This window comes from Alosa alosa, chromosome 9, assembly GCF_017589495.1.
Source record: "Alosa alosa isolate M-15738 ecotype Scorff River chromosome 9, AALO_Geno_1.1, whole genome shotgun sequence".
Lineage (NCBI taxonomy): Eukaryota > Metazoa > Chordata > Actinopteri > Clupeiformes > Clupeidae > Alosa > Alosa alosa.
This window is the reverse complement of record NC_063197.1, coordinates 14224681-14296769: the sequence shown is the minus strand read 5'-3', so window position 1 is coordinate 14296769 and position 72089 is coordinate 14224681. Positions and strand designations below refer to the sequence as shown.

The following is a 72089-nucleotide window of genomic DNA, read 5'->3' as shown; positions in this document are numbered from 1 at the left end:
TTTTATTTGAAATATCTGCATTGATGGGGGCAGTTAGGCAAACGTTAGGCCTACTTTCGTTTTGCACTTCAGCTTGTATTCAGTGTAAACAAACAAGAATGCGTGGAAGCCTGGAGTTGTCAGTAGCGTTCTACCTTTGAATAAAATGGGAGTATTACGGGAGGCTACTTTTGTGCCTTTTCGCTACAGCTATTTGCATATTGCAGCCAATACGTCAACTGGGCTAAAAGGCTTGTTAGGTTACCTTTCCTTCTCTCACTGCATTCTCAGAATCTCATCATGTTCCTCCTATATCCGATGAATTCGGTGGATAGAAGAACGAATTTCTTCAATCTTTGCATCTTGGCTGGCTAGTCTAACTTTCCGCTTTTTCTGCGCGCTCTTGGATTTGATAGAAGCGACTAGCGAGTCACAACGCGAAACTGCTAACGTTGATGGGAGGTGTAGTTCTTATGCTGCATTCGCGACGTGATTCTATGGTTTGCACCAGTAATGTTTCTTGATGTTGCGGTGCATTTTGTAAACATTGACAAACATTGACATGGTTAGAAGTCATTCGCACCAGTGCGCCTAAATATTTTTTTGCACTCGCACGCCATCATTTTTACTCGCATGTGCGAGTGAAATGGGCGCACTGTAGAGCCCTGTGTATAGTATTTGTGTACTTAAGTAGTATCCGTAATGTTGTATAGTATTCGTGTCCTTACAGTGTTTCCCATACATTGACTAATCTGTGGCGGGGCGCCACGAAATAAAAATCGGCCGCCACAGATGAATATTCTATGTTTAATTTAAAATAAATATAAGGTCAAATCCTTGCATTGCCATTGAGCTGCGCTTTTTACGCACGCAGCCTTTCCTTGCCCCGCCCCGCTCTCTCTCTCTCATAGCCCGCTGCCCCTCCTCTGCATGTGCATTTAACAAAATATTCACGATTGTTGGTGGATTGTTGTTGCCACATAGAAGCATTGCGTAGAAGACGTCTGGCTAAATTGCTATTAAACCCGCTTAGCATCGTGACCATGCTGCGCAAATTTGTTCAAAACTGCTGCATTGAAGTGAACTCTAAGGTCTTATCACAGCATAGTTTAGTCTCTTCAATGTAGCCTACTAAGTTAAGTTATGAAATCAAGCAGTATCTCAAAGCTAACGTTAAAATACTGTTTGGATGTCGAATTTAGTATGCTTAGCCTACTTCTAAGCTGCTTGTCAATTTCGTTGAAGGGCTCATTTTTTTTGACTCTGACACTGAATGTTTGCAAAATCCCGATGTAAATGGAAAAGTGTTTTCCAGAATTCAAAAGTGCTTGTCCCAAGGAGAAGTACGAACCTTTATTTTAACTATGTAGAAAACATTATGAATTGCATCCACACATCAGCAGCCTTTCAACTGTGTTACAATTGCAGGGGTTCCCTCAAACGTCATACAGTGACAGGCACTCAATTAGACCTATACACTACCAAGACGATCTTAATAACCCCCCCGTTGTCAAAGTCAGCTACCGCCACAAATTGAATCCAATTCTGTGGGAAACACTGACATACGTAACGTCGTATAGTATTTGTGTACTAAGTAGCATCCGTAACATCGTATAGTATTTGTGTTCTTAAGTAGAATCTGTAACATCGTACAGTATTTGTGTACTTGAGTAGTATTCGTAACAAAAAAGAATTGCATTCAAATGAACTGCATCCAAATAACATTCCATGCAAAAAGAGTATTTGGAATGCAAAGGAGAAGAGAAACAGGTTTGCCCAGCAGATCCAGTGATAAAACAGAGACAAAGACATGACAAATGTCATTTAAAGTCAGCATGTCTGCATTAATTATGTTTCATTTTTCTGCAGGCCTGCTTGGCATGACACTGCTAATTTACAGAGCCTATAAAAAGTATTCACCCCCTTGGATATTTCCACTTTTACTGCTTTTTTAAATTGAATATTGATCAATTTAATTTGGCCTTTTTTTACAATAATTTACAAAATCACTTCTTTAATGTCATAGTGAAAGCAGATTTTTTCAAAGTAATGTTAATAACTTAAAAATATAATGCAAAATAAGTGATCGCATAAATATTCATCCCCTTCAAGTCAGCATTGAGTAGATGCAACTTCGGCCGCAATTAAAGCGCGGAGTCTGCGTGGATAGGTCTCAATTAGGCTTGCACATCTGGATACTGCCATTTTTCTTTGCAAAACTGCTCAAGCTCTGCCTAGTTGGAAGGGGAATGGGTGAACAGCCCTTTTCTTAGTCCAGACACATATTTTCTATAGGAGGTCTGGGCCCAAGTCTCTCCCAAGTTGTAGTTTTCTTGCAGACTGAATCAGATTGTCCTCCAGGATTTCCATATATTTTGCTGAATTAATTTTACTTTAAACTTTACCTTTACAAGTCTTCCAGGGACTGCTGCCGAGAAGTAGCCTCACAGCATGATGCTACCAGTACCATGTTTTAAATTGGGGATGGTGCGTTTTTGGTGATGTGCAGTGTTTGATGTCCGTTAAAAAGCTCAATTTTGGCCTCATCAGACCAACGAGCCTTTTTCCATTTGACTTGAGTCTCCCACGTCTTTGGGCAAACTTTAGTCGTGATTGATGAATGCATAGTCTCCCATCTCAGCTGCTGAAGCTTTTAACTTCTTCAGAGTTTTCATAGGTGTGTTGGTGGCCTCCCCCACCATTATTCTTCTTGACTTGGAACGTTCATTCAGTTTGTGGTGACGGCCTGCTCTAAGCAGATTTGCACACTTGTCATATTTCTTACAATCCTTAATGATCGATTTCACTGAACTGCAGGGGATGTTCAGTGACTTCAACATTTTTTGTATCCATTCCCTCACTTATCCTTGTCAATAACATTTTCTTGGAGTTGTTTGTAGTGTTCTTTTGTCTTCATGGTGGAATCAGGAATACTGACTGACCAGTGACTAGACCTTCCAGATGCATGTGTCTATAAATTACTATACTATACACATTCACTGCACTCAGGCAATCTCCATTTCACTAATTGTGAGACTATTAGCACCAATTGACCTGTCGCTAAGCTCCGCCCCCCATTGTTACCGTGTGAAAACTCAAGACAAACAAACCAGGCTTGATTAGAAATACATTGTGGACAATGGCAGCTGACAGTATATGAAAGCAGGCTTTGAGGACTTTTTTTGGTCGATAAAGGATTTACTTTCCTCCAGAAGCTATCAAAAGGGACTTAATTATGCTATGGAGGGGTGTATTCAAAACTTTAGAATACATACAAGGTGACAAGCAGTTGTGCGAGTAGCCGTGCAAATCACTGTGCAAAAACCACTGACGTTAATGCTAGCTAGCTAGTGGAAGATTGATACTAAGATGTTAGATTACGTTAATATTTGAAGAAGTATAAGAATATAGTAATTGGTTAATGTGCATTTTTATCTTGGGATTTAACAGGGAACCTGTGCCCACGTTGTTGGCTTAGTAGCCTACATTACGTCGAGCTGTTGCAAACGCGAGAGACGTCCTGTAGGCTACTGTTGATGAAAATATACCCCGTTTTCTCGCCTCTCGGGGTACCGGCTATCAGTATTACATGTCCCCCATGCAAAACGTTTGACCATGGTTATCCGTTGGGTTTTTTTTTAATTAATAAACTCCATAAATAACCATTAATTTGTCATTTCATGCCTCCTCCCTGTAGTTTCCTATGGAGTTGTCCGAGCTGATGTCCGACTCCCGTAGAGGCTGGACTGACATTGGCTCATCAGCGTTCTAAGGGTGGCGCTTAGCGACAGGTCAATTGGCTGGACCGCTGTTGATTTAAGTCAGAACACTTTTTTTTATAGGCACTGTACATCAAATGGGCTTGAAGTGATCCAAATCACTTTCTGTATGATTTTCTCTGATTAGTCACACTGCTAACCCAAACCCATCAAGGTCATCCAGGAGACAATGAAAGGGAGAAAATGTTGTGGACCAGACACTCAAGCTGATAATAAATCTCCCCATCCTGAAAAACCTCAAGTTGAAAAGATTTAAGTGCCTTCCCAAATATAACAAATTTAATGGCATTCACAATCATTTATGTACACACAGACAGAGCTACTACTACTTGGACCTTACCCGTCAATAGTGAGCAACTCAAAGGGAGCGGGCTTGTCGCAGACTGGACAGGTCCAGGTGGGCTTCTTCTCGTTCATTTGCAAGAAGAAGACGGCATCGAAACACTGCAGGTGTGCACAGGTGAGCACGCGGCATGGCACACCCAGACGCATCTTCACCAGCTGTGGAGAGATGAGCAGTCAGTACGCACCTACTACACAGCGTCATAGTTCATACCTGCAAACTCAGAAGGGCTGAAAAAGGTGACATATTTCCGAATATTATCATATTATAATAAACGTGCAGTAAGCAGAATTTAAATATGGCTGCATTTGACACTTTTACATATTAAAATGACATAGTCCTAACAGTAGGCCTACCAGCTGTTTTGAGTTAAGGCCATGTTAAGCCTAATTGAAGAACTTAATGATGGAGAAGATATTTTCAGACCTGCCATCCTTGAAGAAATGTCAGTATTACCTCAAACCAGGGAAAACACATTGCCCACCATGTATGCAGCCAAAAACAGACCAAACAACATAAATGTTGACAATCTGTTTTAAAGCCTAATCCTCATCTATAAAAATCACTGGTGTTGATAGAAAGGGACTGGTTGTCCATTTTCTGGTATCTGTTCTAGCATGTCTAGTTTATTAGTACCTCTTTTCAATCCATTATTATGTGATATTTTTTTGTGAAGAAATACATCTATCCCTCATGTTATGTTGGTGTCTTTCTGCTCCTCTCGTGTCTACTGAGGCTGCAATGATCACATTCCGACTAAAGGGGCGGGTCTCAGCAATAGGTGCGTTATGTCAGTGTACTCTAGAAGCCTAGGTCTCGCTTGTTTGCGCGCTAATTATCAAGAATTATGATCTATATGCTACACAGAAAACAAACAAATTAAACACCCATCACTGAGCAAGTCAAAATATTTTGCAAGGTCCACTTTCAGATTGGTTGCAAATAACTACATTTGGCCTTGGAAAGATCTGCGCTCCCTGAGAACGTCATGTTTAACCATCAGACATATGGAAAATATAATGCTAAATGAAATAACTTGTGAACAAGCAATAACTTTCCAAGACAATATTACACTATTAAGCCGAGCTAAATTCACAATCGCACTCAGTGCAGAGTCGTTTTGTTTCGCAAAGCAATTCAAAACGGCCAGCTGCGAGAACATGAAATTGCGAGTAAACACTTGTTAACCTCACCTCAGCTTTCATTTAACCCACCGAGGGCAAGAGAAAAGTATCCCAACAATATGATGTTTTACCTTGAGTTTATAGTCAGAGAGAGCGTAGCATGTGGCCCATGTTTGTTAACTAACACTTTCTTTTTTTCCTTGGTCATATCGCTGCTGCAGGCCATAGCAGGCAGGCTATGCGTAACAGAAAGTGAGAGAGATAAAGCCCGCCCTCAGAAACAACTGATAGGTAGGTCCTATAGGTAGATAGCACAAAGAGAGGCCAATCACTTGCCTATCAATCTCGCATGAAATCAACAATAGTCTCACTCCAGACTATGAGAACCCCCCCCCAAAAAAAAATCTTCAGATCTACACGATTCACGAATGACATATTTTGATTCAAAAACGGCGATTTTCGCCGAAGGATGACTAGTTTGCAGGTATGATAGTTATAGATTTTAGTCAGTCAGGCCACAGCATTTGATGAATGCTTCCAAGGCCAGATTGGCAAGATTTTTTTGATCATATTCACTGAAACCGACAATATGCTGAACAGAACAACATAAATCAGCCGGTTTTAGGGAAAAAAACCTGTACTTCTACCTCCACCTAGAGCCGGTTATTTGTTTTGCAAAAATCCACAGCTCCCAGTTCTTCTGGTCCAATCAGAGCAGGGCTGTGTGAGATCTGACAGTCAATCACAGTCTGGTGCAGACTGGTGCGCACTGACGAGCACAAACTCGATGAGAGGGTTCTCGGTGGTAGTGGGGGAGGGGCATGAGAGTTGTAAACATTCAAAATGTTGGGTAAGTCCCCTCAATTTGTCAGACTTGCCAACTGCAGCTTTAAGCTGTATGAAAATATGTTACATAAAGTCAACTACTGGGACTGATCAATTACAAAGCAATTTTGTTGCATTAAAAAGGTTTAGGTAATTTAATGGAATGCTGACTATATAGTGAAAGCAGAAATTGGAATGAGAGAAATGGTCAGACCACTTAAGTAAGCCAAAATTCACAGCACCAAATTCATGTTAAGAGCGTGACTTACTGGACAAATCAGGGATACTCGCAACCCCGTGGTGGCAATCTCACTCTCTGGGTCGAAGCGCAACTTGTCTTGGACTGCAAAACCACACAAGAACACACAGCAACAAAAAGCATTACATTGCCATTTAGATTTTGTCACTTCCTTAAATTAATATTAATTAATGGCCTTTCTTGAGAAAGTGAATAGTTGTGGTGAACTAAACAAGAGGATATCTGCTCAAAGCATCATAGATTATATCTGCTGAGAGCAAGCAAGCGAGTGAGCGAGCAAGAGAGAGAGACAGAGACAGAAAAAAAGAAAAAAGAAACAGGCAGAAAGAAAAAAAGAATGAGAGAGAGAGAGAGAGAGAGAGAGAAAGAAAGAAAGAAAGAAAGAAAGAAAAGAGAGAGAAAGACAGAAAGACTTACTGCGCTCACGACAACGTTCGGCACTCTCCACTGAGCAGTGTTTGAGCTGATTGAAGAGTTCTGCTGACGTGAAGACCCTCACAAGATATATAGCCACCGAGTAACGCTAGACACACACACACACACACACCACACAAATACTGAAGCATAAGATTCAAACAGACTCCACTTCCAAAGAATGTTACTCTGGTCAGAATCACTGTTTTGACTAAAGGTTAACACCAAGATCTATAACATCAATTCTACATTGAACTTGTGAGTGCATCATTAAATGTAGAGTCCCTTACCTTGCCAAAGTTGCCCCACGTGATGGTGACTCTGTTGGTAGTGGTGGAAAGATGCAGCCAGGGGGTGATATTGACGGGGCGGCAGGGGCGACGTGGCTCCACACCCGGTTTATTAGAAGGGTAGTAACCCTGTTGGGGCACAAGCAAATGCTATGGTGAATCTGGCAACAAAAACACTGTCATCCCTCCAGTTGGATACCACACATCTAGAGTCCAGTAAACTGGCATACTCTACATTTTGAGTCTCAAAGATCAGCCTTTTAAATTAAATTACAGAGATAAAAGGATATTTAATCTGTGTGTGTGTGTGTGTGCACTGACATGCAATTTATACAGACAAGCACTTACTGGCACATGACAGAAGGACTGGTTGACTCTCACAGCAATATTAGGGGGGTACTGATCTTCCTGAACACCAATGGAGTCTGTATAACAGATTCTAGGGGAGAAAGTAGGGAGTTCAAACACTGGACTTTTAATGCTTGTTTTAACATCACAAACATGTCACAACACTCTTCCTCCAGGCCCAGCTCATTTTTTGGGGGGACATGTTGATACATGTTGTGCTCAGTGATGAAGCTCAGCGGAGATCTCCAAAATTATGATCTTAAATGTTTAAGCAGAATACAGGAGCATAACTTTATGCAAGTATGCATTTGACACAAGTTATATGGTAAAGTTTATATTTAGCAAATACTATTATCCAAAGCAACATGGACTTGTGGATTTTTTTAATTCTTGAAGAGACGTACCTGAGAACCACCTGGACAGACTTAATGCCTGGGCGATGTTCACTGTATGGGTGAGAAATAGCAGGTTTGTATGGTTAACATAGCAGAAATGTCACTACCGAACATATTTACGATAGTATAGAATCATACCAGATACAAGATGCTTTTTTAATGCTGAAATCAATACTTACTGAAACTCCAGCCACACCTGACTGAATATCTCTAAACATCCTATTTTCTGAAGCCTAATGAAGCAAGTAAAACTTACCTGGAGTTTCTGATTTGATCCACTTGACTTTGTGTCAGTTCAAATATGCATTGACTGTCCTGCAGTTTCTCATTATTCTGGGCAACTGTAAATAAGACAAATGAAGATTTCAAACAATGATTAGTATGATGAGTCTTAAAGAGATCTAGTTTCTGCAGCAAAAACACAGGCAAAATGCAAAGGCTGTATCTAGAGTTATCCTGCCCTGCAATCATATTTATGGTCAATATTTATATTTAGGTGATAAAACAACTAACCTTCCATAATCAGAGACGCTAGATTTGACAAATTCCTGGACTGAAAGATATCACTTCTCTCCTAACTCTCCCCAGGCACTCGGGACACTCCTGACAGGCAAACTTGACCTGATCTGAATGTGGCCTGGTGCTCTGTTATCTATGAAACTTTCACAACATTTTTTGTAATCATAACTGACAACACAGGAGACTAGCTCAGCCATTTCTGCCTCACAACATATGACTGCTTTCCAGGGCACTCTTAACCTTCACCCAATGTAGCCACCGGGAGCCTCGAACGCTGACTCACTTAGCTCTGTGGGGGGCAGCAGTGTCTCCAGGGTCTGGTAGAAAGGCAGCGACACCAGCTTGACCTCGGCTGCGGGGGCGGCCGTCTGCTTGGGGAGGCCGCCGCCATTGAGGTAGTCTGCGCCCTGCGACTGCGTCAGGCCCCTGGACGCCGAGCTGCTGATGGACGAGTAACTGACGGGCACGGCCTCCGGGCGGCGTGCCGCCAGCCAGCCCGATGTCTTGGGGAAGCGCGTCTCGTAGAGCTGCCGCACACTCTTCAGCAGCTCCGGGCTGCATTCGGACTGAACCAGCTTCAGCGCCCGCACCACCAGGTCCTGCTTCAGGCCACTCTTGCTGCGGCCCATAGAGGCCAGCAGTGTCTGCAGGTCAGACACCCGGAAACTCTTCACCATATTCTGGCCAGAGAGGAGACACAGAGGACAGAAATGTTGAACATAAAACTTTGGTTGATGAATAAGTCACCTACTTTGGTACAGTATGGCAAAGAATAACATGTAAATTATATTGGAAGGTACTTTCCTGTCAATATAACAATTGACGAGGAAAGACAATGCAAGAAAGCCCATGGGAACAGAGAAAATTAATTCACATTTTACATTGACAAAACAGTTGGGAAAATGTTTCAGTACATCATATAATGAATGTACAGTCATTGTTTGTGTTGACTTGACGCTCCTTGCTATGTTTATGAGAAATGAACGTCAACAAATGCACAAGCAGATGTTATGCGGAGTGCCTCACGACACCTTATTCCACATGGCCTTGGAACCATAAACATGCAGGTGCTAAGATCTTACCACTACACTGGCTATGTCATCTTGTCAAGGATACCGGTAAGGAATGCATGGTTGCAGGCTCGCTAACCAGTTAGCCAATCCCAAAATGTACTTAATGCGTGTTAGTTTACACCACCGTGTTAGCTAACAATTCTTTCAAAGCTTTGGCAGGGGTCTCTCCAACTTGGTTCCGTTCAACCTGACATGTCCCATTATCCAAATGAATAAGTCCCTCGAAGAAATATGCATGCTTTTCAAAAACGTGGACACACAAACAGTAGTTTCGCGCCTACTCCCTGCATGCTAGCTTGCTAGCCAATGTTTTTAATGGTACCATCATTCATTTTCCAACGCTTCTTAGCTAGATAGCCACCTAGCTTAGCTGTGTCTCTTGCCCCGGTGTAGACGCATTTGTCAACGCAGACTTATGATTATTCATAAGCAATATACTACCGCCACTTTTGGTAGTCAAACAATCCATTGTGCCAGACTTTACGTTTGCAAAAATAAAGTCTCTATTTCAAGCAACCCGGTTTCATTCTACTTGAAGGGACGAAGCTTCACTCACCATCGCTTCGACTTGTTCGGCCGCCATCTTCGCTCTGCAGCCCCGCGAGAGCCTGAGGCGTAAGGCTGGGAAAGGCCAATGAAAACCGTAGAAGCTTCTCTTCGGTCTCTGTCTGCGTCCAATCAGTGGGCTTTTACATTGAAAAAACCAACACACTCTTCTCTAAAAAGGCGTGGCCACGACAATTTAAACTGACAGTGCACTTAAAAAGCAACACTGTGACACAGGTCTTCTCCCATGAATAGGCCTCATTATAACGTAAATATGCGTCTAGTCAATATATGTGGACACACCGCTGAATTGAGTTTAATAGTCTCGAGAAAAAACAGAAATACTTAACTTTTTTGCTGTAAATAGCTTTGGCGGGGAAAACATAAGGTGTTAAAAGGAGACGAACGCATGGCCTTGTTAAATCCGGTCCGCGTATCAAAATCCATTACATAGTGTACATCAAACCATGTTGTGGGAGCAGAATGCATTGTCTAAAATGAGCCTGTTACCTTGAAATAAATGCAATTCCGTCGGCTTATTGCTAAAATATTGATAGATTATTGTCTCATCTAAGTACGAAATCATATTCTGAGACATTCAACACAGAATTCTGTCATTTCTAAGTCTGTAACAGTATCACACCAAACTGGTTGAATCCTCAGTGAAATCCATTCCGTGTTTTACATGTTAGATGAAGAGTGGGGGAGGGGATCTGTGGAATAGACACAGAGGATCAATTTGGTCAATGCAACTAATGCAAGGAGCAAAAGATCGCTGTCGTGATTTAAGGGGTTTATTTTTTTTGTTTGGACGCCGGGAAATGTTGACAGTTTCAGCTATGAACAGAAATAATGTTTTATCAATGGCTGTTAGCCAGTTAGATTTTGTCAAGTAGACTAAGATTTGAAATCAGAGCCTATGAAATCAGTTCAATGTGTAAGGTCTATGTCTTAGTGCGGTGTGAACTGTAAATTCATTACATTCCGTCTCGGTGCGCTTTAAAAACTGTTGCGACATTAATTTGCCTGCACCGAGAATGGACTTTGTTGTCTTGTTGAAGTTGCTACATTATTTTGACACAAGATGGCGTAAAAGGCCCATGATTAGGTGAACAGGCTGCACTATTTGGATCTGAAAGTAGTAAGATAGTAGGCCTAGTAGGCTAGTACATTCAGTAAGATAAAGACAGACGACCTGTCATGATCAGACGTTCCACATCCACAAAAAAGACAAACTAGGCTATAGTCTACTCAACAGTGCACAGTTGTCTTATGTTACATCTTCTCAAATAAACACTGTGTTAGACTTACAGACAATTACATAAACCTATGTAAATTAGAAATAACTTATAGCCTATATATTTGCTTGACTTCGTTCCTAATTTGCCCTTAAGATGTTTAGCCTAATGACAACTTTTGCACATTATTGGCTTGTGTTTCTGCTGCATGCATATAGGTATAGCCTACTCTTTCTGAAGATTGATGATTTCTGCCAGTCTGATATCATAGAGGTGACGTAGCCTATGTTATTGTACTCTGTTATGTTGTACTTATGTTATGTTATTGTACTCTGTTATGTACTTGTACTTGTTATTGTACTCTGCACAATGACAATAAAGTTGAATCTAATCTAATCTAAAAACTTAGTGTCTTTTTTAAAACTTATGTAATACCAAAGAGTTTTAAAATACCACACATTTTGTGAAATGTTATTTATGACCGCTGCGCAGCGAAGCTGGTTTAGTCAGATTTTTTTTTTTTTTCCGCATGTCCAAATTTCCGTCAGGGTACACGAAACTTGGTGGGCATGTAACCCCACATGGATAGCATGGAACCTCCTGTTTTCGTTTTGATCTGTAGCCCCCCCGCTGGACTGGACCCCGAAAGGAGGGTAGGGCAGACACAGTTTTCTGTGAATATCTCGAGAACCGTAGGGTTTAGGAGGACCATTTTCTTTTTTTGTATGTTGATCTCAAAGGGCCATGTCAACCCATTCCATAACCACTCATTTCATGTACAGCGCCACCTAGTTAAACACAAAAAAGTAAAAATCGCAGGTATCTGTGACCTAACATAGTCAAAACTGCACGAAATTGGAAGTGTAGAATCATTATGACACCCTCTGAATGCACGCCAAGTTTTGTGGAATTCTGTTCATGGGGGGCCACACAATAAATTCATTTATGTTACTATACACCAACTGGCCTGTAGGTGGCCGGAGACAGTTTTCTGTGAATATCTCGAGAACCGTAGGGCCTAGGAGGTCCACCTTTTTTGTGTATGTTGGTCTTAAGGGGCCATGTCAACCTATCCCATTACAACTTATTTCATGTATAGCGCCACCTAGTTAAAAATTAAAAAGCAAAACATTAGGTTTTTTCATCACAATATCTCTGGCTGACATGGTCAAAACTGCACGAAATTGAACGTGTATGATCATTATGACACCCTCCGAATGCATGCCAAGTTTCATGGACTTTCGTTCATGGGGGGCCTTACAATAAAATAATTTATGTGTACATTTAGTGACCGTACACCAACAAGGATTCCCGGGACACTGAAAGACCGAGGTACACGAAACTTGGTGGGCATATAACCCCACATGGATAGTATGGAACCATCGCTTTTCGTTTTGATCTGTAGCCCCCCCGCTGAACTGGACCCCCCGAAAGGAGGGTAGGGCAGACACAGTTTTCTGTGAATATCTTGAGAACCGTAGGGCCTAGGATGACCATTTTTTTGTGTATGTTTGCCTCCAGGGGTCATGTAAACCCATTCCATATGCACACATGTGCATAAACAGATACACACGCACACACATACATTCACAGTAATCCTACGTGTGACACATACTCACACAGTAGACATATATACGCATGCATGCACATGCACACACACAGGCACATAAACAGGCAAACACACACACACCCACACACCCACAAACACATAAACATAAACATGTACACAATTCAAGAATTTCTCAGAATTATGAACAGGCAAGATGGGGGTGGGGTTGAATAAAATGTATATTACATGTGAAATCTATGAACTAATCATGTTTTGGTACTTTGGTACTACTTTGGTACTACTTGTCTAGAAGATACCAGTGAGAATTGAGTGTGCATAATTCAATTCAGTGAGACAGTTAGAATCATATATGCCTTTCAAGTTTGTTATAGGGGAAGGGCGACAGACAAGAGACAATCTGAGAACACATGACAGGTTCAGATGATGTCCAACACAGAGCTAGCCTATATCCAAACATGGTTTTCTAAAAGTTACAATAAAAGTCTATCACAAGAAGACTTGAAGTTGCCACCTATGGAAAGATTGACAGATAAATGTGTGAAATATCAGATAGCACTGAAGTGACATTAATGCTATGCTAGATTTTGTCATGAAGAAACTGCCCAAAATAATGCTCATTTAAATTAAGGTAATACTGTTTACTGTTCATTCAGCCTTTAATTTGTGCTGATTGTTTGGTGATGCAGTGTACTTAATATATATATATATATATATAATTGTTTTATTTATTTATTTATTTTTTTTATTTAGTATCTCTGTCTTTCCCTCTGATCTGCATTAACAGCTGTGATACTTAGAATGATCAAGAGAAATGCAACCATATGTGTCATATAAGGCTCTCAGTATTTATTGTGATATTTAAGCGTTTTACTTCAAATTTAAAATTCTGTTTTTGTTTTGTCCTTACAGGACTGTTGATCGATAAGAGAAAACATGTACATGTACACATGTGTCCATATAGCAAAATGTAAAAAATTGGGTCTGAATATGTTCTGAATTCACTGATGCAAAAGGAGGTTAAAGGCTGGGGGTGAAACCATAATGAACTGATAGTTATCTTAAAGAATTACAAATCTCATATAATTCCAAAGAGTCCGCATCACTAAATATCACACCAGCATCAAATTGCACGGCCATAATATCTGACTGAGCTTTCTATGAACATAAAAAAGTTAATGATTCATGAAAGACCTCAAATACATGTAGGTATCTATAGAATAGTATACTATGTAATTTAAAATCCTATCTTTTATCCCTTTATTTATTGTAGCGATATTATTCAGTCTGCTTCTTCATTCACACCTCTCTGTAAAGCACTCAAATGAGATGACCCCATCCAAAGGCCCTTTGGTGAAACAGCAGCCACTCTACTCCATGCCCTAATAAATCAGATTGTGTAATCTCTCCTAATTACAAAGATTTGCTTAAAGTAATAAAATTAATCCCCTCCGATGAGACCCCCTACCTCTAACTCTCTGGTCTCCCACGTTGCTGCTATCTGTGAGGGATAAATTCTAGGGTGTTTAAATAGTGCTACTTTGACTCTGGGTCATTTAGAAAGCAGCCCCCCAAGAGTAACATCAAGGGCAACAACGCAGAAACCAGTTGGCTGTTTATCTTGGACAATTGTAGAAAAAAACAGAGAATTTTCACTACTGAGTGGGTGTCAAAACCTGAAGATGACTTACAGGCAGTTTTAATGGCTTGAAGTTGGAGGTCAGATTCATTACAGCATCTTGACTGAACCAAATTGACTGAGACAGTGGCTAGGTTCAAGTGCATCAGTAGAGTGACAACAGTAAGCCTTCATTTAATTATCCGTCAAAGACAGAGAGGTTGCTTCTCAAAACTCAGGTGTTACTTTCCTGCCAGTGAGTTCACGCTTATTGGACTGCAGGTCTTCACTTTTTTTGTCAGTGTACACATTCGGATCATGGAAGAAAGCGGCATTAATACCGAATCGCGGGGGCTTTTAGGATTACGCTTTACTATTGACTATCTGCTGTTCAACAAAGGTGCCAAGAGTGAGTGGGAGGGTTCAGAGATGGAAAGCACCAACGTAAGCAAAGATTCCCCCGACACCCAGGACAGTCAAAGGGAGGAGACCCCTCGAGATGAAGAAGAGTGTCCAAAAAGTGCAAGCCCAGAGATGGGTACAGATGCATCCGAAGAGGACAATGATGAGGAGGTCAAAGGTGAGGGGGCAGAATGTAGTGACGGCCAAGAAGACAAGCCCACCCAGTCCTACATTGCATTGATCTCAATGGCCATTCTGGCTTCGGAGGAGAAGAAGCTTTTGTTGTGTGACATCTACCAGTGGATCATGGATCACTATCCTTATTTCAAGAACAAGGTAAGGCCAGGTGGTGAATATGAGGGCAGCAATTAAATTAGTTGAATTGGTATCAATTCACATAATTTTATCAGCTAAGTGGACCAGTGACTAGCGTATAGAGAAATAGTAGACATACAGAATGATAATAACATGAACACCCTGTTTATGCAGGAAGGCGAAATTTGCAGGAAGGCAACATTTACTAAATAATATGGTAATGTGTTTTATGGAAGTGTCTATTAGGGAAGTGTTGCTTTGGATGAAAGTGTCTGCTAAATATCAGTCAACTTTGACTTTTAAATAAAAAAAAAATTAGGCTAATATGGATATAATTACGCTGACACAAGTATGTGTGTGATAATGGAAACTGTACCATAAACAGTGGTCTCAAAAAGTAATGAGTTTAAGTGATGCCTACAGTGTCTTAAAGGGATCTTGTTGTTGGGTGGTTTATTGACCTACACTCTTGTTAATCCAGTTGACAGGACGTACTGGTAACCTGTTCTATACCAGGACGTAAAACTAAGTCCTTAATTGTTGTGACAATTGATTTACCTTGAAGGATTAAGGTAGAGTAACATGATTGAGAGTAATGGGGAATATTTAGCCACCAGGCTGTCAACTGAATTTTATGACCTTTTGGTGCTTAGTTTGTGTTTCCTATAAACACCCAAGAAAGCACTACTACGTTTAAATTATGATACCTTAAGTGACAATGTATTCATTTTCTTACAGGACAAAAATTGGAGGAACAGTGTCCGACACAACCTCTCCCTGAACGAATGCTTCATCAAGGCAGGGCGCAGTGAAAACGGCAAAGGCCACTTCTGGGCCATCCACCCAGCTAACTACGAGGACTTCTCCAAAGGGGAGTACCACCGGCGTCGGGCCCGCCGGCGGATCCGCCGGGTCGTTGGGCAGCTCCCGTACCCCCTCATGTCCCCTTATCACCCCCTCCATCGACTCAAGGGGGCACCGTGCTGGTGTTGCCCCCCGAACCACCAGCTGCCCTACCTGCCTCCTGGGATCTACTGGGGGTTGGCCGCCTTGCAGGCTCGACGCAACATCACCAACCACGCTCTGTTATAGGCTATCTATCACATACAGGTCAATAGTCTCTTCTATAACTCAACAACTATTCGTGTTCAAAAAAACACAAATGCACCCTATGCACATTTTAAACACAATGTCATGCGATCCAGCACAAGATTTCTGCATTATGTGTTGATGGGCATGATTTAAGCCCCTGTAAATATATTTGTTTGTATGTTTAATGGGAACCTGAGCTAAAATTCTATTTAACAATGTAATATTTTTATTGAAAGATTTGAAAATATTTAAAATGTTATTTCTCCACTGATCCAAAGGCTTTGTTCTTTATTTTATTATATTTATTATTATTTGAATGAATGAATCTATGAATGAATACAATTTGCACAATTTGTACTGAACAAAAACACTTTTTATATAAATTATATATCAGCTTACACACACTTTAAGTTGATACATCATTTAAGAAAATACCCCGAGATAACAAATGTTTAAATGACACATTTAGTTATCTCAGACTGTATCTGAATAATGTCAGTGAATAAACTGCATTCATCATTATGATGTTCACAAGCATTCCAATAAACTTACAGATTCATCTATACTATGTGCTTCAATTGTGTGTGTGTGTGTGTGCACAAGTGTGTGTGTTTGTGCGTGTGTGTGTTCATGTATGTGTGTGTGTGTATGTGTTTGTGTGTTCGTGTGTGTGTGTGTGTGTGTGTGTGTGTGTGTGTGTATGTGTGTTCATGTGTGCGTTTGTGTGCATGTGTGCGCATGTGTGTGCGTGTGTGTGTGTGTGTGTGTGTGTGTTCATGTGTGTACATACACATCATTAAAAGTGAACACATCCTCCTGGCAGGGCCCACTTATGGTGCTAATTAATCATGGTTGTCAGGAGGCCAAATCTTCCGCAGTAAGACCACAGGCAGGCTGTCCAAAGCTGACTCAGGGGATAAGAAAGAGGATAATCCTAGAAATCTTCAAGTAGTTTCGAAAAATAGGAAGCTTATCACACAGTGTAATCTGGTAACCGCTCCTCGAGAGAGGACTCAGGCACGCGTAGGCTGTAACGACAGGAGGGCAAGCCATACGGCAACGGATGAGTGCAGCTTGATGAGGTCATCAAATGGGATGAATGACAACAGTAAATTCAAATAAAAATGTTTGAATTTTAGTGAATGAATTGTCATTGGAAAGGGTTGGCAGGAGAATTAACACAATGCAAAAGAACAAACTTGAAAGAATTATCACACATGTGAAGGTGGATATGGGAAGAAATTAGATAGATAGATAGATAGATAGATAGATACTTTATTGATCCCCAGGGGAAATTCAAGAAATTAATGCTTGAGATTAATGCACATCAGTAAATCCACACAATACAGAAGACAAGTAATAGACTTGAACAAAGTATGTGTTTTAAACCTGCCCCAAAGACTCTTTCAGAGTATTTTCTACCATGCATGTAAACATGCTCTTTTATATTCCTCCACAAAGTATATGATATTTCCTCTCTTCTCCCATTGAGAGCCTTACTACTGGGAGGAAAGAGGGAGTTCATTTGTATTTAAGGATCAATATACTTTTTGACATAACATTACTGTACCAGCATAAAAATATTTTATATTTTGAAAATGAGACTACATTTTCAGCTAAATGTAGCATATGGTTAAATAAATCAGTTATTACAACCAGACAATGCTCAAAATCTTTAAAAAGCCTAATTCTGTGGAGGGTAGTCAGACTAGCTAGATTGTGTCTGTGTATTTGCTATTCAGCTTAATAAAATTAGTACACATGAACCTGTTCATGGGAAAAAAATAAATTAAATAAGACTAAACCTAAATTAAATAATTAAAGTTTTTTTTTTATTTAACACTTGTGACAATTAGAGCAATAAGAAATCCATGTAATTATTTTTTTTCTCCACCAAATCTCTGTATCCATTCAGGAAAACCTAATTGGTCCACTAATTTGTTTAATTCCCATGAATTGCACTCTGCATTAAATCCTCTTCAATTCGCCAGCTTTAGGGTTTTAATTCTGTTGCATATGTTTGCCGTATGCTGGTAGGAAACAAGACACAGAACGGGCTGAGTTCAGCATGTGTGATTAGACACACACACACACACACACACACACACACACACACACACACACACTCTCACACATGCATATGCACACACTCCGCACACACACAATCGAAAAGGCATCACCCACCTACACACAAGCACGTGCACACACACACACACACACACACACACACACACACACACACACACACACACACACCAATAGACTCTTGACTTAAGAACAAAATTTTACTCTTATATATGTACTTAGCTGAATTAAAAGCTGCACCTCTGCTTCAAGAGGGATCTAGTCATGCAATTAGTCAAACACCACCTCCCATCCCACACATCTCAGTGCAGTACTTATCTTAACTTGGTTATTAAACATGAAATAATTAGCGTTAATCAATCACTAAGGGTACTCCAACTTCAGACCTTAGTGGCTTATGTATGGAAACAGTGGGAGGTTTGTAGGATTTTGTGTTTTATCTTCTTAATCTAATAGGATAGGCGGAAAGGGGGCAGAGGTGCCTAGATTAGAGCCGGGAGCTAGCGTCAGATTAACAGAGAGTGAGGCAAGGTAACGGGTCGTGCTGTGAGGGCAACCAAAACATTCTGTTCTTGTTTTAGTACAGTGTAACATTCCATGGCTGATTTCTTATCTCGTGAGCAAAAAGCATGTCCTGTCCATGCGGTGGACCTTCCATTAGGAACCTTGCATTTAGTGAGAGTGTTTTCATTTCAAGTGTGCATTTTTTTTAAATACCACAAATACAGCACAAAATTAAGGAGATTCACTTTGTGGCGGATAATAGTCATCTTTGGTAAATTTGAAAATAGGCTAAACATTCATAGTATTGAAATAAGTCTGTGGATGCAAGAAATACCAAACCCAAGTCTCACAAAACTGTCTGGAACCTCTCATGCAAACAAAGCACATGGCTGAGCTGTTTTTGGCAGAGATGGTGATGTGGTGGTGTTATCTGCTTGGGTCAATTGGGTATGATGGCATAACAAATTACTTTGTTAAGCCTGGAGAGGACAAAAGACAGCTGTCTGTGGTTCTCATAGACTCTATTGAGCAGATGATTAAAAACAGACATCTTTCCTTGGTGTCTTTGTAATGACATGCCTTTTCTTTGCGTAATCGACAATACATTAAGTAGGATGTGTAGCATAACCCACTTACCACACTGATCAACTATACTCGAGGTTTGCATTAGCAATAGCGAAGTTGGGTCAAAGGAATTTAAAGGCCCCGGGATTCGGGAGGAGGTCCAATAATGCCAGATCAATAATCATGAATGTGAAGCGAGGCGCGATATTCCTGTAGGCCTATGCAATAATTTGCCTCCCTGTGTAGCGCTGACATCTTTGAAGGCATGTTTTAGTGTCTGTCTTTTCATATGCAACTGTCCTCCCAGAGGTACGCTGTTTGATCTTTGCCTCAAACCCCTCTACTCTCCCCCGGGCGATGTTGACCTGTTGATTGGCAGCTGGGCTCAAACGTATGGTAGAACGAAGCATCGACCGTCAATCCCGAGAGCAAGGTGACGACGAGTTGGGAAGCCCGGCAGTCCTCGGAACACTCTACTGCCACTAGATGGCGCAAGACACAAATGAACTGGCCGTGCACGTACAGTGCTATTTCAGTAGGTATCAATTCCAATCGAACTCTATGCGTATTTGTTATGGTCAGTTAACAGCCTCATCTATTATGCTGCAAACTGAAGGGAATATGAGAGAAGTGTTTCATCAAAATGTCAAAATCGGTTCTTTCATCAGATCAGGTATGGCTTGGGGGACATTTTGGGTTCTTTGTCATTCTTATGTCTGGGGACAGTCAGAGGAAGGCAGATGAGGAAGTAGCCTACACACACATATGCAGTGGTGTGATATACACTCTGCTCTGCATGGACAGGGCTGTGATGCTGTCCAGAGCTCTTTCTCTCTCTTTCCTCCAGAGATGGTATGGTTTCCATGGAGATGGCTCCTCGGACCAGGCCAGAAGTGATTCCCTCTGACCCCAGAGAGTGACCTTTGCCCCATGGGCCATGGCCAGGGTCAAGAGGTCAGCAGTGGCCGGAGGGCAATAAGAGCACTTCCACGATTGGCTCTGGGGTTCGGCCACTACACTGCCCACTCCTAGGCAGTGTCTTCCATATTTCCTCCAGCTGCCTTTGTGTAGAAGTAACAGAACACCTGACATGTGTTACCACATAAAATACAAAACTAATGACTTATTCTGATTAAATAGATTAGCCAGAATGAAGGAACATAATACCCACAAAAGATATCATATTTTTACATACCCATTTCAATATAAAATGAGGAGAGATATTCTATTTTGTTTTATTGTTTTGTTCATTTTCAACCAGGGTGATCTTGACAAAGGTAACCAGGGGAAAATATATGCATGTATGTATGTTTATGTGTGTGCGTGTATGTGAACATGTGTGAGAAGAAAGACTGAGCGAAAGAGGGTGAGAGAAACGGAGAGAGGGGGGAAGGGGCCACCCACCCACCATCACGTTAGTTACCGAGAATAATTATAAAATTGTGGGCACTAAAACAGTCACGTGACCACGTACCCCTCTATTCTATATCCAAGTAATTTATTCCCCAGCTGATAGGTTGTCAATATTGATTTATTAATTTAATGGCTCAAGCCTGATAAAAGGTACTATGCATAGATAGTGCACTAAGGAGCGCATTAAGGATGAAGATTATGGGCAGCAGAGTGACAGAGGGAAAGGGTTAATTGTGTGCAGGAGAGGAGAAAGTCACACACAGAGAAGAATGCGGCAGGAATGAAGGGCTGTATAGAGCACCGAGATGGATTGAAATACTGTACGCTTGTATGTAATGCACGAATACCTGCAGAGCCGTGCACTTTATAATGCAGTCTTTTTTCTGCATTAAGCCACAATGCATATCTGGGAGGAATGCGTATATGGAGAAGTATGGCTCGCATTAGCCCGAGCAGCAGGAATGAAAGGAACATCAGCATGTATAGAGGAAAGATAAACTCACATATATCCTAACCCTCCTTGACCTTTTCCGACACATCTTTGAAACGCTAATGAGAAGGTAATAAAACACCAGAGACTGTACACACTCCCACTAACAACCTAGATCTGCCCCCCAAGTCCCGGCCGCTCTCCTTGCCATTATATAACGTCCGTGGAACAGGCTAAAAGGTATTTTAACTGGACCCTGTGACCTCTGACCCTCCTCACCTTCCTCTGCTAACCATAACCTCCTGACCCCACTTAAATAAGCAACTGACAGCACTGCCCTTCAACCTCTACACCTTTGTTGTGTGCTACTAAAACCTTCCATAATTTTACTTCATTAAAACATACAATTATGCAAAATATCATACGATAACTATATATATATATACCCCTACAATGTTAAAGCTGCAGTAAGTAGATTTGATCTTGCATAAGGAAGAAATTGTGTTGCCTCTACATCACTCTTTTGTTTACTGTACCCTTTCATAATTCAGCTTCAATACACAAATGTACATATTTTTGACTATATCTGACCTCCATGGCCATGATTTAAAGCAGCAGAGATTTCGTCTTACAGCAGGTGACTAGTGACAATACTATCTCAGTCTCAACCTTTATGGCTTGCTTGTTTGTGCCTGAAACCTTCCATAATTACATTACGATTTTACTTTATCAAACATTAAAGTATGCATATTTCTGACCACATATCTGTATTTGACCTCTACAATGTTAAAGGACATACTGATTTATCTACGGTGCAAATATAGGGTGATGGTGGAAGTCGTGTCTTTTTATGATTACTGTAACACTCATGCATTAGAAGGGGCTCTTGTTATGCTCTTGAGGCTGATTTTCTGAACGGTGTAAGTAACCCGACCCCCAAACACACATACACACTGTGGCTTACATCAAGCCATGGCACACTGTAAGATTTATTCGGTGTGGCCGTCCGCCTGGTGAAGGCGCCTTGCCTTTGCCTTCAGGGAGCTGTAGCTTTGAGCTGACAAGGGGCCAAGCGAATGGAGTCAGGAGGAGAGGGAGAGAGAGACAGAGAGAGAGAAAGAGAGAGAGACAGAGAGAGAGAGATAGAGAGACACTGAGAGAGAGAGAGATAGATAAATACAGTAGATAGGTAGATAAATAGATAGAGAGAGAGATAGAGAGAGTGATGATGGACGGAGGTTAAGAGGTGTCAAGACGAGACGCGAGGAGAGGAGAGCTGGAGTGAAAAGGAGAGGCGAGGAAAGAGGGCTCAAGGACTCTTAAGAGTGAAGTCTGCCCGACGCTCTCCAGCCCTCTCCACTGATTAGCCAACACAGCCCTTCACTTAAACGGCACCCTTCACTTACACACTTGGCACACTGATACCATGATGGCGGGACACACTGACACCACGTTGTGTCGGGCAGCCGTTTGAAGAGCCCTTGGTGGCATGGCGTCTCTCACATCGGATGTGATGACCAACAGTGAAGTGAAGTGGAAGACAGACATGATGACACATATAGAAGTGAGATGTATGGTTCACACACATTGCTTTTAACAGAAGTCTTTTTTATTTACAAAACCATATAGTGACATCTTTATAGACACATTTAATCTGATAAAGACATGTACGGCTTTAATAGTATTTTTATTTGAGAGGCAAATTTCTTTTTTTCTAATGTATACTTACAAACTAAGAACAATTGGATAAGGAAAAAAGACCCCAGACTGTACAGGCAAATCACACCACTGGCTTAAGGGTGAAATTGTATAAGCTCTGATTTGCATCCCGTCTCTGACTTCTTTCTCTTTCTGTCATTATACCCCTTCTCCACCTTTGGCCTCTGATTAATCCTGCTACGGTGAATGCATTTGCCTAATTTAGCTCCGTGACCTTTGGCCCTCTAATATGATTTAGTGCATCTCTGAAAATGAACCCTAAGGGGTCAGGAAATGGCGCCTAAGGAGCTGTCAGAGGATTAGAGCCAAGACATATTTTCCACGTTTTCCATACGTACCTGGGCATTGGGCAAACAAGGTACTCAGTCACATTAGTTGTTCCAAGGTACTGTTCTTCATGGGTCACTGACCACTCAGGGAGATTCTGGGAACGGAATTACCGCAGACCTGATGATAACACCACCCCTCTCCCCCCTTACATGTGAGGTGGAATAATGGACGGGTATGGAAAAGAATGGATGTAGATAAAAAAAAAGCAAGGATGAAGCCGAGGTGGTGAGGGGGTTGTTGGGGTGTGGAGTGGAGTGGAGGCCTACTTGCCCCTACTCCAGGTGCCACTCCATGCTGTTGTTTTATTAGCCCCTGTTAGATTGCAGTTCGGCCTCAACTGTAAACACACACAACAGGCTTAATTAAGAATTTTTGAACGGGGAGACAGTCGAGTCCGGAAACATTAGGGAGGCGCAACTGGGCGCCATAAAGATTGATGGAGACAAAGAGGACGACGGAGACAGACTGAGTTAAGCGCTGGAGAGGAGGCAGGGAAGAGGGGGGCGGTGGTGGTGGTGGTTTAAAGCATCTCGGGGGCATATTCTTGTGTTGCTCTGCACAGTGCGTGGAGATAGGCCTGGGCAGATAGGACAAGAGATTTTTAATGCCCCTAACAGCCCTGGTTGCATAGGGCAATAACAAGGACGAGATCCGCTCTAAAATGTTTGACATCCTGCACCGAGATCAATGGATTCCCAGCTTTGCACATTAGCACAGCATACACACCTAGGCCCTCGTGTGCGCTGATGCTACCAGCACAGATGCATGCCCCCCTCCTCTCAACATTAGGTGGCACAGAAACATATTGATCTTGTTCTGCATGGCACAAACATTTGAGCTCCATTTGCGGTTAATGCAGGTCCCCAGCATAATGGTTTGATTAAAAACACACAGAAAATCCCTGTCTTAGAGTTATTTTATCTGGGTAATGTGGTCTTTGGCAATGATTCCGTGGCCGATGACAAAATCAATGTTTTATTCCACTTAGCACACAACATTACTAATGGTAAACTTTGTTTTTTTTTTTTCAGATCGGATGCACTCCCCAAGGAGCAGTAAGAGCAGCATGGCTGAACACATGTACTCACAACTCAGAAAATAAATAGGCTGAGAGAACATTATGATATGCTCTTAAAAAATAAAGAAAAAACAGCTGCAATTAATGACTGCCTGCAAACGATGGCCTACTTTTAGTCGTCGCTGTTCCAGGGTGACATATAAACTACGATGAACCGAAGGACTCCCAATTATCTCAGGTTTCTCTGGTAAAATCAAAGGATTGAGCGAGGTTTGAAGGACAACACTTATGAACACTCCACTTTATAGGCTCTTAGCTCGAGTTCTCTGAGAGACACTCTGGATGTCAGGTTGTAACGGGCACAATCTCACCACTGACGACAAAAACATAAGCATCCTACACGTGCCTATGAATTTATAAACACAATATCAACAAGGGCATGTCTGAAGATGTGAAGAAATAAACACAAAGGAGGATTTCCTGGAAGATATCATGAAGTAAAAGACAATAAAATTTGACATTTCGGTTTACCAGTCCTGTGTATTGGCGAGATCTCACAAATACCTCAGTAAGCAATGCAAAAAAAAGAAAGAATAAAAAAAAACTCACCCCCTTTTCAAAGAGAGTATTTGTCATTTTCAGAATAAAGGATTTCAAAAATATATCCCTCAGCCAACCCCCACCCAACCCTCCCCTGTTCTCACTCTCAATTCCCCACTCTCCAGTTCCGATCAATACAGTATTGATCAGCTCTCTCCATGTCCATTATACAGAAGTGACAAAATAGCCTAAAACTGTTGCAGCAAATAGCATACCGTGTGTGTATTTGCAAATGTATAATGTGTGCGATTAATAAACAACGCCCATGCAGGGATGGGGAAGGGGGGGAAGTTAAGCATTCAACACAAAGGCAAATTGGGTGAGACATTACCGTTCTAAGCATCTCACAATAAAATATCTTGAATTAGCCTTTGCACAATGGATAGGGTGAAATTCACTGAGTGGTTTCCCCCCCCGTACCTCTCCCTCTATTTCTCTTTTTCTTTTTCTTTCCTTCTCTCTCGCTCCCTCTTTCTTTCTCACCATAGACAATGCTACGGGCAAAATCAATACTTTTTTTTTTAAGAAAAAGGCAGTATTTTTAGCTTCTTATGATCGCGGCTTCTGGATGAAAACATGTGAGAGAGAGAAAGCAGCGGGAGCGTAGGCCAGAGCTGTGTTGGATGGAGGCAACAGACACACACAGACAAAGGAGAGCAAGGGAGAGAGAGAGAGAGAGAGAGAGAGAGAGAGAGAGAGAGAGAGAGCTGAAGGCAAGCAGTGGAGATAGCCTAATGGAGATGAATAAAACAAGAGCGGTGATAAGATAGAACAACTTAAAGACGATGGATAGAGAGACAAGTAGCAATTTCAGGACACTGAAAAACGAGAACCTGTGTATATTCCTTAGAGAGAGTGAAACAATGGAACTCGGTGACATGAAACAGTTATTTGATATGGATTTATAAAAAGTATTGTCAACCCATAATCATTATCAACAACAATAACCAGTCAAATAATGATGATTTTAAGCTGTCCATTCAAATACTGAAGAAATAGGGCAGCAAACTTCACACCGTTTCATTCAACTATGAGTCACAGAATTTGATCTTTCAAGTTAAAAAAAACCTTACTTAGTCTGTGTGCTTGCATTCCCTCTCTCTGACTGAACTCTTTCTACTTCATGAATAAAAGCTATCTATCAGGCAGAGAGGTGCACTTGGTGCCACACCTGTGTGTATTTAACTGTAACTCCTTGATGCTATGACCACAGTAGCATCTCACTCCACCCTGCTGCCAATGAGATTCTGATTGACTCCTCTCTGGTCTCCAAGACAGTTCACGTCCATTTTGCTGTTAGCCTGTCCAAAATCCCCACTCACTATTGGTCAATGGACCGCTGTTGATCAAACAGCAGGCCGTCTGATTGGCCAAGAGAGCTCAAGGGAAAGGTAAGAATTGATTTATTTGTGGTATTAGGAAATCAATTAATCCCCATTCTGTGTGCCAGCATAGATAGAAGACTGTGTCTTATTTGGTATGGCTTGATTCTGCATGGCCTAGATAAGGCTTGCTCATCCCAACATCATGTGGCCCAAGGACAGCTTATTCAAATTTGATCATAAGAAATAGATATAAAATACACAAATACACTATTGACAAAAGTTTCCAATTATTTAGACATATTTCCATTAAGAAGAAGAGGAAATCATCTTCACAGATCACTCATCTGTGTTTAAGGTATACTCTACAGCGGAGTGTTTTGTGTAGTATTATGTATAATATGAAATTAATATCTGAAGTATTACCCATATGAATTATCCAACCGATTGAAACTAAGAGATAGACAAGAAAAAGAAAGACTCCAAAACTCAGAGGGGGGCGGAAATGTTTTCTGTCGCCCCTCTTACGAAAAGGACAGAAAAAAAAGTGGGGAGATGGTGGGTAGCCAGCTTGGCCAAGTGCTAATTCCTACGTTTCAGTTTAAATAAAGATCGGAGCTGGATAAAAGCCATTAAGGGAGAAATCAGACAGGGCCATGCTATGTAGGACAAGGGCTGACTGCGGGGAGGTGAGTGGGGGGATCAATAGGCAGTCGATACTCTCAACACCAGGCTCCACACAGACACATGGAGGGCTGGAGGAGGGGGGTGGGGGGGTGGGGGTGATGGTGATGGTGGTGGAGGGGAGGTGGATGTAGTGATCGGGTGGTGTGCATGTGGCCGGGATTGTGGACTCCAGAACCCGTGGAAAGGGAAAGGGTGTGAAACGTGCTATTAAAAACGACTTCATCAGCGAGGACGAACACGGCAACATCCGCGCCCAACATTTGAATGGGAACCTCGATTGAGGCTATTGATGAACGCGGGGTGGACTGATCGACTGAATGAATTTTCTCGGGTGTTGTGGGGCTAGCAGCAGACTGATGGGCTGAAATGATAGCTTGTGACCAGCCAAACAAGTGGGAAGATTTTTAGAAAAAAAAAAATACAGTCTCATATGAACTGTCTGCACAGGGCTTCCACCGTCTTCGCCTTTCTTTGACTCTTCCTAGGTCACCCTCCCTCCTTGCTCTCTCTCTCTCTCTCTGTCTCTGAAGAATTGATCGACTATGCCTTCTCAATCCATCTCTCCCTCTGTCGCCTAGCAACACCAGTGCTCCATTGAGTGCGGAGGTTGAGATATATGTACACACACACACACACACACAAACACACACACACACACACACACACACACACACACACACACACACACACACACACACACACACACACACAAAAACACACAGCCTAGAAATATAGCCTAGAAATACATGCAGTCACATACTTGCACTCAGACACAGACAGACAGACACACACACACACACACACACACACACACACACTCACACAAAAGCTTAAACACTCTTTTCACACATGGGATAACATGGCAATACTGTGAAATAAAAAGTCCCTTAAGACATGTTGTTGACACACAGAATACACGCGTTGAGAGAGAGAAAGCATTGATAAAACATGTACTCCGAACACACAAGTGACACTGTCATCAATACGATTTTACCAAATGAAATTTAAAGTGATCTAACACCAAATAGCTGCTACTTTTACTCTGATTACAAAATGAGTCCACAGTTGTCGTTAAATCACAGGCAAGAACAGTTAAGTAGCCTACTTACATTCACTACAAAGAAATTTACCTATCTGAATATTCCATATTAGCACATATGCTGACAAAGGCAATTACAAAGGACTAAAATTACATTTTCAAGGTTAATGGACACATCTGTATATTAATGGTAGCCTACCTAGTGCTAACCTGTACTGCATAGATCACATTTATGTCTCTTTATATTGGGAACTGTTCCGTTTGTCTCAGAAAAGAGCAGTTATCAGTAGTAGCCAATATTATAGGCAACTCAATAAAACATTTTTGGAATCAGACAGCTATGTCTTACACCAAGTACAATTCACCTTATGAAGGTGATGCTATTTGTAAAATTCAAACCACCAGTCCTACGTTTCTGCACCGCTGAGACAAAAGCACCAACACCAAACTTGCATGCAACTGAGTAGGCCTGTGATGTGAATATGCAAGTGAATGAATGAGCTAAAATATACAGCAATTTTCGTTTTTTTTCCCATACCCATAGCATATTAACATTACCTGACTGCTGTGTGTATTGATGTTGCAGATTGTGATTACAGTCTTTTAGAAATCAATATGAACATGATCTGTGAACAGAAGCACAATAAGAGCGATTAAATTGCTTAATCCAGGTGAAACTATTGCTTAAGTGTCAGCTTCATAAAAATCCAATGAGATGGCATAATTTTCTCAAGTAGGCCTATGTTATGTGCACTCAATTTAAGCAACCACAAACAATTACACATGGAATTGATATCAACTTTAAGGTTGCACTACCATTTTTCATTAACTCTGAAGAAACACCAACATGTGAAGAAAAAAAAACGGTTGTTTTTATTTGTATTCGAAGTGTCTGAATAATAATTATATGCTACTTTATATTCGGTAGCGTAATGAGGACCACTTTGTCTTTACTTACTCCCGTACACTGCAGCTTAAACATTCTGTCAGATGATGGGTCTTATACCTGCCAATAGCTGTAATGTAAGGCCATTGCAAATAACTCATATCGATATATCAACACAGGTAAGATGCATTTCTGGTCGTTATTAATGCAACCCATGACTCGAGAAAATCTAGAAGGTGAGAGGGAATAAAGCTAATTTTATTGTTTACTTCTTACCGACACCGAATAACACGAAAATAGCGTTAATTCTCTGGTGTATATGCAATAAAAGGTACACATCCAAACGAAATAAATTCATTCAGTGAGCTAAGTGTAGGCCTAGAAATAGATAAACGTGCACACGAACACATTATTTTTCATCAAATTAATTTCTGATAAAATAACAAAAAGTCGATATTCAAACAATATATTTTAACGTTTAAACCCATGATGAATTACTATGGTGCCCTCTGTTCAATAAACCTTTATGTTTTGGATCAATATATTGATTATCGATAGAAAGTAAACAATGTGATATGAGAGAAAAATCCAAAATGCATTTTACAGATGAAAGAAAAAAAACTATTTCCATCATATAGCGGCAACAAAAAATAGGCTACCTTAATTAAAAACAACTAATAAATTATTTAAGACTTAAAACGGTGCATTTTTCCATTCTCGACACTCAAATTATATCAAATCACTTTTTTATATCGCGCTAATAGACTACACACTGTTTGTAAAAACTCGACATATACATTCAGGGTGGGATAGAAGCATTTAGTTTCTGTATGGCACCATTTCTTCTTAGAATGTGTCCCAATCGATTGGAATGCAGATAGATTGATTTAGTTCCAGCGCCATGATCAAGGCAGCACATTTCCAAAGGCCCTGAAATAATTAGCTATGCACAGCACACAAATTCTTTACAAAATACATGATTTACTTTGGTGATCTTTGTGCAAGTGTTATTTTTTACAAAGCAAGGGAACTATTAAAAGATTTAGCCCAGATATGTGTATGTCGCCTGGATAAATGCGTCTGCCAAATAAAGTAAAGAAAAAAATGTAGGCTACCATCTGCACTAGCCTATTACGTCTGATAAATTATTTTAGCAAACTCAATTTTGGCTTATGATACAGTTCTTAATAGCTAGAAATACATATTCGACCATGTAGGTTATTCAAACACCGTGATAATCATTAAGAGTGTGTCTGTGAACAGGCGGCCAAAAACATTCCATCTGAATGACCTAACAAGAGCATGCTAAATGTTGTGGCACTCCCAAAGGTCAACTGCCTTTGGCCCTCGTACTAATAAGCAAACTGGATACTTCAAAAACACCGCATACGACTGTCATCTGGACGACAAGGAAGAGTAGGCCTAGGCCTAGTCAATCCCCTTAACAGATAAAAAAAAAATCTAACATCCACTGCGGCCTGATGGCCAGCCAGAGTCAGTAGGCTATCGCAGAAGTGAGTTAGCCTAGTCTGGGGACCTGATCAAAGTGACATTACGACTTAACTTTTGCCAATACACAGATTCAAGTAAATATACTTTGGAATAGATTAGAGGTGATGAATCCATCACGGGGAGTTGCTGGGGCAGAGCTGCAAATGTCCCTCGCTCTCTTTCTCTCTCTGTTCTTATAGAAGCACAGAATCAAACTAAAACCATTTGTTTAGCAGTGTATCACTCACTATGTTATTTTGCCCTGAGTAGCAGCAATCTTGTCACTGTTCATATTCATAATGTAGTCACATCCCCCAGAAATATGAGCAACACTGCTATATGCGGAGAATTGGTAGGCCTATTCTAAGGCTACGGGACTGTATCTAAATCGCCAAAATTAGGGTACACAAAATTCGGTGAATGTTATATTATATAGCCTACTATTTTCGCCTAATGTTATATTATAGGCCTACTAATACATGCATTAGCTGTAGTCTATATGTCCAAAAATAAACTGATAACAATACAAACATATAACAAACAAACAGTGCCATGACAGAGCTTTTGACAACCCCGTGTCAGATGATGAGTGCATCAGTGGGATTTGTTTGTTGTGATTCACCTCTCCCCTTTCATCACACTAAACTTCTGGATAAATCAATGAGTAATAGATAGCTCGTGTGGTGTCCACCAGGGATAGTTTTAATGTGTCAAACAGTGTCCTTTGATTTCGATTGAATTTGAGTAGCACTGTGTTCTTTCAACAGTTAGACATTCAACACGTCTTTGCAAAATGTGTTTATTGGCTTATAATTAGGTCTACACCTAGTTTTCCGGTTTTGAATGCTGTTGTGTAAAGCTCTGATACAGTGCATGCAACAAGAGTATACTTACGTCTTACACAAGTATCTGTAACAATAAACAGTAGGGGCGAGTTTTTAATGAGTGTTACGAACAAAGGTTTTATAGCTATAGGCCTTAATGGCATTACTCAATGCTAATGAGTTGAGCCACCAAAAAGCCTGATATTAATGTGATAAATTATTCGCGCTCCGAGGCATCCTTTCATCGACATGTTTAATATTTGATAGAGAGCCCAACGTTAGGTAATTCTATAAAATTAAAGGGTTAACTTTATGAATCAGGGGGAAAAGTGTGATTGCGGAAAATAGATATAGGCTGGATCTATGAACATTATAGGCCTGGTGCTTGCTTAGCCTACAGGTCCAAAAGTTTTCTTCCAAAATGCGCACGATAATACAAACTTACAAAACTTAAATTATTTTTTGATTGGTGTGACTTGTATGGCTAAAAATATCACTGAAATCAATTCAGAAGTGTGAGGAATAAGTTGATCTCTTTATCAAATACATAAATAATTATAATAAAATAAAATAAAATAAAGATAAGCGAAAAGGACAATATGGCTACGGCTGGGACAGGGATAGGGAGAAAATCTACTCCTTCAAAATATGAACTAGGATAAAAAAAAAAATACAATACATGCAAATGCATGAATAAATAAATAAATAGCTTGTTCACTTTTTCCCACACACTTCAATGTAATGCAACACAAAAGATCCATGTGTCAATTACTCAGTGTCAGACTGACCTATCCATCGACTGGGCTACTGTGCTGGGTCTCTAAAGTAGTATCTATTTTTTTAGTTTTGGCTTGCTGTTGTCAAGTTGTTATATTCTATGTTATAATCATTATCATTATTATGATTAATAATGCAAATAATAATAATAATAATAATAATAATAATATCAATGTTGTTGTTCTGCACATGAATAAGTGAATGAATAATGGGAATGTGAAAATATGAATATTCTAAAAATAACGACTATTTATAAAGATTTCATGATTCAATTTGTATTTGAGTATTTAAGGCTATTTCAAACCAAACGGTAAGACTATTTCACTCGAGGGGGCTCGAGGCTCTCTAATTCCAGTTAGGCCTAAATGAATACTCCCTTGCTTCCTCTCTTACTCCTCGTCTTGGTTAAAACTGGCCATAATTCTGTCTGAAACATGTTTGGAAGACTAGTTAGAATCTTATTTCAATCTTTATACAAACACCAGTTTTTTTCGTTTTCATGCTACAGTTTAGATCCTCGAAGTAGTTTTGATAGGAAGGGATAATACATCAAGCCATCATTAAAAAATGGCTACCCCTGCCCTTAACCACCCTTGTTGCGTTGCCTAGATGTGACAGGGTAGTTCATGATTTATCAAAACAATAGGCTACAAGGGCATCAGCCTGCAACGACAGGCTCTCTCGTACCACCATATGAATGCTACGTTTAGCTTTCTAACTTTAGCTATTTTAACTTTCAAAAGCACCAGGTGGCCGAAAATAAGTTTTCTCTGTTACGAAATTGACGTGGCACCATGTGAAAATATTCATTCCAAAAGATTTCTCTCACCCACGTTTCTGCTGATCTTCCAAGGCCGGGGGTAGGCCTTCGCAACAATGTTGTCCTATGCATGACAGGGAAATAAGGTGTTAGAATAAATCGTTAAACACCAGCATCGTTTTAATATAGAAGTTATAGGCTACCAGATTAGTGGTATTTTCAAACCTGAGGAAATGGGTCTTGGGCTAGCCTACGGTCAGTCCCACGTTGTAGCCAATAATTGGATTTTAATCTCAAATTTAAAGACACGTCAGGCAAATGGCGTCTGCGAGATAGGAAAGAAGACGATGGTGAAATCTTCTCCCCAAAAGTTAGAGCATCTATACAGGTCACTAGCTTTCACATTCCCTCTATGAGCAGAAGCCTGGCGTTGCGCGTGTTTTCCTGTGGCAATATCGACGACTTTGCCCATCAATACCGATCAATTGACACTGATGAATAGCTATTGGTGACCTGAGCTAACGTCAATGGTCAGTATCTTTAACAACTCCAGAATATCAGGGTATGTGCACATTCGTTAAAACTTTACAATTGTGCATGCAGCAAGCATGCCTCTGACGACGTTCAATGATTTAGATAGTGGCATATTTTACAAATAAATATAACCTAGTCTACAAATGCAGTCTAGGCCTACTTACGTTGAATGATGCATATAGGCCTATACGAATATGCAGGCTAGTTTTTGAAGAAAGCATTTCACCAAATGAACACAGCGAAACATTACAGTTTAAATGAGTCCAAATGAGATTTTATGTTGCCACAGCCTAATACAGGCCTACATGTATTTCGAAATGTGCCTTATTCGATTAATAATAATATTAGTGATGTTAGCATGGCAATGTTTGTAGTCTTTTTCGACCACATTGTATGCTTCTAATTGTGGAGTAAGTCAACTCCTTGTAAGTGATAAATTAATTAGGAAAACATTTTGATTGACCCATTATGCCTACCCTACAAAGATCTATGCTTGCGACACAAACTCTCACGACAATCAATGTCGACTTATGTCAAGTCTCTGAAAGGATAGGCCGATGTATTACACAGACCCTGACAAGCCTACATTATCCCTGGAAATCAGAAGAAACTCTTTTTCTTGCCATTCATCTTTTCTTTTTTACATTATGGTATTTTTGGTATACTGGTATACTTGGCCTATTGGTATTTTTGTTTTGATAGGCTATGCCAGGCAATGGTGTATTCAATGGAAATCTGTCCACTAAAACGAAGAACAACAACAAAAAACATTATTATTTAACTATTTAGAAATCCCTCCCTGGCCCCTGTCAAGCACATTTGATATGGAAACGAGTTAAACACCTCCCTTCTTCAGGAATACACTAATAATACACTATACACTATGGGCGGTGGTAGTGTAGTGGTTAAGGAGCTGGGCTAGCGTGCAGTAGCCTGCCTGGAAGTTGTCTGTTCAATTCCCGGACCGTTGTGCCCTTGAGCAAGGCACTTAACCCCAAGTTGCTCCGGGTACAATGTAATTCCTTGTAATATAGCTGACATATGTAAGTCACTTTGGTCAATAAGTGTCTGCTAAATGTAATGTAATGTGCACTATGATAGGTACAGTAGCCTACTCTCTCCTATGTATAGGCTACTGATTTGTCTGTACAGTTTTTTCTCAATAAAATATTACAAACATATTTTCTGGGGCGCTTTTCAAGTCACACAGGTAGGCTATGTGCACTCCTTTGAAAAAAAAGAGAAATGTGACGTCAAGAATTGTCACCCCAAATAGAGCACCGAAAACACAGCGCGCGTTCACATATGCTACCACATCTTGTCGGACTGGTGCGCGCGCGCGCAAACACACACACTGGCTGCCCAGACCTGCCTTGAATAGTGGAGGGGCTTTACGACGAGCGAAGCACACACAGACAGCGCGTGTGCATTGTCGAGAATCACGCCTGGGTCTAGGACCACTGGAAAACGTTCTACGCTACGCTGCCCACGAACTCTATTAGTTCGGACTCTATTCGTATCAATGGCTTGGTTTTGAAATCGTTTACAAATATTGGTCTGAAGAAGAGGAGACGGAGGGCTGAGATAACGTGCGCGCGAAAGAGAGAGGACGAAAGAGGGAGAGAGAGAGAGAGAGAGAGAGAGTAAGAGCGTGAGAGGCAGGGGGTGAAAGGAGACTATCACGATGATGGAACTTACAATGGAGAACATTGGGAACCTCCACGGCGTTTCTCATAGCCATCAAACGGAGGACCTGATGAACTCTCATCACGGACGACAGTCCTCACACAGAAACCTGGTGTCGCACGGGCGCTCGGCGATGGTTTCCAGCATGGCTTCAATTTTGGAAGGGGCTGGAGACTATCGCACGGACCACGCATTGTCCGGTCCTTTACACCCGGCAATGACCATGTCCTGCGATTCCGGAATGAGTTTAAGCAGCACCTATACTACACTAACGCCGCTGCAACACCTGCCTCCCATTTCCACGGTCTCCGAGAAATTTCACCATCATCCCCACCCTCATACCCATCACCATCCGGCTCATCAGCGTCTCACTGCCGGGAACGTTAGCGGCAGCTTTACCCTTATGCGCGATGACCGGAGCCTAGCGTCTATGAGCAATCTTTACAGTCACTACCCCAAAGATATGTCTGGTATGGGACAGTCGTTATCCCCTCTGTCCAACGGGCTTGGGTCTTTGCACAACTCTCAGCAGTCTCTCTCGGCCTACGGTCCTGGGACCCATCTTTCGAACGACAAGATGCTGTCCACGGGAGGCTTCGAGAGCCACGCGGCCATGCTGTCTAGGAGCGAGGATCACCTAGCTCGGGGTTTAGGGAGCCATGGTGCTGGCATCATGACCTCTCTCAATGGAATTCACCATCACAGTCACCCACACTCTCAGGCCAACGGGTCTATGTTGAACGAACGGGACAGACAGTCTGTGGGGGGTGGTCAGGGAGGAGGACCAGGGCAGGTGGAGGAGATAAACACCAAAGAGGTGGCACAGCGCATAACCGCGGAGCTCAAAAGGTACAGCATTCCGCAGGCCATCTTCGCCCAGAGAATCTTGTGTCGGTCGCAGGGAACGCTTTCTGATCTGCTCCGGAATCCCAAACCATGGAGTAAACTCAAGTCTGGACGAGAAACCTTTCGGAGGATGTGGAAATGGTTGCAAGAACCCGAATTCCAGAGAATGTCCGCTCTCAGATTAGCAGGTAAGAAGAAAACTGCTCGGGGTTGTTGTAAATACACAAAAGTTAATAGACGCAAATAAGTATCTACCCCCACACACACACACTCTCTCTCCCTCTGTGTGTGTGTGTGCGCGCGCGCGCGCGCGTGTGAGATCATCAATACCTATAGTAGCATAATAAGAGTACACATTGTTGTTGACATAGCTTGTTTTGAGAGACTTTATATTTCTAAGAACTTCGAATAACTACAGCACTGTTGTGTTGATGAATACGTAATGCTTTTCCGAATTTACTTGTGAAGTCCTAAAGTTCTTTATATTGAAGTCCTAAGATAAATGTTCCATTATGCCACTGCACAATTGTACAACAAATTAATATTCAGATACTTTATGGCATAATCTTAGCAGGTCTATAATAATCACTGACATGATGCAGGAAAGGGACATAGCTATGCTAATTTTTGAATGGACAAAAGTGTGATGTTTTTCATTATTCTTTTTAATTGTGGGACATAGTTTCTGGAGGACATAGGCCTACTCATGCACTGATTTGAATTGATTGTTCACAAAAACACTATCAAATCTACTTGCACATGAAATATTCTACACAAGTTCTGAGAGCTTTGTTCTCTCTCTCTCTCTCTCTCTCTCTCTCTCTCTCTCTCTCTCTCTCTCTCTGTGTGTGTGTGTGTGGGGGCTGCTATTATATGCAGCCTACTACATAGGCATTCCCACATATTTCCCCAAAACAGGGGCCTATAGCAAGCACATCTCCATCATCAGAATAGGCCGATGACCCCCTCAATATAGATCCGTTTGTAGATCAGATCTTAAATACATCTCTACTGACACACAAGGCGCTACCAAACGTCAGTCCTAGCTTGTGTTTGCAGTACATCAGTGGAGAGTTCAATTAACAGGGCATACTGGCATATTTTAGTTCCAGTCAATGCCCTATTGAAAAGCACTTAATGGAATGTAAATTGTTCCTTTGCACATTTACAGGGGTTCTGGTAAATAAAGATTTAAACACTCCACAATTGTCTCTTTAAGTGCCATTGCTGTTAAACCTAATTGGGCCTGAGGATTTTATATCTTCCTCTCCATAATAAAACCAGGAATCCTTTAGGTTGAAACAAGGCATTCTACAAGGTAGAGTTTAAAAGCATGCCTTTCTTTGCCTTTTTTGACATGATGGCTGGTTTTAAAATGGATGCTGGTATTTGCAGAATGCAATATTCAATTGCATATTTCAAACAAGTCTTTTAGGAAATAGAATTGATTTAGCCATAAACTGAGTAAGAATAATCGTGAGTGGTGATTTTTTTATTGAGTGGGAGTTCATTATTATTATTATTATTATTATTATTATTATTATTATTTCTGATCGCTGTGTTTGTTATCGTTGTTACTGCTTTACTGCTATTGTTGTTTAACATAGGCTATAGCCTATCTGCGGTGCTGTGGTCGACCTTCTGCAGTTGGCCATTACACCACCACCATGTGCTGTCAGGTGCTACTATGTGAAATCTGGGCTAAATTACTAATGGCTGAAATATGCAAATTCAGGGAACAACATTTTACTTATTGCATTTAAATTTGCTATTATTCCCTGTGGGAGCACAGGTCTGGGTCGGGTGATTGGGGGAGAGAGGATTCAGAGAGAAAGAGAAAGAGGCTGGCGATACTCAGTCGGCCTCATCAATCAATAAATTCAAATTACTATTCCAAATTCATCACAGTCACACAAATCAATATGGTCGCTTTGCTTGGCTAATGCGAAAACGTTGTTAGTTGTATGCGAACGCTATTGTTCCCTCGTATTAAAGGCGGTAAAATCAGACCATATTGAGGACGTTGACTTTTCGGAGGCTGTCGCTGTCCATGATCTATCCATAAGTACTAAAGTCAAAATGACACCATAGATATTGAACTCTAACAGGACTTTTGAGGATTTGTGTGGAAACCCTACTTTTGGTTATTAACTTACGACGGACCTTTGATATTGTTAGTTGAGTTGTTGTGCCAGGCAGGCCCACCTTTTTGAGAAAATTCAGATATAGCCTACAGCGGCCCATTGCTCATGCTTCTTTTATTTCCCTTAAATTGAATAGGGATAAAATGGGCCTACAATCCCCTTTACCAAAGCGGCTTTGCATTTAAGAATTACTGGTTATCAAATAGCAAGAAAATGTAATTTTAGTTAGCAATAGGTGCTTGTCATGGACATGTGGAAGTCCACCTAGAAAGAAGGTGTGAGCGGAGGCAGTTAAAGATTGCGTTAACGATGAGAAACAATTCGTCTCTGCATGGGAGCTGAATTCTGCACTCCATCTCAATGTATTTGGTCGGGTCAATAAAGCAGTGATCGATAAAGATAGCCAGTGCATCTATCAATTATTCCGGCTCAGCACTCTCTCCCATTGGAGTCCCTCAGAGGGCTTTGGGGGTGGGGGTCTAGGGAACCGAGCAAGACTATAATGGCCAAAACCTCCCCTGTACACCTTTTTTCATCTCCATTGTAATTGATGTTACAGTTGATATGCCGACTGGGCATCGTTTGTGCTGTGCCTCTGACATGACCACTGAAGACTCGTAGATGAAGAATCGTAGATATCCTGGCAAACATACCCACCCACGCAATATCCTAGAGGTTTAGATTCGACTTTACAGGCAGCCATGTTGTATCTAAGATTAATAAGAAACCCATACATGCGTTGTAATTGGCATGCTACAGAGAAATCAGTAGATCACATGAAGCGCTCATGGGAAATCAGACAGTAACTGAAAGATCAAATCCTTTTATAATTTCATATAGCAAGCACCCATTCGCAACCTAGCTGGTAAGCGATACTGTGTCTGTTGGAGATGCCAATTCTGGTTTACTATGTACATGCAGCTGGAAAGGAATTATGGCTAAAGTTTCAACATATCTTACAGTAGGCTAACAGAAATGTTACATATTGCCTCTTGGGTTTGCACAAACCTAAACCTGATATTATAGCCGTGCATCATTGTACCCTCTTCTGCTGACGCACTCCACCCTTGCAATATTTTAAAAAATAAATCACATAGGCCTAAATAACCACGAAAATTGAATGGTGGCTCATCAACATTTTGTGTTATGCAGAGCGATACAGTTTGTACTTAGATACAACTTATGTGTAGTGTATTCCGCGGGTAATGAAACACACGCTTACTGGATGGTGGAGGGTGGAGGCAGACGGGGAATGTGATCGATATCCACTTTAATAATTGATACTCGAACGTAGGCTATACGGACAGTGTTTGAACCATGCGGTTGCAGAGTCACTGTTCGGTAACCAAAGTAAAAAACTCGTGGTAAACACAGAGATAATGTCTCCAGGAGAACTACTACCACAGACCGCATCGCCTAACCTCAGATTAAAACACATCTAGAACAAGTGGCCTAGTTCCATAGGGCTACATACAGCATGCAACCACAACAGATGAAGCAAAAGAGTGGCATATACAGACGCGGTTTCTGTTCGGTAACCTCAGACAATGGATAGGCTTACGTTTAGGTGCATGGGTGCCGTAGCTTATATGTGACCAGGTTATAAAATAGGTCTACGTCTCCATCAAATGTAGGCTGGCTCGAATCCGTATCGATTTCCGCCCCCCCACCCACCCCCTTCTCACCCCTCCCCGATCGCTTGAGCTGAACCAAACAATCCAACGCTCCTGCCTGCCCCTCCCCCTCCAATTCACTGGAACACAATTTTATCCATGAGCTGCCTACCTTCATAAAACATGCCTACTACCAGAGAATGCTTAATACATAGAAGCCTCAAACTTGTACCCTGGAGAAGAAGTAATCAAATGCCATGCGCACCACTCGGTCTCCAGAGTCAGAAGTGGTCAAGTACACGACAACTTGGACATTCACCATTTCACTTATTAAACGAAATTGCACTGGAGCCAATGTCAACTGTGCAACGTTAAATGTCATGGCACAATGGCTAATCTTCGTGGAACACTGCCTCCTTAGAATAGAGGGCTGTGTAGGCTTCTCCGTTTACTCTGTCCCACCTTGCGAAATGGGACAGTAATCACCAACACATTCTACACACCGTTGCTGGCTCAGTGCTGCATAAAATACTGTCTGTTCTATTTCCAATGATCAATTCTTATGCTCCCTTCCCTCCCTAGCCAAACTGGATCGATAAAAGAGAATGACCTTTAAATCAAATTGCTAAGAGACCCAACTGCTCACGAGGTATGCGTCAAGGGGTTAAATTACATTACGTCACCAATTTAAACACTCCTTTTCATCACGAGGAAGTACCAGGATGCATCGTCCTCAGACTGAACGTAAACACATTAGTAATAATCCGCCTTATGATTTTTTTTTTACAGCAATACAAGTGCTGTCTGCATCTCAACGGCGTAGAAGCAACCAAAGTAGGCCAAATGCGTCTGCATGAAACCCAAAAGCAGTCAGGCAGCCATTCAGTCTACCGAGAACGCAAGAAGGTGGATAGGGACACACTATCGCCTGTCATTCACCCTCCAGCCTTCAGATTGATTGATAGATAACCACATCGGCACCTACAGTGTTACACGATCAGCCAACTGGAAAATCACAGTGTAGAACCAACAACCAAAATGTAGTGTGCGCTGCAAGTATGTCACATGTAAATGTGACGTGTAAATGCAAGTAAAGCTGGTCTAAATAAAACAAAAAATCCTGATGTTAATTGTTGTAGGCTATGTGATTCCTTTTGTATATTATAACATTGGAAAAAAGAACAGCTTCTTATTGCGTTTTCCCACCAGAGGATGGCGCTCCAACATAGCACCATCGCTTCCTTCTAAGCACTGCTGAAAGTTTATACATCAACTAGTATCATCAACCTATTTCAGGTTTTCAAATCTCTTGGCTCAAATAATTGCAGACCACTTGCCTTACTTGACTTAACAGGGTTCAATAGACAAACAAGAGGAAATTATCTTAAGTTATACGCTAATTGACTCTTGTGCATGTCTTTAAGCGTTTCTTTTGTCATGACTTTACCCTTTAAATAATCAATAATTATTGATAAAACGTGCTCCTCTACGATATTTACCGAGACTTGAATCTTTGCTTATTCCCGGGTCGTTTAATTTATGTGAAAATCCACTTGGTGCTCTCTACTTGTGAAATATCAGAACGATTGTTAATATAGCTTATTCCTAGGGCCTACAGTGCTAGAAATTCAGCTTTTTAAAAGACATGAATAGGCCTACTATAACGAATGTCGGTAATATTATTAAGAATTAAGATCGACGACGCTCCTATTTTGTATAGTTTGTACATTTTAGAAAGAGAAAGATACATTCGGGTAATATAGTAATCGACATTACGTTGCAGTAGTTGATAAGAGGATATTATCATTTGGAAAATGATCCACTGAAACATTTAGGCCTGCCACTGTTTTTCGCCTTGGCCACTCGTGGCGCGAAAACGTAAGAGTTCGCTGTTCGTCGTGGTAGTGCTGAAATCAGGCTGGGCCTACACCGGGCGTCATGTTCATGGCTGTAAGTGTAAGCGCTGAAGATATGCGTATCAAATCACAGCAAGATGCACTTCGCAAATTCTCGCGGAGACTAGAAAAATATGTATATATCCACAAGTGTGTGTGTGCGTGTGTTTGTGTGTGTGTGCGCGCGTCCACGACCTTAAGTTGTAACAAGAGGAAAAACACACAGCACAAGCCAAAACGTAATTTTGTGCAAAATAATATTCAGGTACTTTCAATTTGAGAAATTAAGTCGCCCATTTTATGTTATATTATTGATTATTTAATCAGCGTCTAATGTTCATATGCATGAATCAATACACTGCATTAATTGCTTTTTGGAAGGGTTTCTGCACAGTCATCGACCAACAAACATAATCAGTTCATGCCTGTGTTGGTGGTTCAGAATGGAGGGAGTAAGTATATTGTTGTCACAGAAAATGGAAAGTTTTATGAATGAAAAATACGTAGATTTAACAAGATACCATGTAGGCCTACCCTACACAGCCTATATTACTGAGTTTTTCCAGATAGCTGTCTTTGTATCGATGTAGGCTAGTTTAGCTTAATATTTTCCAACAGTAATCTTGAAAAGGTATGCTTATGAAGATGTAAAATGAATGTTAGGTTAAGGGAAGTAAATTGTACTGAAATGAGTTTTTAACACGTTAGAAGTGGATTCAATTTGTATTAAAGCTTAATGGAATTAGCTATGAAAAACACAGCCTGAAAACAGAATTTAAAAAGCTAAATATCCTAGTATATTTTTTATATTCTATTGTCACTCTTTGTATGTGATCCTGTGTCCTATGCTTATTTAGGCCTACTTGGTGTTTTACTTTAGACTATTTAGCATATTCTCTTCCCATTTACAACAACACAAGCGGTCCAAATTGCTGAAAGACAGATAAAATAAATATAAATGTTTATTAAAGAGGTTATTTGTAAGGAGCAGTAATCTAAGGGGCTGATTGACTGTCCTAGGGACAGTTCAGTGACATTTCCATATGTGACCATCTTTGATATTAACCAGTGAAACTTAGGTTACTTTTGATGGAAGAATAAACAGTACCAGGCCCTAATGCCTACGCAGCCCACCCCGCGTAGTCTACCTGTAGCTACTGTATATGCAAACCGAGATAACAAAATGTCACAAATTTTAGTGTTAGTATTTTGTAGGCCTATATTCCAGGTTATTATTATATTCCAAGTATTCCAGGCTATAGCAGGATGAGAGAGAGAGAGAGAGAGAGATGACTTGAATTAATATCCCTTTAATTTTGTATGGCCATGATGGCGTTCCATTATTTAGCTGAAGAGGAGTTTTAGGTGTTGTCTTTTGTCTATCTCCATCTTGTTTTTTTGCTGACAACTTCAGAATTAACTGTTCCGAAATCGACCTTTGAGACGATTAGCAGAACCTGTTGATAAAAAATGCTCGCTGTCCCATAAATCACACGACGGAAAAAAGATCAAATCAATATGTTAAAACATGAACAATGCACTAAACTGAGTGATGGCAGTGGTGGTAGGCCTACTGGCCTTAAAACAGAGATGATTGACCAGTGCTCTTCAGTTCAGCTCACTCTTTTTATTATCTGTTAATATTAACTCTCATAATATTAACTCTCAACTCATAAAACAAATGTGTTGAAAACAACTTGCGTTGTTTTTAAACACATCTCTGTGTCCAGATAGGGACAACACAATTTGTGTTGTTTCATTTTTTATTTGTTACACAATATGTGAAGAAAATAACACAACTTGCTTTGTTTTTATAACACATCTCTGTGTGCAGATAGGAACAACACGTTCATTTTAAGTGTCTAGGCCCTATAGTTTGAAGTGTAGAGTGTATAGTTGTTTGACGTTGTAAATGTTGCCTTTATCAGAAATGACTCGAAATCGTGCAATTCCCAATGCTTCTTGTCACTATGATTTTTGTGTTCATGACTTCCTCCTTGTGCCACAGACAGTAAAGCTCGTCGCGAGTGCTGGGCCTCTCGTGCACTCAGAACTGGCCAAACCTATAGGGAATTTTGATCCGACTTATAGGCCTATGTCGCATCTATCAGAAATGTAGCAATTAAATATGTTTCCCAAATCGTGCAGCCCTATTAGAGTGAAATTACTTCTGGATACTTTAAAGAACAGTAACAGTAACAGTACTTTGAAGTAACAGATCAATCTTGCATCCACGCAATACAGATAGAAAAAGGGAGTCAATCTTAAAACAATAGGTAGTCCTAGGCTATATGATTTGTATTTGCAAAATAAACAAATAAATAAAAATCAAACAATTAGGCTAAATGAAAACAAAGACTTGTTGCACATCGCTAATTAATAACGATTATTCGTTTATCTTTATTTGATTTGTTTATCATTTGATAATCACTGATTCTCAAATGATAAACATGAATTATATGATTAATTCTATCTACCATTCTGCACATCCCAGAGGGATGAACCGTGCCAGTAGCTAGTGCATTTATTTGTTTTTCCTTTGCCACGATAAACTGAACCAGTGCTGAGAGGTAAATAGAAGGGGTTGACTGAACGTTTCTCGCTTGCAGCAGGCCGGCCTCAGCGGTGGAGTCATACCGTCCGCACCCAATTTCAGATCACCCCCTCCCTCTCTCCCATCCAGCAGCAGCGCATCGATCCCCGGCAGACTGGTTGGCTGCTCGGTGCGGTTAGGGATCGATCCCCTCCCAACCCCCTCACTTCCCCAGCTGAAAATCACACACACACACACACACACACACACACACACACACACACGTCCAGCACGGCATTCTCATTCAACTTTCACACGCTTTATTTATTTATTTATTTATTTATTTATGTATTTCTCTAATTATTTATTTACCACAAATTAGTATTTCATCATCTGAATCTGATTATTTTATCGGTGAAAGTTCCATTACGAAGTCATTGTGGTTGACACATAAAAAACGATTAAAAATGTGGAAGAAAAAGAAAGCTTCAGATAAACTATATAGCCTATGTCATCAAAAAATAATACAATTAGATAATATATAGGCCTGTAATCCATAATCAGTAGGCCTATTTAAAAAAAAAAATAAGGTTAATTTTGACCATGTGACATGCTAAAATTCTAGCTTCGAACCAGGGGCACAAACAGATCAAAACTCTTGGGCCATGGCAGACTTTTTCGGAGTGTTTTCAGTTAAGCTGGCAGACACTTGTAGGAAATGGGCAGTATATTAGCACCAATTGTCCCCTATTACATTAATCAGCATTGAACTGAGGAGTAGTTAGAGACGGTTGAACCTTTGCGCGCAACCGGTTGCGCTTTACATTGCATTCAACAGCCAGGGAATGAAGACAAAAGAAAACACTCAATATATTTATCATTTATTTTTGCCACTGGGTGTTTTAAATATGGAAGTTTTGCTTTTAGACTGAATTCGTTTTATGTGTAAAAAGAGATTGTTAGGCCAAGCCTACCCTCTGCTGACAAAGTCTATGCTTAAGTAGGGCCTATGCCAACATAAGAAATTGGCTTAGCTTGGACAGCAATACGGTTTATGCGTACTTACATTTGTTTTAGCCTACATTTACCACGTAACTGTAAAACCTCACTAGATCCGCTACACTGAATCGAAATTTATAACCTATTGTCATGTGACACGTCATGTGACAATATTCGCATAATTTCTATTTTAAAAAAAGATGTTGATACACTACCAAGAAAAATGTAGGCCTAACAAATGGCCAAATCACTGTGTTATCGTTTAATTTCAAATCATATTTATCAATGTTGCACAGCCTTGATACTGTAGGCCATAACTTCTAGGCCTACTTCCAAATACCACCAGGCATCCCCAGTTCTTAACATACCAGTAAATCAATTACCTAAATAAGTTATGCGTCTATTTTTTATATTCTGATTCACAATTAATTTAAGGTCTGAATTTAGAAAATAATAAACAAGAGACATTTAACAGCCTCAGTGTGAAGGGTACAATATACAGTAGGCCCAACTGATTCACCACCCCAGTCCAGTGGCTGTGGCCAGACATTTACTGATAACATTTTACCTAACGGACAGCCTACAAACTGAACCAAAGTTGTGTAACTTTGTCAAATATTATTGCATTACCTATAAATCTTTTTTTATTTAAGCCCCACCTCCAAACGCCACATGATTTCACAATTTCACAATATTACAATAAGCCAACTAGGCGATGTTTGCTTAAAGAATTTTCACAAAGACATTGCATTTCATAAAGACATTGCCATCTTTTCTCTCTGTGGCTTGTTTTTGGCCTGGACAAAACATTGCGTCCAAGTGTTAGGCTACCAGCGATGATGGTAGGATAGCTGTAGCCTAAACGGCTAGCTACTGAATAACTTTGATTTGACTTCACCGCTGGACTAATCTCTTCTTCTGAACTTGAGTCCATTTGTGGTCACCCGTTTCCTAGGTGCCGGACATAAAGACATTGGCTAAGCTTTCCTTGGATCCTGCCTGGCCTACTGTTTATGAGTGCTTCTATGTCGCGCGACTCTTTGGGCACTGCAGCTGTAAAATCTGCAATGATCGATTTTCTTTTCTCCACGGCGCGTTTGGTTCAGTAATCAGGGCCCCCTTCCTCACCGATCGATCGTTATTGATCACAAAAACCCTTCGCCTGTAACCTCGGCAATAGGCAATAACGCCCAAACGTTGTGAGAGACACCTGCTGATTGGACCTTGAAATAACAACGGGGTAGCAGTAGGCTACAAGGCAGTATCCTGAAAGCTCTCAAAATGTATCTCTCATTCGTCCTGAATGTTATGGGTGGTCTTGGGGAAAATGTTGACTTTTAAAAAAGTTTTTTTTATTATGAGTATGTATTTTATCTTCAGCGCATTTCTGGTTTGTTTGTGAGCCGAGTGTGTGCTGTGCACTACAGCAGTGTGTTGAGAAACGCTGGCATGATGGATATGGTGGCAGGTTAGATGACCATGGTAAGCAGATTTGACTGCTGCAGGTGATCAATGGGGCTCTGAGTCACTGTAATCAGAAACAGAGCACAGCTTCTCTTCAGCAACACTTGCTCTCTCTGTGCACACGCTTGAGTGTGTGAGTGAGTGTGGTTAGCAGAGATGCAGAAATGGAAAAAAAGTGAAAAGATTTTGAGGATGGAGAAAATATATATCATTTGACTGTGTGTGTGTGTGTGTGTGTGTGTGTGTGTGTGTGTGTGTAAGAGAGAGAGAGAAAGAGAGATGTTTTACATTTTGTAAACAATAGGAGAGGTAGCAGAAACAAAAAAGAAGAAAGGAACATGTAAATGGTAAAATATCAGAATTCAGACTTCTCATAATTTAGTTTAATTTAGTGAATAAATGTTACTATGGGAAATTGTCAGGGATGCACCTAAAGTCAGTAAATTACAAGCACCATGAAACACACATACAATCAACAAACGTCAAAATCAATTTATTTCAGCATGATTTTCAAGAATCAACATCACTATGCTATTCACATCCACAGTTAAGTCAAGGTTAACACAATTCATTGCAATGTTGTGTGAATATTCCACAATGCCTGCTTCACCATCTTATCTTGAGAAATACTGTGAGTCGTAAGCTTGTTTTTTTCTTATAAAGGCAGTTAAAAATACTGGCTCTTAGCTCAATGGATAGACCTCCAGTGGCCTCTGTTTGAAGTCGCAGACTGCAGACCTGCTGGAGGGGATTCAGGCCTCCGTCCCGATAGACAGCCCCCGCCTTATGCCAAATCCTAAAGCAGTCCGGGTCAATATATCTCTCACTTTCCCTTTCTTGCTTTCTCTCTTTCTCTCTAACTCACTTTCTCTCTCTCACACACACACACACACACACACACAGACACACACACACACACACACACACACACACACACACACACTAACACACACACACACACACACACACACACACACACACACACACGCATGCAATACATTCAGGTACACACACACACACACACATACACACATACACATGCATGTACACACATCCTTACACACACGCACACACTAAAGCATGGTCTCTCTTTCACACACACACACACACACACACACACACACACACACACACACACAAAGCTCCCTTTTGGGCAACAGTCACTCAGTTTCCCAGTGCGAGCCCAAACCGCATTAATATTGAATCAAACAGCAGTGTCTCCAACCAGGCTGGAGTGCTCACCGCAGGCTAGCCTCTCGCCTCTCGCCTCTGCTGAGATGGGAGTGTGTTCTCCCCAGGGACCAGGGATGGATTAGACCTAAATCACATTTAATTCAAGGCCGTACAAGGGAGCCAAAGTTGTTGCGAGGTTGGTGTGCGGGCTAATTTTATGTGCAACTAGATGGCACTCTACCGTCTTTATTACAGGCAACAAATCACTGGGTTCTTTTTTTTTGTCGGCCATTTTATTTTTATTCTGGGCCCTCTGTGTCTCGCACTTCAGTTTTATATTTTGGATGTGAAATAAAATGTCTCCTTCCTGTGTCCTGATCACCCCACCCCCACCCCCCACCCCCCTGTTCACAGCTTGCAAGCGAAAGGAACAGGAGCAGCAGAAAGACCGCAACATGGCCCCCAAGAAGCAGCGACTGGTCTTCACGGATCTGCAGCGGCGCACGCTCATTGCCATCTTCAAGGAGAACAAGCGGCCGTCCAAGGAGATGCAGATCACCATTGCCCAGCAGCTGGGCCTGGAGGTCAGCACGGTCAGCAACTTCTTCATGAACGCCCGACGCCGCTGCATGGACCGCTGGCATGACGAGCACCTTGGCGGCAGCCCTGGGCAGCCGGGCACCTCTGCCACCACCTTCTCCAAGGCCTGAGAGGGAGGGGGGGTGCGCGCTGTTGGAGCCAGGCGCCAGGCCTGGTGCTGCCATCGCCATTGCCACTCACTCGAGGTCGCCCATGAGGAGCTGTTAGCAACGTGCTAAACGATTCTCTCCTTCAGTCCTGCTCTTTTACTTCCTCCATTTTGTTTTTCTGTCTCTGTCGGTTGGACTGTTATTATGCGGAATAGAACATAGGTAAATAAGTGTTCAGGACCACACATGGACAGACATTATTTGGTAATTTTGATTCGTTGTTTTGTTTAGTTTTGTTTTTGGTTCGAAGTCCAGCATCATGTTGAAAATCCTACCGACGTGCTGAGATGTCAAGCCTCAAATAGCCTCTTCACTCTGACTTGTTGCTAAAATGAATTCCTTTAAGCATTCCCCTACTGCGTTTGCTCAGCCTCACTGGAATCATGTGTATGTGAGGGCTCGTCAGCAAAAGAGCAGCAATAAGCACCACAGCACACAACCTTCTCTTGTCCCAGGCCACTGTACATGGCACTCAAAAAGAAAGAAAGGAAGAAAACAAACCAAAACAAAACAACAATACAGTTCCCGCAGGAAGCAGTTTTGCCATCCTTGTCACCTCACCACACCCCACCACACCACATCCCACCCATTACCAGAGGTAGCCTATTCTCTGAAGCCCAAGCCATTTCATGGAGGCTCTTTCAGATCATGCACCAGGCTAAAGAATTGAAAATGTAATCGATGCAGACAGAAAGCAAGGGGCCTTGACCCTTCCTGAAGGTGAAACGGAACGCGCCTCACAATGAAGATACTCAGGTCTGCCCCAGTTCAGGTCTATATTTTTGCACAGATGTTGGATAACCTGCTGGGAAGGCGGTCTGTCCTTGCTTGTAAAAGTGAAGCGACTCTGTTCCTCACCATTAGGAAGGTTCCTGAAATAAAAAATACGTCTGTTTCTGTTTGGTGAATAACAATGAGGAGAGGAAGAAAAGAGTGATACTGTCGTTGCTTAATAGCCTCTGAGGAGAGAGAGAATAAAGAGCACACGGAAATCCAGAACATTACACAATCCTCAACCTGCACAGAGTGGTAGTGCCACCTGGTGGCCAAAAGAGGAATGGAAATTTAGCAACGCCAAAGAGACGGTTAATCATTTCCCAGACAATAGGACGAGCCACGTCGGCAAATGTGGTGTAAGGTTAAATCTGAGAAAAAAAGGACTGATGGATAGTCTCTGTGACCTTGTCAATCTTATTTGTGTTCACAAGGCGTAAAGATTAGGGAAGCTCCACAGATGGACTGTAAGACACAAAAATAGTCATGGTAAATTTATTACAATTTATATCCTTCTCCTCTATAGCCTACTTTGGGGCGTGTTATACATGATTTTAAATTCATACTGACATCAACTTTAATATGGAAGGGAAGCTGTAGGTATTTGCACAGCACAAATAGCATCAAACATTGTAATCTATCTGTTAACAACCTTCAAATTATGATTGTCTGACATCATTTTCATTGTATAAATATCCCATTATTATTACTTTATTTATTTTTAAGGAGGACATGTGGTTGACCACATAGCAGTCCAAAAATATTTCAGAAACTAGTGCCAATGATAACTGCCTTAATGCTAATCAGTGATGGTACTGCGTTCACACGACTTCAGCAAGCCCTACCCCTCTTAATGGGCAATGTGTGCCATAGCAACCAACAATCATCTTTAAATGGATTAGAATCTAGCTACTTTTTTCTACGCATCAGAATGTCTGAAAGAAATTAGACAAGGAATCTCAATGGACAGCTGCTACACAGACCACAAGACAAAGGACACCCTTTCAGAAACACAACAAACACAGCGATCGTTCTGTCTTTGGTTCTCTACCTCCTCTCTCATCTCTTTCTTCCTACTCTCTCTCTGTCTCTCTCTCACACTATAATAATGATGCGGGTAATTAGTACCATAGACACAAAGTTTCTATTTCTTGTTACTGTTGTGATCTGTCGTGCATATGTAAGGCACCTTGTTCATAAATTGCAAATGGAAAGACGGATGGACTTTTTTTAAAAAAGGAAATTGACTGGAATGGAAAAAAACAAGTAACAGTGAGACTGAGAAAACTGGAGACCACTGGAAACTTCACATCCCTTCAAGCACCCACAGGTGATGAGGGAGATGGCTTAAACCAGGACCCGGGAGAGGGGCCTAAGGACTACTCGTTCTCTCTCCTCTGTTGCCATGGCGATAGGGCCGAGATGCTCCGGAGACCCCTTCGCCCCTTTGGAGCCGAGGAGAGAGGCGTGTTAAAGGAGAACAGTGCAACCTCCAACTCACCCCTTCTCTTCACATGGAAGAGGAACAGAAGGTTCCGGAGGATACCGCCAGGTCTACACGCTGTCTCCACAGTGGTGCAACTGTAGCATTTTTCTGGGGGAAATTTTAGGTAGATGTACTGTTCTGGTTAGATAGGGCATTGTTCATGCCAAATTGTTGGTAGAGGGAGGTTCACTCGATTTGCTATAAGCATTGAGTTAAAAAAGAAAATGAAAATGAGACAAACAATTTGTGTAACACAATTCAGAAAGGAATCTGCAATGTACATTAGCTTGGAAAAAATGACCTTTGTTTGTAGTGAGAACCAGTGTGGCTACCTCACTGAGCTGAGTGGTTTGTGAAACCGCCACTGATACCAAAGATTTTTTCGACCTGCCGGTCCTAATCTGCCCAGGGGGACACTCACCCCTTCCTCTCCTCCTATTCTGCCCTGGACCGTTACACACACACACACAACATGCACACACACAGACTAACTGACACACAATCATACAGAGGTACACACACACACACACACACACACACACACACACACACACACACACACACACACACACACACACACACACACACACTGCACATGCACACACACGCACACACACAGACTTACTGACACACAATCATACAGAGGTACACACACACACAAACTTACACACACAGCGCAGTCAGACTGCATTTAGCCACATTGAGGGAGGTGGCTGCCATGCAGATAGTGTTGAGTGCCTTTTCCCTTCAACCACGGGTGGGACTGCTCTGGGTTTACTGACAAAACACACACACACACACACACACACACACACACACACACACACACACACACACACACACACACACACACACTACTTACTTACTTTACTTGCCGTAATGGGGAAATATAACACAGCAATCCAAGTGTCACCTCTTAAAAAATGTTTGTTTTTCTTTGGACTTGCCATCTCGATACATCTGAGGAGAAGCACTTTATGATACTGAGAGTCAGTGGAGACTTTGATACAGTCAGTGTATTTGCAAAAGAGCGAAAAAAATCGTCCAAATCAAGTGATTTCAATCAATTTACTCATTAAAAATTGCACCAAATCCCTTCCTTCATTTCTTTCTCTTCATCCTGGCTCAGAGCTCTTTCGCTGTCTAGTGCACCTCTGCGCCTGGTCATTTTGGGCCTCCTCCCAGAGATATTTTTGTAACAGAGCAGGAGTGGGCGCTTTGTGACGTAAACGCTAGAAGTGTATCTATGCAATCCATGGCACAGAAGGCAACTCCAAAAAAAACACAACAAACAAGCTCCCCCTCATCAATCATCACTCCGCCTTTCCCTGTGTTTTGCTATAATACAATCTCTGCATGTCAGTGGTCGCCTATAGGCAAATGGATGTCATTCAGTCCGCCAGAGGTGCCTCATGACCCAGATCTCTTTGCTGCAATGGCCTGTGGTCCTCCATGAGTGCTGATTCCATGTCTCTGTAGGCAAAAGCAATATGGTTGGAGACCAGTTTGCTTATTTTGTGTGACTGTAAGTGCAGCTCATGGATGAATGTGGGTCATTCAGATCACTGGTATGCAGGTTCTCCACCTTTTCCCCTGGGCAGTGAAATGACTCGGCAGGTGTGTGTTGACAATTAATTCTGAAATACCTCAAACCTTTCATGTAAAGTTTATTGTAATTTAAAAATGAAAAATAACAATGATAGTGATTACGACGATAACTAATAATAGTTAGTTTTGAAAACTTGTGACTTGAAGCTTTATACTGTTAAACTATTGTTTTTGGATTTGTTTGCTAATTTTTCTTGTATGTTCTCTGTTTTTTTTCGTTTGTTTGTTTTTTTGCTATGGCATGTACTAACATTTTTCGTCAAGGAAAGACACTGAATGTTTCTGAGAAATATGAAGGGGTGTAAAAAGAAGTGTAAGAAATGAAGATAGAAAGAAAAGTGAGGGTTCAGACAAGAGGACCACACTTGAGGGAACACAAAAATAACAGCTTCAGAAGTTGTCAGAGACTAACTGCAGTTGATTTGGTTTGATTTTCAAAACCATGATTTTAATATCAACCAAAGGAAGAATCTTTTTTTTTTTAAATTCCACAACATTATTCTACAGTTCCATTCTACTTTCACCCTAATGCAAATACTCCTGGTTGTGTTTTTGATGTTATTTTAGAAAAACAAAAAGAAAAATGTCAAAAAAGGAGAAAACACTCCTCTCCTTGGAAAGGGGAGCATCTTTTGTTTTGTTTTGCATGACTATTGTATACTGTACAGACAAACAACAGGAATGACCTGTGCTTTTGTGGAAGAGAAGACTGGAGAGTCAGGGGAGGAGGGAGGGGCAGAGGGTGGGTGGAATTGGGTGAAGGGTTGGGATGGTTGGGTTTGGGATGGTGGAGGGGGTTTTCTTATTTTACACTCATTTCTTTTCTGTTATGTTTTGGTCACTGTTGTTTTTACTGGTTGTGTGTGCATGTGTTGTTGCAACCCTCTCCCCCTCCCCCCTCCCTTGCTCTTTCCTGTTCCCAGTGTGTCTCTTATGTATATAACCGACAGTGGAGGGGGAATGTCGGGAAAGGGGAGGGGTGGGGGGCAGTGTGTGCTAAGGGAGGTTCAAGTTCTGCCACAGAGCTGCTTTAATTCCTCCGCTTTGATCTAATATTAATGCTCTTTTCTTCAGACAGCGTTGCAGAAAGTACATGCCTATCCCATCCTCTCTGAAGCCTGACAACGTGTGTATACTGCTAGTTTACAATGAAGTGCTCATTGATTTGGATTACCAGATGTCCATGCAAAAAAAATCAGATGTTACCAACAATGCTTGGACAAAAACAACACCCCCACCCCCCTACACCCCCATCCCCTGCCCCAACCCACCGACCAGTAATGCTACTACTGTCAAACACCATAATGTGTCATTTCTTTTCCCTCTTGAACTGAAAGTTGTGAGTCTGCCTGAAGTCAAGAAAAGATAAGACCCCCTCCCCTCCTCATCCTCCTCCTCCTTCTCCTCCTCCTCCTCCTCCTCCTCCTCAGTCACACTGTGCTCTCCCCTCTTCTGTTACCTGTCAATCAATCAGAACCAAGTGTCTTTGTGATGGTAGAAGACAATCAGTTTCAAAACAAGAAAAAAAATGGAAACGGTAGAGCAAGAGAGAGAGAGAGAGAGAGAGAGGACAGGACTGGCCAGCGTGAAGGGCGCGAGGGAACGGAGAGGCTCCGCACAATCAGCCCACAGCTAAAGCCAAAATCGTGTCACGCACACTCCGTCTTAAGCTCACACACACACACACACGGGGCCGCACACACTGCACAGAAACATCAGCACCGGCAAACACCGCACCCTTTCCCCCTGCCCACGCGCAGCACTATTTCGGCTTCTGATCCGAGGCTTCGTCGGTACAATCATGCAAAGCCAAACGTGACAGGCCAGCCACCCACAGACATTCCTCCCATCTAGAGCGGTCTCTCACTGCCACGAGATAATCCCCAGAGGAGACAGGGCGGTCCAGGACTTCCCATCACCTGTCTCCCATCCCAACACCCCACCCCCTCACCCCCGCCGCATGGTCTCCTGCCGATCCACCCAGCCCTGCTAGAGAAAGAGAGAGAGAGGATGGCACTAATGTACCCAGCGGCTGGATGCTTTTGCACAGAAAACTATGCAAAATACCTGACCCTCAACCCTACTGTATGCTGATGGGTCAGTGTGTTTAAACACCTTTAAGCCCCTTCCCTATACCCCCCCCCCCCTCCTGCCCAACAAACCTCTTTCATAAACCGTTCTCCATATTTCGTCTCACTTTCTGGTGTCTTGCCTCCATGGGCACTTAAGGTGCTGCCTGCAAAAGGGTGCCTTCATCCTGGGATACTGGAAAAGCACTATAGCGTAGTCCCGCAGGTGTGGCGGACTGTGTTTTTACAAGCCTCCTGACTGCTCTGCTCAGAGATGGGGCTCGCTGCCTGCGGCTCTTGTTTTTTTTTATTGTAATGAGTGTCGTGCTGATGTGCAGGAAATACAGTGTGGCCATGCCCATGTTTATGGTTACATGGCAGGGGCTAATTTAAGTTGCAAACACAAACACACACACACACACACACACACACACACCAGCGGTACAGCTCAAAGGTTTCACACTTCAGTTGATTGTGATTGGAGTGCATTTAGCTGTTTGTATGCAAGGCACTGTCAAACCAAAGACCAGCTCACATACAAATATGTGCAAAGAGCGTATGCACAAGCACACACACAATCATTAAACGTGTACACAATGGCATGTGACGGAGCTACGAGGGCGTCACTCACATTGTTGATACCAAAGACTTAACCTCTAGTATGACAATCCCACCAGAGATTCGGACTTATCCGGGCTTCAGCGGTACAGCTCAAAAGGTTTCACACTTCAGTTGATTGTGATTGGAGTGCATTTAGCTGTTTGTATGCAAGGCACTGTCAAACCAAAGACCAGCTCACATACAAATATGTGCAAAGACGTATGCACAAGCACACACACAATCACAAACGTGTACACAATGGCATGTGACGGAGCTACGAGGGCGTCACTCACATTGTTGATACCAAAGACTTAACCTCTAGTATGACAATCCCACCAGAGATTCCGGACTTATCCGGCTTCCAGGGCTGCCCCCATTATTTCTGTATGCAGCGCATTAATATTTCACACACGTACGCACATATCCAGACACACACACGCACACACACACACACACACCTTGGCCTTGGCTGTGTGAGACAAAGCGAGCTGTGGGTGAGAGCCTCTCTTCCCCCTCCTGCCACAAGGGGGAGCTGGAGAGTCAGTGGAGTACTCTTTGTGTAGCTAAAGATGAGTTGTTGAGATGGAAATTTTGGAGTAATAACTGTTACAGAAAATAGAAAAAAAAAGCATTAAAAAAGGAAAAATATGGGTAAAATTGCGTGTTTTGAAATAAATTAACAAATAAAAAATCAATTGTAAAAACACTTGTGGTGTCTAAGCCTTCCTTATTTGTAATTCAGAAGTGGTTCTCTCAGCCTGTACTCCAAGGTCATCTTGATAAAAATCAATACCTCTTACACATACACGCACACGCAAAAACGCATACACACACACACACACAAACACACACACACACACACACACACATATATATATATATATATATATATATATATAAAATCAACCATAAAAAAATGATTCAGGTGTGTAACCTCCCACTTCACCAGGCTCAGCCTAGTGTTGATACTGGAGTGCTGTTTACATTTGTCCTCGTTAAACAACACATTAATGCAGCCTCCATGCAGATGAGAAACCCAGAGGCTTATGAGTTCATTGATTTTCATCAGACAAAGACCACAGATTTATATGCAGTGGGTTGACCTTGGCTGGTCAAGGAGAAAACGTGTCATTTTACCCTGATACTATTACAGTAAAAGTCCTCATGCATTTACCAGGGTATTGTACTACACTAACAAATAGTTTAATTAGTACAGTGTAAAATTATCATAGTAATGTTTCTTGGTTAGGACTCTAGACAATTAAATATATGACAAAATATTGAATAAATCTATTTTATTAGTAAAACTTTATTAAAATCAGCAATATAACAGAATATATCAGATCCCCATCTTTCACAAAGGAGAATGGGGGTTCTTTTATAGGGTATCAGCATTTCTCCCTGGGCTTTGCCTGCGCCGTGTGTGAGTCCATCCCCATTGGAAGTGGGCTTTGCTGCAGGCATGGGCGGATTATGAACTTTCGGGCCCCTGGGCCCAGATGTATTAAGGGCCCCCCACTAATTGTCGTATATTTGGGAGGGGGGGTTTGGGGGTCCTCCCCCAGAAAATGTTTAATTTGTTTGATGTGATTTCCTGTATTCTGGTACATTTTGGGGATGGCCAATACTAAATTCAATTCATGAATTCATAGCCTAGATCCTGATTTGTTGATATTGAGGCAATGATTCCATGCAAAGGCTTGGGCTTCAGGGCCCCCTGACCCCTTGGGCCCCTGGGCCTGGGCCCGGTAGGCCAGTGCAGTAATCCATCCCTGGCTGCAGGGGGACAGCGGTGCGGAGACCTGCCCCGGAGGTGATGAGGTGACCGATGCCCTTCCCCTGGGAGACGACGTATGAGGACCGCAGCTGGACAGATCCGTGGTGGAGCAGAGTTGCATTCATCTTGGTGAGCACACAACCCTGACTAGCCCAACTATTCTTGGTCAACTTCCTTGAATTATTCATGTTTCTCTCAGACACACACACACACACACACACACACACACATTCAGATCCATGGACAAAAGCAAAAAACAAGATCTTTTAGAACTGTTACTAACTTGTCCCATCTTCAGTTCTATGGTCACATTTTGGATTAAAGGCCAAACTCCCAAACACCTGTACAGTGGTTCCCACTTTCAGAACATGGTGTTCTTAAATTTGTTGATTTAGTTTATTTTGAAAAATACCTTGTGTCAAGAAAAAGGAACAGCAATGCACTTACACTCTCATAAGTACACACACACATACACACACACACACACACACACACACACACACACACACACACACACTTACACACACACACACACAAACACACACACACACACACACACTACCCACATGGATTAGACTGCTGGTTTACCACTGGAAGACATGGTTAAAGGAGAATTCCGGTGTGATTTTGACCTAAAGTGTTTGAAACATGGCGCCAGTGTGAACCTATGTCTCATAGCCCATCTCGGCTTGTCCCCTGCACTCGAAATCTGAAGCTAGTTAGCCCGATGCTACCAACAAGGCGGCTAATGCTGGTGCCTCGGGCATCGGTCTAGCCATGCAAATAAATCACTGTTTTACACCATTTACGAGGCTCAGCGTATCTCCACACTTCATTGGTATACTTCCCAGGGCCCTGACATTTAAAAGCGAGACATTGAGAACTTTGAAAAGCACTGGTAGTTTACTTACAAGGCGATTTATACAGACAGTGTCTTCACAAAGTTTAAGCGTTTGCAGCCATCTTGAATTTAGTCGCGATAAGTCGGTGGCGAGCAGGAGCGAAACTACAGCTGATAAGTCCACGTGAATACTCGCTTTAGTTGTGGACTGGAGTTGGTGCAAACAGTTGGCAACTAGGCTATTGCAAGGATGTCGGATGATGAAGCTACGGAGTTTTATGAAGACGAGGAAACATTTGAGTTTGATGGGCGTCCTTATTTATTTGAGCCTGAATATACGGAGGAAGAGCTGCGTGAGCGCCGTGAAAGGAGAGAGATTGAGAGACAGCATGCAGAGCAAGCAGCTGCAAGCACAGCCACAACACAGCCTCGTATCACGGGGAAATGTTGGTGTTCCTGCCGGTGCTGTGAGATAATGCCTACCGATATGGAGTGTTTTTGTTGCAAAGAGTGGGACCTTTTGCACCATCGCGACTTAAGGCGACGCTGCGTGACATTAATTATAAAGGCTTTTCTTCCCTTCTGGACTTGTGGGTATTGGAAGCCTTTTTCCATGTCCCAAAATTAAACTGGACACGAAGACCCACGCCGGAGGGGCAAGATGGACATTTATCTACTGAGTAAGTACTCTGCACACTTGGGTTTTATTGCTTTTGATCAATCCAATAGTTGTCCAAAATGTGCACTACATACACGGTAATCCTTCTGTTTTTAGTATATGGATAGGTGTCTCGACATCGACTTGCAAAACAACAAGCCACTGCTTCAAGTTGACTCGTGTAGAGGTAGCCTGTGAAAACTTTCTGGAACATAGCTTCTCATCTCCTTGCGCAACCTGGAAAAGCACAAGCGAACCATTCTGTCTTCTCTTCCTTTTCTCTTATCCTTCGTAATGCCATCTGAAGCTGCAGTCAGTAGGCTAGTATGTATGCACACATGGCCACTCCTTCACGTGTAGCCTACAGCACGTCTTCCGTCAACAACATTAGGCTATGCAAGATTCACGTCACTGAGTAGTAAAACATTTATGCCATTTGTTCTAAGGTGCTCTTCGTTGTCATGTACATCGTCAATACATATGTTAAGCAGCAACTGGAATCCATGCATTTCCACGGGATTATTTTGCAATCTGATCCCTTATCCTGTTCATTCGTGCTCGCCGCCTCGACTTATCGTGACTAAATTCAAGATGGCTGCAAGCGCTTAAAGCCGTGGAAGACACTGTCTGTATAAATCGTCTTGTAGGTAAACTACCAGTGCTTTTCAAAGTTCTCAATGTCTCGTTTTAAATGTCAGGGCCCTGGGAAGTATACCAATGAAGTGTGGAGATATCGTTAAGCCCTCGTAAATGGTGTAAAACAGTGATTTATTTGCATGGCTAGACCGATGCCGAGGCACCAGCATTAGCCGCCTTTGTTGGTAGCATCGGCTAACTAGCCAGATTTGAGTGCAGGGGACAAGCCGAGATGGGCTATGAGACATAGGTTCACACTCGGCGTCATGTTTCAAAACACTTTAGGTCAAAATCACACCGGAATTCTCCTTTAAGACTGACAAAAGCATCTGTGGCATGTGACTCTTACCCTGTGTGTGTTGGAGCGCGTCAGCGCCACATCCAGGGCCTGGATTGCCATTGATGGAAGGATGGCAGTACAGGTGGTCAATAGAACAGTGAGCCACACAACAGCGTCTCCAAAGGCATTTATTGACACTCCTGCCACAAAAACAGAATGTTTCATTTGACGTTAATGAAGATTCATTAAGAAGGAATCCAGAGCTTGTAAGCATTTTTGGAGTGTGTGTGTGTGTGTGTGTGTGTGTGTGTGTGTGTGTGTGTGTGTGTGCGTGTGTGTGTGTGTGCGTGTGTAAGTGAGCGTGAAAGAGAAAAAGAGAGACATAGAACACAAAGAATATGGTATATAAAGAATAAAGAATATGACTAATTATAAGATGTTTGCTCTAAATTACGTGAGGCACGTTTTGCTTGGGAAAAGCACATCTTATTAATGCAAGTTAATGTTACAGCATTCTGTGCTGGAATAGACATTCACGATCAACATACAAAACTGTAATGTTCCAAAAAATACATTAAACCATTTCACCTTGAAAGGTAATTGTCTTTAACTTTAAGGGATTGTTTTTATCAGTTATTGGCTGTGACCTTCTCTTGGCAAACAAAGTTTGATATTCCATTATAGGTCTTTTACACTAACCATACCTGCACCAGCCAAATTCAGCACCGAGTACTCTTCAAAATTATACTCTCTTCGTGTATGTGTGTGTATCAAGATCTCCTTACTGATCCGGCTCCAGGAAGCTGGTGGCTGGTTTTGACTGCAGCACTTTTAGGGACCTCAAGGCCAGCTGCAACGTGGAGGTTAACCCCCAACTACTTGGCATCCCTCGACCTGCAATCTACTACATGTAGCTGTAGGATACACTTAGATGTTGATGTAACAGAGTTTGTGTGTGTGTGTTGGGCTCATGGGAAACTACGGAGGAATAAATCCGTAGTTTCCCAGTAAATCCAGGCTGAAAACATTCCCATTTGACCAACCTTTCAGTTGTGTATTGTTAGCTTTACTGCATTTCCTTTGTGTGACAACACCTTGTGTCCTATTTTTTTCATGCACTTTTTTTTATGTTTGCTGCCTTTTCAGATGTTAAAGTGGTGGTTGCTAGGTTGTTGCTAGGGTAGTTGAGGTGGTTACTAGGTTTTTGCTCTGGCAGATATGGTTGCTATTCTGAATACAGTGTTTGCTATGCTGGTTGCTAGCGTAATCATGTTGTTTGCTATTTTAAATACAGTGTTTGCTATGCTGGTTGCTAGCGTAATCATGTTGTTTGCTATGGTAGTTGCTAGGCTGACATTATTGGTGGTGATTGCTAGGGTAATTGGATTTGTTGATAGGGTTTTGCTAGGGTATATATGGTGTTTACTATGCAAAAAAATAGCAGATGCTATGCTGGTTGCTAGGGTAATCATGTTGATTGCTATGGTGGTTGCTAGGTTGACATTATGATGGTCGTTGCTAGGATAATTGAGATGGTTGCTAGGTGGTTGCTATGCTGGTGGCTAGGGTAATTGCTATGTTGGTTGCTGTGATGGTTGCTAGGTTGACCATTTGGTGGTGGTTGTTAGGTCATTGCTAGGATAATTCAGATGTTTTTTAAAGTGTTGCTAGCGTAGATATGGTGGTTGCTATGCTAAATAAAGTGGTTGCTATGCTGGTTGCTAGGGTAATCATGTTGGTTGCTGTAGCAGTTGCTAGGGTGACATTATAATAGTGGTTGCTAGGTTGTTGCCAGGGTATTTGAGATGATTGCTAGGGTGTTGCTAGGGTAATCATAGTAGTTACTATGATATATAAAATGGTTGCTATATAGGTTGCTAGGATAGTTATGTTGGTTGCTATGGAGGTTGCTAGGTAGTATTGAATTGGACATGGATGCTAATGGATGTTGAGAGAGGTAGTTTAATGTATGTTGATAGACAGATAGTTTAATGGATGTTAATAGATAGTATTTGGATGGATAAAGAGTTTGAAGTAGATGGATGGAGAGAAAGTTGGGTGGAGGGTGCCTTGTATCACTATAACTATAACTAGTTGAAAGGAAAGAGACACAGAAAGAAAAGGGGCCTAGAAGATGAGCAGAAGATTGGTGCAACTCAGTTTAATTGGACCATTTTATGATGTCACAATGCCCAATGCAAAGTCTACGGGGAAAACATATAATATCTCAAAAGTATAAAGTTTACAAAATTAAAAAACATATAGCAGCCATGTCCTTACAAGCGAAGTTTGTAAGTTAAACGGTCAAGTTGAATAAAACACAGAAAAAGCGGTCAGTGGAATATGGAATAAGAAGCCTAGGAATAACAGTACAGTGCATTTTCATGCACTGTAATTATAATAAAAAGTGATAACAGTACACTGTAACAAACGGAGTTGAATAAATTCAGTAAAACATTTCAATTTAAATTGCATTTCAAAAGTGACTAGTGCTGTAAAATTAGTGTGCACGTTCTAAATATTCATTAGATGTGTTTATTGATGATTGTTATATATATTCATGTAACTCATGTAATTCAATAAACATGCTCAGGCACTAATGTGATCAAATCCTTGTAGTAATACATTTATTTCATTTCTTGATGAGATTGTACCACCTTCTTTGTGTGTTTCTTAGATACACACTCACACACATAGCTGCACAGCTGTTGATAGTGACTGAGTGATTCAGTGCTTTCTTGCGACAAAGTGGCTGAGTGATTCACCACTGTCTGCAGGACACAACACACTGAAGTACAGAAACTCACATGCAAGTGCATCCTCTGAGGTTTGAAATTAATCCGAGATACACTCGACCCATTACTGTTTTTTCCTCTTGTAGGAAGACACACACACACACACACACACACACACACACAAAGACACTGTCACCATGACAGGCCAGACAGTATTCATCTCTGGGTTAAACATCTCTAGACTCACAAGGCTAACCTGATCACCCAGTCGAAACCAAGGCCTCAAACTTCACTGGACGTGAGGGAGAGAAAGATGGAGGAACAATACAGGAGAAAAACTTGCTACATATTGAGCAATGTAGGGCTGTTGTTTCTTCTGAAATACTCTAGGTGTTGAGGCTTTGCTTCAGGTTATTATTATGGGTTAGGATACCAGTCGGAACATGCTATCAATAGGCAAGTTCTCCTACCTAACCGAGTAATTCAAATGTAAGTCTTTGAAAATGTTACCACTTTTTTTGTTGAAATGAAATCAGTAAGCATGAGTAAGCAATTAGCAATAATGAAAGTGGGAAAGATGAGATGGTAGAAAGCTACTGGTGGGTCAAGTGTTCTGCACATAGCCTACATCACCTATATCACCTCTTTCATCATTAGAACTCTTCAGAGAGCGGTAGAGCCGAGGCTGGTAGGAGAAGCCCCTGTAGTGGAAGAGGTAAAGGCGCCATCTACTGGTAGGACTATGTTATAACATGATACACCTTTTCTTTTACATTTTTCTATAGGCCTATAAAACCACTTTCAAACTAATAACCAGGGTTGCATAGACACACACACACACACGTACGCACGCACACGCACACTCTCTCTTTCACACACACTCTCACACACACTGGCAAACATGGCAAAGCAGTGTGTGTTATGACCGCTGCATACTGGCAGAAGTACTTGTGCAAGGCGACTACATATGTGCATTTGGGTGCCACCAAGTATACTTTATCCGTTGTTGCAGACTTGGCTTAGTGAGCACACAAGTTTGTAGATGCAACATTTTCATGATGTAGTGAAAGTTATTTGCATTGAATTCAATGAACAATAGTCTGATTCACTGTTGTTGCCTCTGGGCTCTTCCTGAGAATAAAGCACTGCCTTGACATAGGAATGGACAATATAGCATATAAATGATATCTCAATATTCCAATAAGAAATGGCAATATTAGCAAACAATGTGATGAAATTAAATTAATGGGGAAAAAATCTATATTTATCTATATAAGTATTTGTATTTATTTGTAATATGGAGAACAGTCAACCCAATATATTGTCATATATCTAGATTTCATGCACAGCTATGCATATTCCACACAGCCTACTAAAATATGCAAAATTCACACACAGCAACAGGAAAACATTTTACATTTATATTTAACATTTTTGTACCATAATATCATCAATGTAGCTATATGACAAAATGATCATGGTATACGATACGACACATCCCTACCTTGATGGTGGTTTAAATAAGATATTTAAAACCTTCAAAATGTGACGTAATGATATAGCAACAGACACACACACACACACACACACACACACACACACACACACACACACACACACACACACACACACACACACACACACACACACACACACACACACACACACACACACACACACACACACACACACACACACACACACACACACACACACACACACACACACACACACACACACACACACACACACACACACACACACACACACACACACACACACACACACACACACACACACACACACACACACACACACACACACACACACACACACACACACACACACACACACACACACACACACACACACACACACACACACACACACACACACACACACACACACACACACACACACACACACACACACACACACACACACACACACACACACACACACACACACACACACACACACACACACACACACACACACACACACACACACACACACACACACACACACACACACACACACACACACACACACACACACACACACACACACACACACACACACACACACACACACACACACACACACACACACACACACACACACACACACACACACACACACACACACACACACACACACACACACACACACACACACACACACACACACACACACACACACACACACACACACACACACACACACACACACACACACACACACACACACACACACACACACACACACACACACACACACACACACACACACACACACACACACACACACACACACACACACACACACACACACACACACACACACACACACACACACACACACACACACACACACACACACACACACACACACACACACACACACACACACACACACACACACACACACACACACACACACACACACACACACACACACACACATTCACACACACGCACACACACACACACACACACACACACACACACACACACACACACACACACACACACACACACACACACACACACACACACACACACACACACTCTATTACAAGAAGGATTTGATTGCTGCACTTCTGAAACAATTTGGTAAGAGTTTAATAGAGAGTATCTTGTGCCATGCACAAAGGCACAACGGTGGCAGTAGTGGGGCGTTTAAGGTCAAATTTTCAGAACAATTGGTCATTTTATGATAAAATCATAACAAATTTGAACCCACCACTCCTCTGGCTACTGCATGCCTGATCCCTAGCCACTATGCTGGTGACCGTGATTTGTTTAAGTAAGAGTTGTTCCTGGACCAACATTCTAATGACGGTCCTGGACCAACAACTCTTGGTCCAAGACCGGCTTTACAATGTTGGTCCAGGATCCACATTGTCATGTTTATCCAGGACCGTCATTACAATGTTAGTCCAGGACCCACATTGTCATGTTTGTCCAGGACCGTCTTTTTGTCATGTTTGTCCAGGACCGTCTTTTTATCATGTTTGTCCAGGACCGTCTTTACAATGTTGGTCCAGGACCCACATTGTCATGTTTATCCAGGACCGTCATTACAATGTTAGTCCAGGACCCACATTGTCATGTTTGTCCAGGACCGTCTTTTTGTCATGTTTGTCCAGGACCATCTTTACAATGTTGGTCCATGACCCACATTGTCATGTTTGTCCAGGACCGTCATTACAATGTTGGTCCAAGACCGTCTTTACAATGTTGGTCCAGGACCCACATTGTCATGTTTGTCCAGGACCCACATTGTCATGTTTGTCCAGGACCGTCTTTACAATGTTTGTCCAGGACCGACATTGTCATGTTTGTCCAGGACCGTCATTACAATGTTGGTCCAGGACCCACATTGTCATGTTTGTCCAGGACCGTCTTTACAATGTTTGTCCAGGACCTACATTGTCATGTTTGTCCAGGACCGTCATTACAATGTTGGTCCAGGACCGACTTTACAATGTTGTCTTTACAATGTTGGTCCAGGACCGTCTTTACAATGTTGGTCAGGGACCGTCTTTAGAATTTTGGTCCAGCACCGTGTTTACAATGTTAATCCTGGACCAACATCGCCATGTTGATCCTGGACCAACATTGTAAAGACGGTACTGGACCAATATGGTGATGTCACTCCTGGAAGATGTACAACAAACAAAAGTGACTGCTTTAGCCTATTACCAAGAAGAGACCCAATAGTTGATATAGCTTTGAAGCTCATTTAGCAATTTTGTTGCCATGGTAATTCGTGCTAATGTTAGCTGCTAGGCTAGGTAAAATACAAAAAAATAGCTTGCTAATAGGCAATACAGATCTGTCAGTTGTCATTAGACTGATTTTTTTTCTTCCTACATTTCTGAGAAACTTGCCATGTTTAAACCTTTATACAATAAGCTGCAAAATATTTTTTCTGCTTTGTTTATTCCAGGTCCATCATAGGGAAGTTTGTCCAGGTACATCACAGGGAAGTTGGTTCAGGTCCATCACAGGGAAGCTGGTCCAGGTCCATCGCAGTGAAGCTGGTTCAGGTCAATCATAAGGAAGCTGGTCCAGGGCCATCACATCAAGCTGGTCCAGGTCAATCACAGGGAAGTTGGTCCAGGTCCATAATAAGGAAGTTGGTCCAGGTCCATCACAGGGAAGCTGGCCCAGGTCCATCATAAGAAATAGCACTCTGCAGTCTGCACACACTCTGCTCTGGTCTAGACCCAAATGAATGGTCAATAGCCTTGTGCAATGGCAGCAACATCTGCTACACAAGCGATACATCACTGTTTCAATTTAATTTTCTCCTTATTAATCTGTTTATACTATAATTTAAGGGGGTGGGACATGGAACAGCAGTTTAAGAAAGATAAGTTTAGTAGGGGATTGACTTTTGCCATGTTAAGCTATGGAGACTGACGGAGTGTGGGTCGGTAAGAGTACTTATTTGGAAAAATATATTGAATTGTGTTGAAAAGTGTCAAAAATATATATTTTTGTCATATTTGTCAATATATATTTTGTCAATATATATTTTTTGTATATATTTTATTTTCTATTATATTTTGAATTATCTACAAGAGGCCAGACAACATCAGAGACTATAGGCCCTTTCACACTGGCGAAATTGCCGCGATTTTATGTACCAGAATCGCGGAACGACTGTCCCTTTCACATAGACCGAGGCGGAACGGCGGGACAAAGTGTCTCGCCAAATTTACTACCAAGCCCCCTAGACATTTTGCCGAGTTTTTTCGTTCCAGCACCAGTGTGAATGGGTCAAGGCGGAAAGGGGAATCTGGGCGGGCATTTCTATGCTATGTCCAGCCCACCACAGGAGATTGCAAAAAAATCGAACTGATCAAAAGCAGCAATAGCAGAGACAGCACATTATGTCAATCTATAAATTCACAAAGTCTCCAGTCATTCAATGCCTGCTAGAGTTGACTGTTGCTTGGAATGCAATCAGTTGCCATAATAGGCTATCCTAAAATCCAGCGAAAAAACAAAGCATGAACTCATGAGCGTCTGTCTGCCCTATATGTATATCCTCTGATTGTAATGCTTACAGATATCTAGGCGATATTTGTAACATTTGTTTTGTATTTGGCCTGTTATAAAATCATGTAGACCTATTGAACAATTTAAACACATTAGGAACCGCAAAGTTGAAGACATGCATAAAGACATTGCTGCAAATTTAAAACCGGATTACTCTGGAATGGTTAACTGTACAGGGGCATGCTTTACACCTTTGTGTTCGGTAAGGTCTGCTGTTTATTCTGATATATGGTTTGTCATGTGTTGAGGTAAAGTTCGCGAAGTATTCCACCAAGATGAATGGGTAGGGAGACGGGCGCAAAAAATATGATTAAATTCAAGTTACTTTTCTCGCGAACCGTTTACCACAACAACTAACCACTAAAATCGTTTAAAAGCTGAGAAAAAGCTCTTTCGTGTGATATATGTGATGTCTGTGATAATACAGTAGGCTACTTCGCAAGTAGTTTGGGTGGGACAGAATACCTATAGCCTACAGAGCAGCACCTCTGGTCATATCGGCTCTGGCTCACATGATGTACTGCTTTACATGCATTATCGCTTCACTACCCAACACGCGAACAAAAAAGAAAAGAAAAAAAAAACCAATGTGCTTATGTCGCGATTTCCGATAGGCCCAGGCCTAGAGAAAAGACAGCTATGGTAACCTAACAATTAGGATTTGCTTTGCCTACACTGCTGTTTGGTTGTCCCAAACTTTGAGACGATCCATAGGCTACTCGCATTAACTGAATCTTATCAACCCGAACTGCGATGTTCCAAACAGAGTGACAGGATGCAATGTCTAATAATCTCACTGCCTTCGGCATAACTGCTAACAGTGCGCCTAGGCCTACTGTTAAACACCTGAAAAATATTAAGCTGCTGTTTTCTTTACATGACGAGCACTAGGCCTACGCTTAAATGATTTATGACTGAATGGAACGTTGCGTTTTTAAGCGCCAGAACTGCTTATCACGTCGTGTGACAACGTTTACACCAATCATCATCTTCTAATGTATCCTTATGTTGAGATGTCCATTCTCTTTGCCCTAGGCTATCACGTGTGCGCGAAGCATGTTTCAATTAAGACAATACACAAGCTATTTTTTATTGTTGTAATATTGAATGATTTCATGAATAAATTGTGTTACGGCTGGCGGCACCACTGACCAAGGCCACAGTAGCCTGTGAACCTCTGATTTTCAAAGGGAAATCACGGCGAACGCAAGGGCAACTCTTCTCTTCAATTTCCCTTCCAAATTACTTTTTATTGTCTGAAGACATCTATCGCAAGAATCTAACATTCTAACAGCAACAGCAAAGCAAATGCAAGCTAACCAAAGTGCAGTCGGTTCTCCCGCCATGGTTTTTGAAATCACACACCTATCTGAAGCCCCACGCACGCATAATAAGGCCTACAACTATCACTCTACACGCCCCCTGTTACACGTCACAATTTAATTTACTATAGCTGATCCTGCCTTCTGGCTCCCCAAAATGCCGCATCATGTGAACAGATCAGCAGGCCGGCAAATTTTCACCTCGCTTTCAGACACAAAAAGACGGCAAAAGACGTCTCCTCTTCCCGCAAATTTACCAGGATCTCTGTGTGAAAAGGCCTTAGGAAAACAGACTGCCCACCTGCACCAACCCTGCAATATTTCCAGATGGAAATTATCCATGTGGGCACTGTGCACAGGACAATTTTACACACATGTCACTCCTCACTCCTCAATCACCTTATAACAGGAAAATAACTATGGGTTAAAGGAAAAATCTCATGCAGCACTCTGAAGACAAGAATGTGACCACAGAAGCAACATCAGAAACAATCATGATAAGAGTCCCCTGGCTGTTCATTTAAACAAATTTGGACACCCACTCTCAACTCTGAGGTTCATAAGGATAGAACAAGTCAAAAAACACCGAAAAGGAGGGGACATAGACAGTCAGCTCTTAAAAAGAGAGGCTTTTTAGATCTACCACCAGTAAACTTTGGCCCCAAGAGGGCTTAATAAAGATTTTGCAATCAGACCTTTTCTGTAATATGAACTTGTAATATGGACTGTGAACAGAAAGTCTAACGAATGATTGAACTCTATATTTTTTTCAAATCTGCATTTGTATACACTAGAGATCTGTTTTGGTCTTAAAGTTCTACTAATGTTTCTTATAATGTTCTTATGCATTTGTTTGGCATTAGTCACGCCACAAGCTTGCCTGCCATACCTGTAAGGGTTAATGAGTCACTGAGCTGGCTCCCCCCTATACTGTAGGCCAGGTGATTTAGACCATGTGCAATGCCTGTGTTTGCAGTGAATCTGAGGAAGAACAATCAAGGTCATAACGTCTTGCCAAACTATGAGAAAATAAAATCAAGAAAAGAAAATACCAAGGAGTGTGTGGACTTTTACCTAAACACTTTTGCTTGTTTTTGCCCTGTATCTGGGATTGTGCACAAAGTCTCTTTACAAGTTGTTAGAGAATGGAGCCATACACTTTTCTAAGAATCTCTGAATTTACCACCTACCTTGAGGTGTCACCAAGCCATATATAATTATTTTACAATCTCAGAGAATCATGTTTATTGGTTGCAAAAGAGTTTGGGTAGATTGTGGAATGACAGTGGCAACATAGAATAGCATTCACAATTTACTGGAACATTGTAACATAATGTGTCATAAAAGAACAGTTAACATCGCTATAGAGTCAGGGACATCAGTATAACTTTACCCAATATAGCCTTTAACTTTTTCTTTCTGGGTAATCTTTAAACTGTTGTACAGTTGAGTCACATTTCCTATTTGGAAACAGTGGCTGACCTTGCATACATTATTTGGGGACTTGCTGACTGCAGATTTAGAAACCGATATACTGTGGTTTGTTTATGAGGCACTTTGAAGCTTGCCAAGCAATGTCCATCAAAAGGGGGAAGTGAGTGGACAGTGTGAGCCACATGGCAGTCCTATGTTTGAGGTGGGCTACACGCTTGACCATGACGGCAAAGAGTTGTTATCAGACATTCACTAAGACTTATTACACAGCACCAATATATCTAATAAAACTTTTTGGAAGTATCATTAATGATATGTTATAAAATATTATAAAATATACCCGACAGAGGACCGGATATTTTAAAATTAAATAAAAGAAAACCGAATATTGATCCTTCATTTAAATTTCCAGTATTATCATTATGTGGTAAATAGGAAGTGGAACCAAGTCAAGCAGCATCGTGTCTTGTGCAGAAAGAAAGGGCGTTGTCTGATGGACAAAGCACATAACGATGACAACTCTTTGCTGTCATTGTGAAGCATGTAGCCCACCTCATGGTTATGGAATGGAAATATCATGCATATCGATGATTCTGCCATTTTTATAGCTGTAACAGTAAGTGTTCACATTAATATAATGTTCCCCATACACAAAAAATATTTGAAAAATATTTTCACAATATATTTTGAAATATATGTACATATTCAAAATTGACAGGAAAAAAACTATTTTGACACTTAACACATATTTCAATATATTTTCCAAATAAGTGGCCTTAACGACCCACACTCAGTCAGTCTCCATAGCTTAACATGGTAAAAGTCAATCCCCTACTAAACATCTTTATTAAACTGCTGTTCCATGTCCCACCCTCTTAAATTATAGTATAAACAGATTAATGAATGAATCAATGAAATTAAATTGAAACAGTGATGTATCGCTTGACCATCCATTTGGGTCCAGACCAAAGCAGAGTGTGTGCAGACTGGTATTTCTTATGATGGACCTGGGCCTGCTTCCCTGTGATGGACCTGGACCAAATTTCTTATGATGAGCCTGGACCAACATCCCTGCGATGGACCTGGACCAACTTCCCTGTGATGGACCTGGACCAGCTTCACTGTGATGGACCTGGGTCAACTTCCTTATGATGGACCTGGACCAACTTCCCTGTGATGGACATGAAGCAACTTCTCTGTGATGGGCCTGGACCAGCTTCACTGTGATAGGGCTGGACCAGCTTCACTGTGATGGACCTGGACCAACTTCCTTATGATGGACCTTGACCAACTTCCCTGTGATGTACAGGGACAAACTTCCCTATAATGGGCCTGGAATAAACAAAGCAGACAAAAATATTTTACAGCTTATTGTATAAAGGTTTAAACATGGCAAGTTTCTCAGAAATGTAGCAAAAAAAGAAAAACAGTCTAACGACAACTGACATATTTGTATTGCCTATTAGCAAGCTATTTTTTGTATTTTACTTAGCCTAGCAGCTTAAATTAGCATGAATTACCATGGCAACAAGATTGCTAAATGAGCTTCAAAGCTAATTCAACTATTGGGTCCCTTCTTGGTAATAGGCTAAAGCAGTCAATTTAGTTTGTTGTACATTTTCCAGGAGTGACATCACCATGTTGGTCCAGGACCGTATTTACAGGAAGCTAATGTATTACAGTAAATGTATGGTCCCTAGCCTGGCAGCTAACATTAGACAAACATGGAAACAAGTCGGCTAAAACGAAAAAAAAAGAAAAAAAATCTAAGGTGTATATATTCAGATTCCACTCAGAAATGTTTTATTTTACAATTATTTTACACACAAATATACAAGGACCTACCTGTATTGAGATACAAGTTATGGTAACCCACTGGTTGTTTCTGGAGGGAAATTTCAAAATGGCAATAGGAGAAGCAGAAGGCTCACATTGATGACATCACAAGGCTGTGATTGGTTAAAGAGTTGTTGGTCCAGGACCGTCTTTAGAATGTTGGTCCAGGAACAACTCTTACTTGAACAAATCACGGTCACCCCACTATGCTACCACTGCCTGCCCAGGCAAAGTAATAGTCATGACCATAATGATCCATAAAATAGCACCAGATCTATACAACAGCACGTTTAATGTAGAAACCTAATAGAAACCTAATTGTTGTCTCTTAGAGTGAGTGCTATCCAAGAGTGTCTCATATGAATGATGATGCCATGTTTCCTCAGCAGCTCTGAGTGAGGGTGTGTACAGATGACGAGTTCACATGTGGCACACCTTGGAGAGTTAAAACACACACAGTATAAACACAGTCTCTCCCCGCTAGATCCACACTCTCTCTGAGATGTCTCACTGAGCCACTGCATCACACGGAGAAAGAACTGATAGTATACTGTATGCAAAATGTAGCAAATATGGCACTAAGTAAGCCCTTTGGACATACCTGCCTTGCTCAAAAGCACATAGTGGAAGCTGGGAATGGCACCCACAACTTTGTCATGCTACTACATGCTAGCCCAGCTCCTTAACCACTATACTACCACCACCCCAGAATGTTGATGTTGGGTGTAAGGTGTTAAAGGTCTGTTCAAG

At 41.5% G+C, this 72089-nt stretch overlaps 3 protein-coding genes across 3 annotated transcripts in view; 2 read left to right on the top strand and 1 right to left on the bottom strand.

Annotated features, from left to right (window-relative positions):
* The window catches only part of pias4a (protein inhibitor of activated STAT, 4a), a 15018-nt gene extending 5038 nt beyond the window's left edge, over nucleotides 1-9980 (bottom strand). The window contains exons 1-9 of the mRNA XM_048253262.1: nucleotides 9905-9980; nucleotides 8559-8955; nucleotides 8013-8097; nucleotides 7766-7807; nucleotides 7362-7452; nucleotides 7014-7142; nucleotides 6727-6832; nucleotides 6320-6393; nucleotides 4099-4259 (exon numbers count right to left, since the gene is read on the bottom strand). Of these exons, the coding sequence (XP_048109219.1) occupies nucleotides 4099-4259; nucleotides 6320-6393; nucleotides 6727-6832; nucleotides 7014-7142; nucleotides 7362-7452; nucleotides 7766-7807; nucleotides 8013-8097; nucleotides 8559-8955; nucleotides 9905-9931 (1112 nt within the window). The 5' untranslated portion in view covers nucleotides 9932-9980. The remainder of the gene's footprint in view (nucleotides 1-4098; nucleotides 4260-6319; nucleotides 6394-6726; nucleotides 6833-7013; nucleotides 7143-7361; nucleotides 7453-7765; nucleotides 7808-8012; nucleotides 8098-8558; nucleotides 8956-9904) is intronic.
* A 4655-nt stretch (nucleotides 9981-14635) lies between these two features.
* foxq2 (forkhead box Q2) lies at nucleotides 14636-16126 on the top strand. Its single transcript, XM_048252061.1, has 2 exons — nucleotides 14636-15055; nucleotides 15773-16126. The coding sequence occupies exons 1-2, from the start codon at nucleotides 14636-14638 to the stop codon at nucleotides 16124-16126; spliced, it is 774 nt and encodes a 257-aa protein (XP_048108018.1).
* Nucleotides 16127-34521: 18395 nt separating this feature from the next.
* On the top strand, nucleotides 34522-50978 carry onecut3a (one cut homeobox 3a). Its single transcript, XM_048251576.1, has 2 exons — nucleotides 34522-35829; nucleotides 47877-50978. The coding sequence occupies exons 1-2, from the start codon at nucleotides 34794-34796 to the stop codon at nucleotides 48170-48172; spliced, it is 1332 nt and encodes a 443-aa protein (XP_048107533.1). The 5' UTR covers nucleotides 34522-34793; the 3' UTR covers nucleotides 48173-50978.
* Nucleotides 50979-72089: the final 21111 nt, after the last annotated feature.

What these genes read in the sequence shown, in the direction of transcription:
- onecut3a (XM_048251576.1), top strand. Translation starts at nt 34,794, where the DNA reads ATGATGGAACTTACAATGGAGAACATTGGGAACCTCCACGGCGTTTCT. An exon ending in GTCCGCTCTCAGATTAGCAG is followed by an intron (nt 35,830 to 47,876) that starts GTAAGAAGAAAA and finishes CCCTGTTCACAG; the next exon opens with CTTGCAAGCGAAAGGAACAG.
- foxq2 (XM_048252061.1), top strand. Translation starts at nt 14,636, where the DNA reads ATGGAAGAAAGCGGCATTAATACCGAATCGCGGGGGCTTTTAGGATTA. An exon ending in ATCCTTATTTCAAGAACAAG is followed by an intron (nt 15,056 to 15,772) that starts GTAAGGCCAGGT and finishes ATTTTCTTACAG; the next exon opens with GACAAAAATTGGAGGAACAG.